The following is a 70682-nucleotide window of genomic DNA, read 5'->3' on the forward strand; positions in this document are numbered from 1 at the left end:
CAAGTGTCCAAGTGTGTCCCGCTTAGCAGTTTCTCAGAATGCCACTCGTGCCCTTTGGATTATTTTCTATGGCAGGGTTGCTCTTTGCACAAAGACTTAAAACAACAACCCTTTGCTAGGATCTGACTTGAAGGTGTGAGGCCAGTGAAGAATGACTGTGTTTTCCATGTGTAGTGGCCAGTTTCACAGGCGAACTTAGCAGTGACTGCGTGAGCAGCTCATGAAATGGCTTTGAGCTGGGACTCACGGAAGGCTTTGGGGATAGCTTGACAGAGACTAGGCCCCCAACACATCCCGACTGCAGACACAGCCCCAGTCCCACCCAGCTCATAACCCTCGCACACCCGCCCCAGAACACAGAGGCAGTTCCTGCTAGGCTCCACGTGCACGTGTGTTTCATTCCTGCCCACTCCTCTCCCAAGGACAGAGCTGGGTCTATACAAGCACAAATACGCATATGCACACACGTGTATGCTCCAGGGGCTCCCCTGGGAACCGCAAGACAGCATCCTGGGGAAAACAACTCTACTGATCTCAGACCTGCCAACAGACACATCATTGGCTAACACGACTGAGATGTCTTCAACGCTGAAGGGGATTGACCAGCCAAGCCTGCCTGTCTCTTCAAGGAGACGCAAGGTTCAAGAGAAACAAGAAGGAATCCATCGCCAAACCCTGGGCAGGAGCAACGATGCCACAGTAAGGGAATATCAGAGGTAAGCCATGAGTACAGCTCAGGATATGGGGCAGGCACTCGGCCAGCAGCTGAGACCTCCATCCACCCTGGGGGCCTGCCTCAGGCTGCCGACTCCTGGCACCCAACTGGGAGACCTGGCATGAGCTCCAGCCCTCAGCTTGGGCTCAGCCAAGCCCCAGGCACTATGGCCATTTGGGAATAATACAGCAGATAGAATGTGCTCCTGTAGGCACCACGTGTGGGGCCAAGGGCAGCTCTTTGTACGCCGTATAACAACGAACTCCAAAGCCACACAAAGGATGCAAGATCCCTGAAAGCCCCAGACCCACAGGACTTAGTCAAGCAATTTTTTTCCTTTATTTTTGTTAAATAAGACTCCCGAAAGTCTAGTGCAAACACTTGGTACAAAAGTTGCAGTTAAGAAATGTACATTCACAGACAACGTATCAGGCCATCCACTTTGTGAAATAAAAATAAGAAATTATTCCATGACTTGTCTCAATTGAACAACCTTGAAAAAGACTGGAAGGAGCTCTACAGTGTTGACATAAAAATAGACCCGTATTGATCATACAAATCTATCAGGAGAAGTTACCCAGTGAGACGGAGTGACCGTCACTTGGAGAGCAGCGTGCGCAGGGTGCCACAGCCCCTTGCCCACGACGTACCCCCATCTCGGCGAGGACCACAAGCCCCTCTGGGAAAACCCAGGATGCAGGGGCTCACACAATTTTGTCAACGGGTAAGTCTGGAAGCGGGCTGGGGACCCGACCTGAAGTCGGGATGGAATCTACTGAGGACGCAGGGTGGTGATGTCACATTCCTCCGTGCACAAGGGGGGAGACGGTGCATAAGTGCACGGGCCACGCAATGTGCAGGCTGCACGGCCTTTGCCGTGGCAGGTGGCTCAGAGCAGACTTAGGCCTGTGCCTCTGTGCATGCTACGTGATTTTTAATTCAAACTCAACTCCGCCCATCAAGGACCTTACGGCATGCAGACCCGCAGTGCTGATGGCTTGCACATACACGGTTTGAATAGGAATGAAGGCGACACCGGATGCCACCCCCACACCGGGCAGGCATGCACCGGGTGGCAGGAGGTGCTGGCACTCCCGGTGTGTGCTGGAGGCAGCAGTGGACTTCCTCAAGACCCCCGCTTGGGGGAAGGGTCCCCTGAGACTTGAGCTTCAAGTGCCCAGGGCCCCAGGGTGAGTGGCGCTTGCTGGTGGGAGGTGAAAAAAATCCAGGTTCTGGCTGCTGTGGGCCACCTCCCCACTGCTCTGCATGGGAGGCAGTGGCTGTGGGTGGACACTCAGGGCGACTGTGCTCACTGCCGGCCCCGTGAGTTGGCTGAGCCTGAGAGATGCCACCGAGGTCCTGGAGCTCATCTAGCATATGCCTCTGATTAAACAGGAATTCTTGACCCTGCAGCTGGATTGGGGGGGGGGGATGCTGGGCTCCCTCCCTGTCTGATGTCAGAGCCGACCCCTCCCCTGAGGCAGAGGGCAGCTCTCCCTTGTTAAAGAACTTCTTGGACACCAGGCTGTACACCTGCAAAGCTTTGGAACCTAAAGTGTATGCCGACAAGGCAGCGAGCTCTCAAGCCCACTGCTGTTTCCCTGCTGGGAGGGGTTTCCGGTAGAGGAGTGTATGGCTCAGTGCACCCGGGGTAGGCCCCGGAGCTGGCCTTGCCCAGAAAGAGCGCTAGCTGCACAGAGAGCCCTCCTGCCAGGGGGCACTGCCACCCCAACACTGGAGTACAATACCCACTGTGAGGTCTGCAGAGGCTGCGAAAGGAAGAGAGATGCCAGGATGCGACACACAGGAGGTACAGTGTAGTCCTGCTTCCCAGGGCTGTCACCAAGCTCGCCTCCCAGGTCCTCCACAGGAGACAGCACGGCAAGGTGTAACCTCCCCCTCCACACCTCCAGTCTCTCCACGGCTCCTGAACAGGAGCACCAAGACCCAGAGTCACCCAGCCAAGATGGTCTACTGGAGACCTGTTCACTACACAAGAGGGCAGGAATCTGGGTACTGCGTGGTGATTCCCAGACCTGGAGAAAAAGATGCCCATTCCCCAGCCTGAAACAATGCAGGCTGCAGGGGCTGAGGACACGCGGGGGGGGCCAGAGCGTGGCACCCACAGCTCTGATTTCCAAGGTGCTTTGTCCAGCCAGCTGAGACCCCATATCCCAGGGGGCCATCTGTTCCTCTCCCCCTCGCGCCCCACCTGCCTGCACACCTAAATGGGAGTGGACAGTCTCAGAGGGAGGGCCTAGGAAGAGAGACGGGTGGGGCTCCGGGGATCCCGGCAGCCACACCCACCTGATGTGCGCTCCCTGGCTTCCACACAGCAGTGGACCAGTCCATGCCCCAACGTCCCCAGACGTTAGCGCTGGTATTAAGCAGAGCTTCATGCTTCAAAAGTCAGAAAGAGACCTGAAGTGTGGCTGCCGTGGGGAGCTCAGCAACGCTGACACTCTCTCAGGGGCCTGCCCTGCCCTGCCCTGCCCTGTTGCTCCAACAAGAAGGGTTTTCCAGGGAAATTGAGTTGGACACAGGGCAACGGGATCCCTAAACACCCCACGTGGTCATCATAGCTGGCTGATAATACAACTGTGTTCCTTAAGTGAATTTGTCTTAATCCCAGGAATAAGTGATTTTCATTGCCCATGCTGACACATGCATGACACAGGTGAGGGTGTACAAGACTGCCACACGTGCTTATACGCGCACACGCAATCCCTCAAAATACACATGCAGACATGCACAAATGACCCATGTAGGCACATTCACATGTGAGACATGTTTCCAACATGTATGTGTGGTGCATGTTTGTGTAGCACACTTTGACATGCACATGTGTGCAGAACACACATATCAGTGCTACAGGTACACACACGCACACAACACACATGTGCAGATGAAGGTGTGTGCCCTCCCACTGGCCTGCAGCATGGCCTCCACTGGACCTATTATGTTCCAGACAGTGAGATCTGACTGGAACACAAGGAAGTAAACTTTCAGGGAACTGAAAGCAACAGGTGTCTGGGCATCAACCGGCGGCACATAGCTCAGGTTGGTTGGGGGGTAGATGGGGCTTACAGAACAGACTAAAGTGACGGGTCTCACCACGACCCATTGCCCGTCTTGCCTGCCCCAGCAAGAGCAGGAACATGAGGACACAGCAGGAAACCAATACCTTCTGAGTATCCCTGCAGGTCCCCATACTGATGCAGCCCCGAAAGGCTCTGAGCTCCCAGGGCACCTAACCCTGCCAGAGACCCTGCCCTGGCTGCCCTGGAAGACATGCTCCCAGCCATTCCAACACCCCTGCCCCTAGTGCAGAGAGGGCACAGCAGAACCAGAAGGAGGACTGAACTCCATAGCCCTGCCCACCAGCAGTGCACAAGGCCCTCACCCCTCCACCCCGGCTCAGGGGCTCCAGCCAGGACATCCACCTGTGGCACAGGAGGGAGAAGCCACCTGATGCTCCACCACACACCCAGCCACGCCCTCCCTGGCCAAATGCCTTGTGATTCGTGGGCAGATAGAGATCTCAGCTTTCTGAGATCCAGTTTGTCTCTGTCTCTCTCACTCACTCACTGCCCCAAGCTCAGTTTGGAGGCTGAGCGGGAGGGTTCTGTTGCTACAGCCAGGCCTGCCCCAGGCTCCACAATCCCTTCCATCGGACACATATCCAGTTCTGGGCAGGCTCCCAACACCCTGGCCTGTGGAGCCACGGGCCAACAGAAAGCCAGGGCTGGTACACACCGGGTCACCTGCAGTTCATCCTCTCACAATTGAAGCAATTTCTACAGGAACCCGCCAAGATGGTGGTGAGCAGCTCAGGGCCCCAAGAACCCATGCCACTTGAGGGTGGTCAGGTCTGTGACCACAGGTCTCTATGTGTCCCAAGACAAGCGCTCTGAGATCCACTGTCATCTAAGAAGCCCCAGCTTTGCAGGCAGACATTCCTCTACACAGTTTCCTAACTCATGGCCTGAGTGTCCCCTCTGCCAAGGCTGTGGATGCAACTGGAAAGGGCCCCTGTGGGCCACAGACTCCCTGGGGACAACCAGATAGTCCCCTCACACAGCTCGAAAGACCAATACAAACCTGTGCAACCACGGCCCAGGCCAGCGTTAGGACCTCACAGCCTGCCTCAACCAAACCATTCCTCCCTGCTTCTCCTGCTGTTCACTTACTCAAACCCACCTGGCTGAGACCCCTCCAGGCCTCTTCCTGCTACCTCGCTCTTACAAGCAGCAGCCTGGCCCATAGGACAGAATTGGGTCCTGGGTGGAGGAAGGGCTCCCCAGCCGCCTCCCCCAGATGAAGCCAAGGGCATGAAGGTCAGGTGCCCACACTGTGCTCACCTGCTGGAACACGAAGTGTGCAGAGGATGGGGGGTCACACAGCTATGCACGCACGTGTGTGTGTGAGTGTGGCTCATCTCTGGGCAGACTCGTCTGGACAGGTGGAGTTGGGATTATTGCTTCTCTGACAGAAGGGTCTAGAAACCCTGAGGGCTTGGTTGGAGTCAGAAACCTGGGATGGCGGCTCGGCTGCCGTGGGGCACAGGTGCCCAGGGTGGAAGCATCGGGGGCGTGTCCTCATGGAGGGCAGAGGCACAGGAGGCATGCGAGGGGCACCGAAGACCCACAGTGTCCCACCGAGCAGGGTGTCTGGTGCCAGGTTCTTCCTCGGGTTTGGTACGAGTGTGCAGGCAGTGCCTGCAGCAGGTACACTATTTACACAGCATCTTACAAGAAGGAACCGAGAGAATCCTACACGCAGGGCTGTTTGTACATGGATACTGTACAAGGTTCAAAGTAAATAAGGCAGTATCATACAGTTTTTGTAAATAAAAAGGAACAGGCCTTTTCCCCCAGCCCCTTGAAACATATGGCTAAGCCTGCTGCTGAGCACGCAGGAGGTGGGCTGGGTTTGGAGCTGCTGATGCTGGGAGGAGTGGATCTGCCCAGGGCTGCTGCCCAGGTCCCTGTGGCACTGCACACATACACACGTGTCCAGCTGTGCCCAGAGTCCTACGAATCAAGTCTCGGTGTCCCTGATGCTCTAGGGACACTGCCTCCTCCAGCTGCTGTGGAGCGTGGCTGCTGTGGCAGTGGGAGCCCCAGGTTCAAGCACAGCAGCACCACTGCCTGGATCTTCCCACCCCCCAGGGCTCAGTCCCTGTCCCATCACCTCCAGAGTTCCTCCCAGCCCCCCACACACCTCCCTGGACAGCCTGAAAGGAGGGGTTCTCACACCTACACACAAGACAGGCCCTCACCTCCCTTCTGCTGTGGACACAGCACAGCCACAGGCATTTGAGGGGTCACTTCTCCATCCCCTCTCTGACACGCACACCTGGCTAGCCTGGGCCCACAACAGCACTGGGCACACAGAAACGACCAGGCTGTGCCAGGGACAGGAGGTGGCCTTGACTCTCCGAATACACGGCAGTGGAGGCAGCGGCCCCGGCCTGCAGACCGGGTTCTGAGCAACGAAGACCCTGACCACCACACACTGCTCACACCTCATGGTAGGGACAGAATGAGGAAACCCGATGGGAAGAGGACAGAAAGGACAGGCCATTGCCCCCAAGCAGGAGGCATTCCCAGCCCCTGGGTTCCAAGGGCCAGGCTTACCAGATGACCCCAGCCCTCAGTGGGAGCTTCAGGTCAACACCACTTCCTGCCACACCTTGTCAGGCCTGGGGCAGCCTGTCCCGTCCCAGAACCCACGTCCACAGTCTGCAAGTTCAAAACCTGGAGGAAGACGAAGCTGCCACCTTCATCCTCCAAGTGCAGAGTCAGCCATGCCCAATACAAAGGAGAAGGGACAGGCCTCCTCCCAGGTCCCACCTGGCCCCTGAGGTTCCCCAGCCTCGGGGCACACAGGCAGAGACCCCACACACAGCTCCCTCACCCCATTCCCAGTGCCATTCAGCCACAATCACCACTCAGTACTGAATATGCACTCAACTGACCTCAATCACCACACGCCACCTGGCAAAGCCACCCGGCCTCCCCATGCAGCTTCACCAGGGAACACCACCCTGACCGGATCCACGCACAATGGGGGCCACATACAGCTCTGCATGCCACGGGGGTGCTCCGTGCTCACCTTGGATGCCCAGGAAGGGAAGCAGGGAAGAGAGGCCCCAAGCCCAGCAGCCATGAACAGGGCAGAAGCTCCACGCCAGCCTTCTAGCTGCCCCTCTGAGCCACAGGCCTCCCAACATCCCCACGACGTCACCCTCCCTCCCATCCAGAGGTCTGAACTCACCTGGCTCCATCTGACCACCTAAACCCAGCAGTGCCCCCACACTCTCATCTTCAAAGCAATCCCCAAGACAGCAGGGGGCTCAGCCATCAGAATCACCAGTGGATCCCTCCCCAAGCAGGGGGCCCCGCCCACACTGCACTGAAACACCCACCATCTTCAGCAAGGGCACCTGCCTGCTCTGATGGCACAGGGTCCCAGACATGGCAAGAAGGGCAGGACCAAGCTGCCCCTCTCCATAGAACACAGCAACAACACAAGGCAATGTCCCTGGCCAGCAGGTGCAGCACGCACAGACAGACTGTGCAACTGACAACCACAACGCTGGACATGAGGCAGCGGCACTACCCACTCCCCTTCCCTAAGATCCACCCTGGGTCTCGGCCAAAAAAAAGAAGAAAAAGCCCCCACTTTCACACAGTGAGAGGCACATCTTAGTTCTCTCCTCTTGGTCCCCTCTGAGACCACCCGGCCCCAAGCTGCACCCACGGGTGAGCAGTCCAGGCCTTGGGTCCCTGTCCAGCAGGCCAGAACTGCCCCACGGCTCTTGCGGCTGCTGCTTGTGGCTGGAGCCGGGAGACCCTCAGGCAGGCAAACATGAGCTGTCTTGGGTTTCCCCAGTTGTGGCCAGGCAAACTTTACACCCTCCTGATGAGGCTGGCAGAGGCTTTTAAAGGCAGGTCCACTGAAAACAGGCAGGGATACTCAAGTCCCCAAGGGGGAGGCTGGCACAGGCAGGGCTCCTGCTGGCCCTCAGGTCATGCCCCAATGGCCCCCTGCTACAGCCAGGACACTGGCTCCCTACGTGGCACGTCCAGCTGGTCCTGGCCAGAGCCACGGCAGCCTGTGTGGCCTGCAGTGTTCTCGCCCTGTGTGCGCACCCAGCAGCTGGCCTGGGCCCTTCTAAGCTTCCTTTCCAGCAGCTGCGGGGGGCAGGCACTGGCCGGCAGGCTGTGGAGGGAGCCCAGGACCCAGGGGGGGCCTGGCCGCAGGGCCCAGGGGGGGCCGCCTGCCCTGGAGGCCGCCTCTCCCGTAAGGACACAGCCTCTGGTCCAAGGGCAGGGACCGGGCGCCGGGGCCGTTTCCATCAGTTCTGCCTTCCAGGAAGTAGGTGAGCATCTCCCCCTTGCCCTTCACGCTGACTTTGCCTCGGCACACAAAGTGGTAAGGGCACCGTTTCAACAGCCGGTGAACGTCCTCTGTCACCTGTGGGGGCAGACAGAAGCCAGTGGGAGGGTCATGCTGGGGCAGAACATCCCAGAACATTCCACCCCTCCTCTGGCCCTGTCTGTGCAGGCTTCAACTCCTGCCACAATTGCTCCTTCACTCCTTAAGATGGTTAAGACTCTGTAGCAACCACCCAGGGCATGTGGAAGGGTCCGGAGGCAGCCAGGGGGATTGGCTTCCTGTCCTTGAACAGATGGCAGAAGCGACCTTCTCTGAGCTGGGAGCAGGACCTGGGGCACTTCAACACACAGGGATCAAGTTGAGCTGCCATGGCCATGCTCCAGCTCACAGAGCAGATACAAGACAAGGAAGCACACACATTCCCCTGGACCCCATCCTGCAACCAGGCCTGCTCCATCCTGGGGCCGCTTTCTTCCCTCCCTGTTGTCCCAGCTGAACTGCTGAACCGAGGTTCCAGCCAAGGCACCAGTTCCAAGAGGTTGGCGAAGAGTGACCAAGGAGCAACCTGGTGACCTCCTCGGCAGGAAGCCATGCTGGCTGCTGTGCCAGCCACTGCCCCGTTCTCCCCTCCCCACAGACTGGGCAAGCACCTGCACCCAGCAGGTTGCACAGGGTGACCTAGCCAGGTGCAGGATGCTGAGGGAACAGTGCCCAGCTGGACACACACAGCGACAGCTGTGGCTGCTGCTGCCAGGAGTGGAACCAGACACCGCCTCTGTGGCTGGTGGCCTAGCAAGAGGGACCAGCCCTACCTGGCAAGCCCTGCCCCACTGCCACAAGGCCCCAGAGACCAGCTGAAGCGCATATGTGGCTGCTTGTGCACCTGCTGAGCCTTCCCAGTGGGGGGGGGAGGGTTACAGGTGCCAGTTTGTGTCCCACCTGAGCAGCCCAGGGGTTCCTGGGATCTAGCAGACACTCTGCCAACCCTCCCTGCCCATGGCAGCATAGAACCGGGCCCAGGACAGGAGGATGCTGGGCAGCACCTGGCACCCACAGGACACCACTGTGGCCACACACGTGCCTGACAGCAAATTCCAGCCCTGCGCTGCACAGAACCTCCAGTCCTTGACTTCCCCGCCAGCAGAAGGGATGCTTGTATCCGGAAGGTGTTTTGGGGAACTGACCTGGATTCGGCCCTGGACCCCAGTGCTGTCCATCCGACTAGCCACGTTGACTGTGTTCCCCCAGATGTCATACTGTGGTCGACGAGCGCCGATCACCCCAGCTACCACAGGGCCCACATTAATGCCTGCAAGACAGCCAGGCATGTGCAGCCACAGTCAGCTGCACCAGTGCCTCACACACCTGTTGGGGCAACCCTGACCCAGACACCATGCCTGGCAGCAAAAAGGCAGCTCCCTGTGGGGTCAAGTGGCATGGGGCGCCACCCTAAGCAGGGAGTCCCCCAGTCTCACAAGGAGGCAGCCATGAGCCCCACCTGCATGGGGGATCCTCTCACATCACCACTCCCTGCCACCTGCAGCTGCACTGGCCACCATCAGGGACTCTGAATTCTGGGAAAAGCCCCACGCCGTGGAACTCAGCCCACCTCCATGGCCAGTCTGTCCTCAGTGCACCTCAACCTTGCAACCACAGCCGAGTCCTAAGGGCTCTCGGGAGCCAGATGAGGACCACAGCCCCAAGAGACTTCCACAGCTTCCTCTTTTCCCAGCTGCTGACAGGGTGCCCTGCCCTCATCCTCAGGCTCCAGGTCCCTCCTCCCTGTGCGGGGCCACCTACCCACACGGAGGACGAAGTCATTGTAGGACTGGTAGTTGATCTCATCCAGCACGTCGAACATCTCAATGGCGAAGTCCGCCAGGGCGCTGAGCTGGCTGGAGATGGACTTTTTAGCCTAGGCAGGAACAGATGGGGGCCTTGTGTTGGGGACCAGCCAGCACCCATGGGGGTCTGTCTCCCACGTCCCTGACACAGCAGCCTGGGATGGCAAGGGCGGGGGGTCACCCCCTCCAAGTGCGAGAGCTGGGACAGAGACACAGTGGGCACAGAGAGGCCACAGCAGCAGAGCCCAGGGCTCCAGGTCCTGTAAGGACAACAGCGTGTCACCACCATGCAAACGGGGACAGAGGACACAGGACAGGGAGCAGCAGCAGCAGCCTCCTGCCCCAAGCTCTGGATGTGAGACAGACAGACTATATGTATCTGCTGCATAGGGTTATATGTGTGTGTGACAGTATGTACGTGTGCACATGCATAAGAGAGTATTCATGTAAGGTACGGCTGTGTGTGTGTAAGGATGTCTGTGTGAGACTATGTTCTGAGAATATGTGAAATTACATGAGTGTGTTGGTCTGGCTGCGTGTGTGTGTGCAAGGAGGTATGTCATGTGTGTATACAATGTGAGGCTACGTGTGGATGTGTGTGAGTACATCTGTGTAGGACTGGCAGAGGGAAGGGGGTTAGGGTGGATAAGTCCTTGAGGCCTACCTTCCATGTTCACTACCCTAGGACCTCTCTGTCTGGAGAGAGCTGGCCACTGATGCAATAGCCCAGGGCCCTGCAGAGGGTTCATGGGCCTGGCATGGGCACTGCCCAGGGCTCAGAGGAGACAAAGATCCAGTGTAGGCACTGCCCAGGACACAAAGGGGACACGGGCATGGTGTGGGCACCACCCAGAACCCCTGGGACCACCCTGAGCACGCGGCCCTGGATGGGACTCACCCTGGGCCCCGCCGTGGGCGCCAGGCCCACTGCAGCCATGTAGGTGCTCCCAATGGTTTTGATCTTCTCAAGGTCCTTGTAGAAGTCTTTCTCCATGAGCTTTGTTGGAAACACAACACCAGTAAACATCCCACAACACTGGAGACGCAGCACCCAGCCAACGGCTGCCAGGTACTGGGCAGTGTGGGCCGGCACCTTCCGGCTCCATTGTTCCAGGTCTCCCCGGGTCCTGGGGCCACGTTGGCAAGGGGTGGCGAGGGCAGGTCAGTATCCAGTCATATAAGGCCTTGCCCACCCACAGGAGAGGAGGTTGCCCGACCACAGAGGCACTAAGGGCCAACCCTGGCCTGGGCCTCACCTCATCGAAGTCAGCAATGATCTCGTTGAGCAGCCGCAAACACTCCACCCCCATGTTGTTGCCGTCCAGCTCAATATAGAAGTCATTGAAGTTGGGGATGGAGGCGAACATGACGCCCACCTGGGAGTAGGACTGGTAGTACAGGTCCTGCAGGACAGGGGCATTGGTCAGTACCCACAGCTCTGCCACCTGAGCCACACAGAGGGGGCACAGGGCAGCTCCAGGCCACAGAAACTCCACAAGAAGCTGGGCTCCCAGGCAGCCTTTAGGACCCAGGGATAGGAGGGGTCTCATTCCGGATCTGAACTGGTGTACAAGGGCCTGGCATGGCCACGGGGCTCCGGAACACCTGTAGAAGGTCCGATAGCCCCACCATGCCCAGCGTGGCATGGGAAACAGGCTCCAGATACTGCAAGGTGGCACCCGTGGCAAGTCAACCTATGCCGGTCACCCAGAATCAGCCACTGGGGAACCCTCTGCCAGGGTTGGGCACCCAGCCCCACCCCGCCCTGCCATGGGAGCTAAAGCCCTTCTGTCTATTCCCCCGTAGGAGGGTAAAGGGGCCCAGCAGAGAAGGAAACCACTGCACCTGTCACCCAGCGGCTGGGGCTTCCTCACGGCCCCACCATACCCCTGCAGCCCGAGAGGCCTGTCGCTGCAGGGAGCCAGACCTCAGCCAGACAGAGCCCGGGATCCAGGTAGTCAGGCACTCACCATGTTGCGTGGGTTGGACATGAGAAAGTGCTGGGCCACGTGAGCAGGCAGGAGGTTGAAGAGGATGCGCTTATTATCCACCTTCACCTTCTCCATGTCATCCCGCTCCTCTTCTGCCTGCAGGCCGGGAGCCCCATGAGTCCCTGGCACGGAGCTCTCACTGCTGGCCACATGCATGGGGCCTCAGGTGCCCGTGGTCTGCACGCACACCTGCCGCTCTGCCCCACCAGGCCTGTTCAGTCGCCACCTTCCTGCCAGGGCACCAAGGACATAAGTGCTGGTCCCCCTCCCCTCCGGGCGCCCGTGCATGTCTGCCTGGGCCCAGTGGCGGGACCCAGGTGGTGGTTCCTCCCTAGGGCTCCTGTTTCCCTGGATCTGTGATGTCACTCCAGGCACACAGAGATGGCAGCTGCGGGGACCTTGCAGGATGGCCAGCAGCCCAGGGCCCTACAAGGGAGCAGCTGAGGCCCCAGCTCCTCTGTGCCAGCCGCAGAGCTCTGCAGAGGTGGACACAACCTGCATGGAGGACCCCTGCTCCTGGCCAGCAGGTAGTCCACAGCCTGTGGTCAGCACAGGCCACAGAGATGGCAGACAACAGTCACACGAAACAGCTGGAGTAACTTCCACGTGAGCGCCAGTGTTGGAAATCGTGCGGCTGATCCACACCTGGCACAGAGCAGTGGGCAGTTGTGAGATGGGCTCTGGGCCACAGCCCATGGCAGAGAGCGAGAGAAGAGGCGGGCAGCGGCAGGGGCAGTGAGCCTGGGCAAAAGCCCAATCCATCAAGGTCGTGCTCAAGGTCAAGGCTCCCAACATCTTTCACCCCCCGAGGAAGACCTGTGTCCTCAGCACACACCAACACGTGTGCTGATCTATCAACACGTGTGCTGATCTACACAGGAGAGGCCACTGGAGGAGAGGCGCAGGAGGAAAAGACAGCACCGCATGTTTACACCACAAAGCAGGGTCACACTGTATGCCACATCTGTGACATCAGGCTGCGGCAATGCTGAAGGTCCCTACTGATAAGGTGTTCAGACAAGCCTGCAAGCCCGCTCTCGTGTTTTCCAGAACGAGCTGTGTGGTGGGTGGCCCGTAATTCCCGTGCACCGGGTCACGTGATGGAAACATAGGCCATCCAGGAGGTTCTGACAGCCCCGCTTCCTGATAATGATTGGCCCAGGGCATTGATCTGTGGTGATGGGACATTTCTGAGGCAGGCACAGCCTGGATCACAATGCACAACTAGGCTGGGACCACGTGTACACTGCATGGACTGGGCATGTCCCAGGGTCAGTATGCGGCCCCTGCCCAGGAATAGCATAGGCAGGTGGCCTCGGCCCAACCCTGCCGCCCACCTGCCAAGAACATTGGGTACCTGGTGGGCATGGAGCACCATTTCCAATTCACCCTGCATGCTTCTTATTGGCTTCAGGTTCCCTGTCCCAACCCCCACTGAGCCATCTGAGGGTCCTTCTGGGACACGCAGTGCCCCTTGGGGATGCCCAGAGCAACAAGCCCCAGCACCATGTAGAGGGACTCCGTCTCTGAATTTGAGGCTGGCTGCTCCCCAAAAGGAGATCACAGTGTGCACACAAACCCACCACAGATGGCCACCGCAAGACAGACGGCCCCGCTGGACAACACTGCCTTCCCGGAGGGAGGGGACTGTGCCAGCTCTCTCTGGGCTAAACAAGCCACATCTCACTCCTGGACTGGGCCAGCGCCCATCCCATGCAATGGGCATCAGGGAAGCCAGGAAGGTCTCCAGGCCTTACCCCACGTGGCACACATCACAAGACTAGGAAGAACCGCTGAGAAACGGGGACCTTCTGGGAACGCTGCTGGCCCAGTCCGGGAGCTGCCGGGAAGGGCCATGCCCCAGGGACCCCTCCCATGGAGTGAGGCCCCTCCTGGACCCTGGCCCCCTCTCCAGCCTCCCTCCTTGCCTCCCATGCCCTCCTACAAGTGCGCAGGAATCACACACTGTCCAATTCTGCCCACAGCTCCTTCTCACACATGGGCATTTCCAGAGGTCACCTCTCCTCCACAGGAGTGGCTCCCTGGCTTCCAACACCCAGCAGACAGGGGGTCATGCCTAGCCCTGCCTCATCCACCCACAGACGCCAGACCTCCCTCCTGGGCACCCACAGGTCCACATTTTGGAGGGACCCACCTCCCAGCTGTGAGTGGAAGAAGGATGAGGCAGCCTTCCAGTCACTCTCCAACAACACAAAACCCACTCACAAGGGGGATCTCATTTCCTCCCAAAGGTTCCCTCTCCACATCACTCCCTCAGGGTCAGAACTTCTAAGGGACCGTATGGCCATGGCTGCCAGGTCCTGAGACCACGTGCAAGGTGGTTCAGGATCTCACAAAAACGAGTGAGAGACGCATGTTAAAACAACGCCACAGCAGACAGGCAAGAAAGCAAGTCACTGCAATAAGTAGGACAAAGTCAGGCAGAAAAAGAGGGGCGTGGACACCACGGCGGGTGGGACAAGGGAAGCCAAGAGCAGGAGAGCAGGGTGAAATCCAGCCACGTCCAGGGCTGCACCACGGCCCGAAGAGCGCCAGCAGAAGCTGCGGATTTACAAACCGGAGACAAGGAAGACCCACCGTGAGAAGCCCAGAGACACCGTGAGACAGCCTAAAGAGGCAAGGATGGGCAAAGACACAGGAAGGCTGGGTTGTACAGCAAAGGTGTTACTGGGGACAGAGGGTCAGAGGGTCTTTCTGGAATCCTGCAGTGTGGTGAGGGGTCAGTTTGTTGGGGCGACACTGCTCTCAGCACTCACGTGACAGCTCATCAGAATGCACGGGCAGAACTGACAGCACTGCCAAGCAACTGGACCCCAAACTATGGCTGGAGGCTCTAACATCCCTCCCCACAGGCCACCAGATCACTGGGCGGGACCCAAGGAGGTCCACACCAGACAGCTGCCGACAGATGCTGACAGAGCTTGGCATCTAAGCTGTACAACCAGCTCCCTACTCTGCCCCTGGTGCCAGCAAGCCCCTGTCTGCGCCAAGACTGAGCCATGTGACAAGCAAACCCACAACAGAGCATCTGCTGGCACAGACATAGGTGGTTGGGACTGCGCTGACACCAAACAGCATCAACATTGACACTGTCGTTGCCATGGAGACCATTGGCCAAGTCTGAGCACTCGGTGACCCCAGGAGGAGCACCGAGGGCAGCCGGGGATGCCATCCGGGGACAAGCCCACCTCCTGACATGAGTGTGCCCCCTCCCAACTCAGTGAATGGTTAACCTGCCTGGCGTAGCCATTGTGCAACCACTGGAGGCCATCTGGTGTTTGCCATCCGCCCACATGCCTGTCCTGGACACACAGGCCAGCTCTGGAAAGTTCTGTGTTTTGTTAGGGTTAGGAAGGTGCAGTGTCATCTCTCGTGGCAGATCCATGCAGAAATATGTCTGCACATTAGCTTTAAGGAACGCTTCCTTTGGGACTTGCTGGCACACTCACACATGGTGCGAGTTCCACACAGGCCGACTCGCTAGACACTTACACCCAGGACACAGCACCAACAAGGAGAGAATGGCTAAAGGCTCCCCTAAGACCCGGCACTCAGACTGCCCCCTGACCCAGTCCAAGCACCATGTCCACAACCTTGCACCCCTACCTTCTCACCCCTACCCACTGCACCAGATCCCTTGGCTCATCCTAACTTGATTCTTCTCCCACTCTGAGCAGCAGTCGGAGAGCAGGGGCCAGCAGCCAGCAGAGGGGGCAGTCAGCTCGACACTGCAAGTGCTCAGCACAGCCCCACACCAAGCTCAGGCCCACCTCAGCAGGACAGGCCTCCTTGCCAGGAGCCTGCTCCCCACTGCCTGTGCCAGGGGGCCCTCCCAGCACCCCGCCCCAGGCTCCCTGGCTCCCTCAGGCTGTCTCGGGAGCTGGCAGGGAAAGAGGGAGGCTGTAGGTGTTCCAGCTTGGCAGCCGACCTGGCTGATGTCCACCAGGGCCCCAAAGTGTGAATCCCAGCACCTGCTCAGTCTGCCAAGGTTGCCCTGGCGCCCAAGTCAGCCTGGGCTGTCCTGCTCCTGCCTCCTTTGCCAGCCCAAGAGTCACTAGTGTTTCTTGTCCTCACTGGTCAGAGCGTGACCTCAGCTCTGCCCAGACCTCATGACACACACAAAACTGCCTACACTGACCCCCTCCACCACTGGCCCCTGCCCGGTGGCCACCTCTGCTTAGGCCCTCAAGGTGACCATAGGGCTCCCACCTGCACCCTCACCCAAGCACCAGGAGCTCTGTCTCCTCATGCAGCCACAAGGCAGGCACAGGAGGCACATGCTTGGCAGCCCACACCTGTCCCACACCAAAACAGGAAGCCACCTTGCTTGGTACCAGGCGGTGGGGGCCCAAGGCGACCCCACCACTGCTTCTTTAAGTCTCATCAAAAAATGGGCCCGGCAGCGTGGCCTAGCAGCTTAAGTCCTCGTCTTGAACGCCCCAGGATCCCATATGGGCGCCGGTTCTAATCCCGGCAGCTCCACTTCCCATCCAGCTCCCTGCTTGTGGCCTGGGAAAGCAGTCAAGGACGGCCCAAAGCTTTGGGACACTGCACCCACGTGAGAGACCCAGAAGAGGTTCCTGGTTCCCGGCTTCGGATTGGCACAGCACCAGCCGTTGCTGGTGCTTGGGGAGTGAATCATCGGACGGAAGATCTTCCTCTCTGTCTCTCCTCCTCTCTGTATATCTGACTTTGTAATAAAATACATAAATCTTAAAAAAAGTCTCATCAAAAAATGGCCTTCACCTCCCAGCCCGAACCCCCAGTCCCTGTTCACAGGCCCATTCTGCAGTGGCACCTGAAGTCCAGTGAAACCAGACATCGAAAAGCCCCTGTAGAAGCTGAGTCACTGACCGGCGGGGGTGGGGGGAGCTGATTGCCCTGGGTACTACATCCACACACACCTGCCACATGCACCCTCTGTTCCTGTCCTGCATGGGACTCTTCCTTCTAGGGCTCCAGGCACCCTGCCAGGCACAGCCTCCCAGGGGTCCCAGCCATACATGGTCACCCCCAGGAAGCTTGTCTTGCCTGTGCTGCCCAGAGGTAGTCCAGCCGTAGCCTGATGTCCACCTGCCTGGCGTGCAGGGCCAGCGTGCAGGAGAAAAGTAGGATGGCCATGAGTGGCTCGTAGCTGTGCCCGGGGGTGGCACCGGCCCTGCGGGGAGAAGACACCATCAAAGCCGGGATCGTCAGCCTCAGCGTCTTCAGGACAGCCTCCTCCCACGTGGTCATCCACACTCCTGCCGGAAAGGCCAGGCCCAGAGCCTTGCCATGGAGGAGCCCTCAAGACATGGCAACAAGCAGAGCCAGAGCGAGAGGGAAGCCACCAACCCAAAGCCTTTGCCTCACTGGTCCTACACATCCTTTCCCTCAACAGGCGGGCACACAGAGCATACTCACCCGGCCTTGCCATATCCACTAAGCTCCAGGGTGAGGATGTAGGAAGCGGTGAGCCCACACAGCAAGATCATCTTGGGCAAGGAGGACACCCGCAGGAACACAGCCAATGGCAGCGTGCCCACCAGGCAGCACAGCAGGGCATGGGGAGCTGACTCGCAGGGCACAGCAGGCAGCACGGTGCGCCGGCCGCCTGCTGCCAGCACTACCACGGAGCTGTTGACCTTGGAGGGCCAGGCCCAGGGCAGGCAGCCCACCTGGGAGTAAGGGCAGAGCAAGGGGGGCCAGAAGGTAGACCTCAGACTCCATCCTCCTGGCCCCATAGCCTTGCTGGGATAGCCCCAGGACCACCAGCAAGGCCTCATACTACTGAGCACCCTACCTTGCAATGTCCCCCTACAGGCTACAGCAGGAAAGGGGCTAGAGAAGGAGCAGGGAGACCAGACCCAGCCCCTTCCCAAAACCTGGAAGTCCCTGCTACTGCTGCCTTTAACTCATCCAGTCCTCCCACTTCACTCAACCGTCACTCCCGCCCCACTCCACTGTCGCCCCAACCCACTCCACTGTCACCCCAACCCACTCCACTGTCACTACTGCTCTACAGGATCCTGGTATTCCATCCCTGTGACTTCTCCCTACATAACAGTTACTTTCTGGGGAAAGTGTTTGTCCTCCACTCGGTGCACTGTCATTTGCCTGCCTCTCAGGGACCCCGGTCCATCCTGCTGGTCTGACCCTCCTGCACCTGTTCCCTCCCCAATGCTCCAGGCACTGTAACAGTGGCAAGTGCTCACCATGCAGCCCTGGGCGACGGAGTAGATCAGGACTACAATGCAGATGCACAGCACGGTGCGGATCCGAATGGTCAGGCACCCCGGGAAGCACTGGAAGGGAACGCAGCTTCAGACGGACCCTGCTGCCCTCGACCATGCACGCACACGGTACCCAACCACACGCAGTGGTCACACCATGGAGCCCGACAGGCACACACATCCTCCCAGCACCACCCACTGTCCTCCCTGCACCCATCCACTCTCCTGGCTGTTCCCATGCATTGATTCTCCTGGGTGACAAACTCGCCAATGATGACAATAAAATCGTGACGTCTTCACAGAGACGAGAATGACGCCCCCTCCCTCTCAGGCGTGGTGGCTTTGACTGGCACCCACACCAAGGGCATGCGGGAACCAGGCAGGTTTGGAATGCAGCAGACTCTGGCCACCAATGGCGAAGTGTTGTGTCCTCTTATCAGGAGCCCCAACAGTTCTCACCATGCGCCCCGCACGTGTGATTTTTAGTGATTAGAAACTGCACTTTAAAACCACCTCAATAATTCTGAAATAGTCAGCAAACGATTCCAAAGACAGAACTAAAAAATCCTTTCACAAGCACAACCCTGAAGGTAAAAGTAAAAGCGGAGCTACTCAGGTGTCTGCCATGACACACAAAGCACCACAGGCTCCTGCCCCTGCTGGACTCTCACCTCCTGAGCACAGCACCCAAGGCTGCGTTCTTCCGTTTAACCAACATTCATCACCAGCACAGGGTGCCCAGCCAGAACCAGCCTCAACAAGCACCTGCTACAGGGTAGAGACCTCTGGTGCCAAGAGGACAGGCTGAGACAACTCATGTAAGCCTGGACGGGTGATAGACAGCTAGGGCGCCCGCAGCATCCAGAGATGGGCCCATGATAATACAGGGCACGTACACATGCACCTGGGCCGGAAGACACAGAGTATAGAACACACACTCTCTGTCACACACACACACACATACATACTCCTGGGCCGGAAGACACAGAGTATAGAACACACACACACACACACCTAGACCAAAAGACACACGGTATACAGCTCACATACATACACACACATTCACCATGACCAGAAGACACATGGTATAGAGCACGCACACACACACACATACACACACAGACCCTGACCAGAAGACATATAGTATAACAGTATAGAGCACACACACACACACACACACACACTCACACCCTGGACCAGAAGACACACGGTATAGAGCACGCACACACACACACACACACAGACCCTGACCAGAAGACATACAGTATAACGGTATAGAGCACACACACACACACACACTCACACCCTGGACCAGAAGACACACGGTATACAGCACACACACACACACACCTGGACGCGAGTGATGTGCAGGTACAACACACAGGCCAGCAGAAAACAGATGCAGAAGACCAACAGCAGAAGGACAGCCAGGCTCCTGCAGACAGAAGAGGCGTGAGGCACTGCTGGCCAGGCAGGCAGGGTGTGCCAGGACTCTGGGACCCGCCCCTCCTCCGCCCTCACACCCTCTGTCCCCAGGTGCCTCCTGGGACCCGCCCTCCTCCGCCCTCACACCCTCTGTCCCCAGGAGCCTCCTGGGACCCGCCCCTCCTCCGCCCTCACACCCTCTGTCCCCAGGAGCCTCCTGGAACCCGTCCCTCCTCTGCCCTCACACCCTCTGTCCTCATACCTCTGTCCCCAGGAGCCTCCTGGGACCCGCCCCTCCTCCGCCCTCACACCCTCTGTCCCCTCCCCAGGAGGTAGCTGTGGTGTGAGTGCTGCCTGCTCTGGTCCCAGGGCCCACAGAGAGGCTCCTCCAGGCACACACTCCCAGGACAATGGCATTCGTCTTGTACACCGCCCACCCCCCACTTTGACCACCCTCACCCCCACGATCTGGCCTGACTGAGCCTCACACAGTCTCTGATGAAACCTGCCCCAACCTAGCTCGCTGCCCTCCTGGATAGCCTTCACCTGGGAAGAACTTCCTAGAAAATATTTTACCCCAAATAAAGCCATGGGATGGCCACCGTGTGCAGTCTACATGTGGGTGGACGCATCATGCCCATGATTGAGGACCCTCTTCCTCCTCTGGTGCCTTGTGGTAGGCCTGCAAGGCACACTGGTCCCACAGGGAGGCTCTGCTAGGAAATGGCTGTGCCTGGAGCTGGCATTGTGGCATAGTGTAGTGCCAGCATTCCATATGGTCACCAGTTAGCGTCCCGGCTGCTCCACTTCCAGTCAGCTCCCTGCTAATGGCCTAGAAGAGCAATACATGATGGCCCAGCTGCTTGGGCCCCTGCACCCATGTGGGAAACCCTGATAAAGTTCCTGGCTCCTGACTTTGGCCTGGCCCAGGAGCCAGCTCTTGTGGACTTGCAGGGAATGAACCAGGAGATGGAGGATTCATATTTCTTTCTCTCTCTCTCTCTCTCTCTCTCTCTTTCTCCCCCCCTCACCCCCAACCTCTCTGTAGCTCAGGCTTTCAAGTAACCAAACCCACTGAGCCACCTTCCTGGAGCCCACAGTGTGCACTGCTTCTGAGAACACCTCAAAGGTGCGGCCTGCATCCTCCTGAGACAGAGGCCAGGGTGTGTGGGTGAGACAGACGGGCGATGTTGCACCCCAGCCCAGGAACTGGGGAACCAAGACCCAGCCCCTCTAGCACCACACCTCCAGGCTCACCAAGCTCCCGACTCAGCACCTGCAGGATGGCCGGGGCTGGCGCCTCCCCAAAGGGCTGCCAGGGGATGGGACGCAGCCTGGACCTCACTGGGAGCAGCCGGCACCCCTGGGAGCATGCAGCCGTGCACCCGGGGCCAGCACTCACTGTGGAATGATGAGAAGGTAGACGAGGCCGAATAAGGCAGCCAATACAAGGGCGAGGACCACGGCACTGGTGAAGTACTCGTCCTGCAGCTGGTGGTACTGAGGGCCAGACGGGGAGGGCGGGCAGGTCAGCCGAGTGGACCCCCAGGCTCGCCGCTCCCCCACCCCAGGCACCCCCAGTGCCTTCCCCAGAGGCGCAGGCAAGCAGGTGCCTCACCTTCCGCTCCCGCTCCCCGTGCTTATACTTCAGGGTGAAGAAGTTGAGGTCGGCCATCTCCAGTTCTGTCTGGCGGGCCTCCAGTAGGCGGCTGATGTACCTGTTGACGCGCGTGCCCGGCGTGGCGTAGACAACGTTCGCGGAGAAGGACGAGCGGTTCCTGACTTTCTCCGAGGCCGTTCTCAATGCCCTCCTCTGCCGGGCAATGTGAGGGCATCAGTGAACTCTCCCCCACAGGGAAAACCTCTCCACGTACCCTCCGGCCCCATCTGCTCTGGCAGGTGCCGGGTCCCCAGCCTGTGCCAGGGGTCCCACTGGCTCAAGGCTTTAGCACACGTGCAGTCGGGGGACAGACACTGCAAAGAGGCCCTGAGCAACAGCCCAGGGTCCATGCCCTGCTCCAGAGGACGCCATGGTCAATGAACAGTGCACACGAGTGCTCAAAGCTTCCAGCCAAGCCCGCCTGCCCTAGGACCCAGCATGGAGGCCCCTGGGGCAGGGGTGGGCAGACCAGGACCCCCAGGCACGGCCCCACTACCTTGTCATCGTCCTCGCAGGTCATGACGTTAGAGAAGGGGATCTCAGCCTTGAACATCCTCCGGCAGTGCATGAGCTGCACCAGCAGGTAGCACACGGTCTTGAACTTCATCCGCTTGGCCGGTTTGATGTCAGAGAGAATCAGGCCTGGGAAGATCTGCGCGGACACAGCACGCAAAGGTGGGGGGTGGGGCTGCGAAGGCCCCAGGATGCCGCGATTACCTGCAGAGGGTACGGGGAGCCGGCCGGGAGCGGGTCCCCAATCCCGCACACCCACCGCCTCTGCAGCCCAGGACCTCGCTGGGCTCCCATGTGCGTGGTGGCACCGGGGGGCAGCTCGGCGTCGGAGGAACACACAGTGGGACCACAGAAAGCTCAGAGGGGACACACACGCACCTTCCTTGTGGCCAGCTTCCCAGGGTGTCTTCCACCCTAACCCATCAACACTGATGCTCAGGCTGCCCCACCCCTTCTCCTCCAGCAACAGTACCATGCCCCTACGCCGCAAGACGAAAGCCCAACTGCACTTCAGGCAGACTCTGCCCCTCGTACGCTCCCCAAGCCCCTGCCACAGGGGCTGCCGGTCTCCCACCATGAGCCCAGCTCAGCCTCACTCCACAGGACTCCCTCTCTGCTCCCCCAAGCCTCAGCGCAGGGTACACACACTCCCCATTCACAGGACCCCAAGGACTCTGGACACCCATCCAGCTACCCCTCTTTCTAAACCTGCAGCCCATTCACAGCCTCTCATTCCTGGAAAACCTCTGAGGACACTGAGCTCTCTCCCCCACACACTCTAGCCGATCCCTCCCACCCCAACGCCACTCACACCCCCATGAGAACCCCAGAAGAAAAGAGCCATCCTGCCTGCCCTACAGACCCCAGGCTGCCCCTTCCTCACTGCTCCTCACCCCCTACCACAGCCCTACCACAGCCCCTGAGTCAGATGGACATGGCTCCCATCACCTGCTCCTCGCCTCTACTCCCGCTAGTGAGAAGGCACTCTGGCCAGCAACACGCCCCCAGCCAGAGCAGTGCAGGAGCAGGTGCTTGGGTCAGCGTCGCTGCTGGACAGAGCATTACACCCCATACACACTGTGCACTGTCCGCCCAAAAAGACCTGTCCACACACACAGGATCCTGCCATACACAGGGTCTGTCCACGCACACAGGGTCCGTCCACGCATAGACGAGCCATCCATGTACACAGGATCTGTCCACACACACAGGGTCTATCCACATACAGATGATCCATCCACACACACAGGGTCCAACCATGCACACAGGGTCCAACCACACACACAGAGGGTTCGTCCACGCACACAGGGTCCATCCACACACACAGGGTCCACCCATGCACATAGGATCCGTCCACATACACACAAGGTCCATCCAGGTACACAGTGTCCACCCAGGCACGTAGGGTCCGTCCACATACACACAGGGTCTGCCCAGGCACACAAGGTCCATCAACGCACAAGGGTCCATCAATGCACACAGAGGATTCGTCCACACACACAGTGGGTTCGTTCACACACAGAGAGGGGTCTATCCAACATGCACAGGGTCCATCCACACACACAGAAAGTTTGTCCATGCACACAGTGTCTGTCCACGCACACAGGGTCTGTCCATGCACACAGTGGGTTCATACACACACATACAGTGTCTGTCCACGCACACAGTGGGTTCATACTCACACAAACAGGGTCTTTCCACACACACAGGGTCTGTCCATGCACACAGGGTCCATCCTCGCATGCCAAGCCGAGCTCTTCCAGGACTGAAGGCTTCAGAGCCACAGGCTCCTGAGCAGGGCTCTGAGCTCAGGACCTGCCTGGGGCAGACAAGGATGCGTCCTGCCTGAGCCCCTTCCCCCAAACCTTCCCTGCTCCACTGGGAGTGCCACCTAGGACCCCTGACTCAGGGCAAGTGAACACCCAAGAGCCTCGGCACACACAATGAATACTGAGCCAAGTAAGACCCCTTGCCCCTGGGAACCCTGGCGTCAAGAGCCGTGTGCCCAGCAGATTCCCTGTAGTGCCCTGCAGTGCCCTGCAGAGGGCAGAGGAGAGTAGTCAGTGATGCCACACTCTACCCCCAACCACACCACAAACTACAAAAAAACCACACAGGAAATGACCCTGCCCCTCATCTGATCCTGCACCCCTACCCCTGGCCCTGCAGCCCTCACCTGTCACCCAGGGAGGCACCCAGCTCAGCTCTGTACCCTCACCCCACCCCGGACACGGGTCAGTCACCCCCAGATCTTCCTCAGACCACTCTGTCTCTGAGCAAGATGGGCCTTGAGGGCTCCACATAGGACGGTCTTAGCTGCCCGCATGCTCAGAGGCCCACAGCTCACACAGCCCCCCACCAGTCTCCTACAGGTCTCAAGGGGAGGTCACAGGGAGGGAAGCATGCGCACAGGGTGACCCCGTTCCCAGATGACCATGGGCTTTGGGTGAGGATTCCCCCAACACCTGCAGGAAATCAGGACGCAGTGAGTGAGGTCAGCAAGTTCACGGGCAGAGGACAGGGGGCGGGCGGGCACAGTGACATTCAGGCTCCAAGGGGACAGGGAGGAGGGCCCGAGGCCCACCTTCCTGCGATGGGACGGCACGATGAAGAAGGTCTCGATGTTATGAGCCTTCAGGAAGCTGTTCCTCTCGTGCCCGTGGCCTGGCTCCACTTCGTAGTCCCCATTCAGGCATGCCAGAGTGGCCTTGGTAATGTGGACCTTCCTGGGAGAAGCACGGGCCAAGAAAGGGGTGGGGCATGAGCAAGACCCAGGCCCGGTCAGAGCCTTGGGACGGCAGCCGGGCCCCTCCCCGCCTCACCCCGGCAGCCCGGCGGCTTCCATGACATTGGCCAGGGTCACGTCGTTGGACCACACGTCGTACTGCCACTTGCGCAGGCCCAGGACGCCGCAGAGGACACGGCCGGTATGCAGCCCCACACGCATGTTCAGGTCCACCTCGGTGGCCTCGGCCACAGACCTGCAACACGATGGGGAAAGGAGGGCATGGGCTGGGACGGGGGTCTGCCAGGCAGGCTGTGGGGGCCCGGAGTGGGGGCCGGCCCTCGGCCACAGAGAGAATGCAAGAGGCTCCCGGCCCAGTCAGTGAGCCGAGGGCCCTTGGAAGACGTGCCACAGCTTCTGCCCCAGCACTGCATCCCCAACCCCTCCAGCTCCCGCTCCAGAGCAGCCCCCGAGCCCCGTGCCCACCCTCGCAGCCTCCCCCCTTGGCTTTCCCAGCCCTATGCCCACGCTCTCGGCCTCCCACCCTGGCTCCTGCTAGCAGCTTCTCTCTAGGGCAGGGTTTTCACCTTCAGCTGCCCGCAAGTCAGGATGAGGGCTTGGGAACAGGAAGCTGCCCCACCTCACCCTGGACCCCCCACCCCAGGGCCACTGGGCGAGAGGGGGAATAGGCCCAGGGTATCCGGGGTAACAGGCAGTCCCTGAAAGAAGTGCCCCACACCAGCTCCCTCCTGGGGCCCCCTCCAGGGGTGTCTGCAGGCCACACTGGGGCAGCCCAGGCCCGCCGGAAGTGGGGCCCGTGAAGCTCTCAGCCCCACAGAGGGACCCACTTGCCTGCACCCATTGCCCTCCTGTTCTGGCATGAAGCTGTGTGCTACTCCATTAACACTGGGACACACTGCGTCCACGCCACAAGGCTTGGGGATTTGGATCGGGCCCCAGTCCATATACCCTGAGTCTCTGACTTGACCAAAGTCCCTCCATCATCCCTGTCGCAGTTAAGGGCCACAGTGAGCAGAGACAGACCAAAGGACAGCAGGCCAGACCTGAGAGATGCGGCATTCACACCACCAGGACCCCTGAGAGGTGACAGAGCCCTGAGGCTGACACCTGCTGCCGGGACCATCCTCGTCCAGCCTGCTAAGGGCGTCTCTGTGCAACTCAAGCGTGCCTGACACACAGAACCTTGTGTACAAAGAAACTCCAAACCATGAGATGTGGGCATCATGGCAGCACAATGTGTCCCCACCCACATCAGTGTGGGTGGGCTTCCTGGACCCACCGTCCCAGACAGACCCCCAAGACTAAGCACCACTCCAAGGGGAGCTCATGGTGGGCACAGGACGGCTCCATGCCCCAGCACTCACGTGATGGTGTCAATCATGTCCAGCCCCATCTCCACGCAGCAGTGGGCATGGTCAGCCTTGGGTTGCGTGAGGCCTGAGACGCAGTAGTAGCAGTCCCCAAGGATCTTGATGCGGCGACAATGGTTCTCCTGCAGGAGGCAAAGCATGGGTCAAAAGTTACCGGGCCACAGTCCAGTGTGGACTAGGCTCACGTCCACGTACCACTGTCACGACCCCTGCCCACCCAGGGGTTCCCACCCCTCCTGCCCTCTCTACTGAGCTAAGCCTCTGACTGCAGATCCAGATACAAGCGGCCCCATGGAGACATGCCCCAACCCAAGGTCACCTGGCCCCCTCCCAGACCGTCACCCACGAAGCATGTGGGCTGAGACCACAGGTACCCACGGCCCTGACCTCCCCACCATGCGGCACATCCAGGAGCTGGCTGCCCATGCACTCCTGTGTCCAGCAGCATGCAGAATCCAGCCCATGTCCCCCCTCCACCCCCAGAGATGCCCAGGATTCCAGACTGCGAGTTTTCAGGGTCTGCCAACTGTGACCAGACTGCTGGCTGGGCATTTCCCATCCCAAATCCGAAGCACAGACATGATGCTCTGAGCTCTAGACGCTCTGCCCATGGCAGCGGCCATATCAGGCCACCCTGAAGAGGGGACAGCAGAAGGCGAGGGACCCAGGTGCATGGTGAGCATGGGGACAGGCCAGCGACACCAAGGCGCCCGAGCAGACAGCAGCTCCTAACTGCCTGCCTGAGATAACCACTGCCCAGTGAGATGCTACCCCAGGGGTCCACAGACCCGTGTGAGTGGGTCTGCAGGAAGAGTAACCCCACAGCGACCCCACAGCAACCCCACAGTAACCTGTGAAAACCACGGTGAGTCCCCAGGCCCGGAGCAACACCTCTCCACCTCTGATGCCACGCCCACTTGAGACACCAGCTAGACGCTTCGACCAGTCCGTCCCACTGCACTGCACTGCCCTCGTGGGTGTCCAGAGAGCAAGCAGTCCATGGCCCCAAGGCAGCCCCCACTCGTGTTTCACTTCATGTCTCCCCTGCTGTGAACCTCCTGTGCCAGGGACACATAGGTGGGGCTCCCTGGGCTGCTAGCTGTGCACTGAGGACACAGCCGCCCAGGGCCTGAAAGGAGACAGTGGCTCCGTGCCTGCTCCTCCCACCCTGTGTCCCCCTCTGAACACGCTCCCACAGACACATGACGGCGAGGATGTCAACAGAGGTCTCGGCCTGTCGGAGGACACAGAGCCTAGCCCCCAGAGCCCGTCCTGGGCTGCACAAGCCCTAAGGGCTAGCAGCTGGGGGGAAAAGCTGGTAACCACCAGGGTCCCCTCAATCATGTGGTCACTTAACCCACAGGACGCTGGCTGGAATGGGTTCCTCCCACAGGCCCCCAGCAAGTCTCGTTGGGGGTGACATGAGCCAGTCACAGGCTCAGAAGCCGTGCAGGGTCAGACAAGGTCCCATGTCCACCCTGCCCAAGGGCCAGCCCTGGCCTCACAGCCGCCTCTGCTGAGTGTCCAGGGGTACACCTGCTTGATGTCGGCTGTGGTGACTCCAAGCTGAGTCAGGCTGGGTCCTTGGCACATCAGCCGCTGCACCGGCCGCTGCAGAGCAGCGCCAGACCCAGCCGTGGTTCACACCAGAAGGCCATCGCCCCTCCCAGGGAAGAGCAGCCCAACCACGAGGCCACACAGGAGAGGGTGGCCCCGTAGCCCTGCAGACCCCACGTGCCCCTCACAGCCCAGCCTTGTGGCCCATCCGGGAAGGTGGCTCCTGGAGGAGGGGTGCTATCAAGGCCAGTCTCCTCCCTGTGCACCCCAGGCAGGGAGGGTTTGGGGGCTCTGAGGCCCTTTCAGTCCTTGGCACCCAGGACAAGGCAGGCAGGGGATCACAGGAGAACCCGGATCCTCGAGCGCTCCATTTCCAGGGACAGAGCAGGCAGTGGCAGGGAGGAGCTAAGACAGTCAGGACCTGCCTGGCTCCAGCAGCAGCACCAGCAGTGCTGAGAAAGCTACAGCCACAAGAGGGCAGATGTCAGCGGCAACAAGAGCTGTACAGTCCAGAGCCCCGAGGTGCCCATGTCCCGCTAGTACCAAAAAGGCCAGAGGGTAATGTGGGCACCCCACCCCACACACCCCAATTCTGACACTTGGCAGCCCTTGCAGGTGCAAGAGAAGGAACAAAAGAAGCCTGAATTAACCCAGCCTGGGCCCCAAGTGACTGTGTTCCAAGCCCAAAGCGGCCACTTTCTGCTCATGCTAAGACAGGGTGTCTGTCCCTCAGCTGGGACTAAGCAGAAAGGGGATCTCAGAGGTTCCCCCAGCCTGTGTCCCTGGGAGCACACAGCAGGTGCCTGGGTGTGGTGGGCCCCGCCTGTCACAGGGCTCAGAGCCAGGCACCCTGCAGGGGACGGGGTGTGCCTTCTGACCCTCCTGAACACACCACACACTGCCCTGCATGCCAGTCTTGCATCAGCTGGTGACATTGCCAAATGCCACTTTGAACCTGAAAACCTCAAAGGATGAGACCAACAAAACCTGCAACAATGAAACCCCCGGACTAAAAAGTTCCAGGGCCAGAGCCCAGAAAGTGGGCTTGGAAACAATGTTCCTAGAAAGAAGGGAGGGTTTCTGGGAAGACAAGGAGGGTGAGGCTGAGGCCGGAGCACCTGGCTGCCCCCGGACACAGCTCACCTGGCCCTGCATCAACAGGGAACCAACTGGCCTGTGGGAGCTGGCGCGGAACACGGCAGGGACAGCAGAGGGCACGGCCCAGGGGCCAGCACCAGGGAGCCCACGGCACGCTCCAGCCCATGACTGCCAAGGCTGAGAAACAGCGAAGAACCGGACGTTTGTTATCCCTGAGGATAACCAAAGAGGTAGCGAATTGAATAAACACTGTTTTTCAAAAACAGAAAACAGGAGCTGCTCAATGCAGAAATGACAGAAGCAAAAAAAAAAAAAAAAAACCCGTTTGCAAACCCAAATTCACCATATCTGAGTAATACGTGGGAAGTAGCCACCATGCGAGGCAGGTGGTGTCTGGTAGTCAAAGAAGAACTCGGACAGCGCCCTCTGCTGTGCAGAAGCCACCAGACACCCACAGTAGCCCAAGGAAGGGATTTAAAACGCAAAAGGACCCCAGGCCTTCCCAAGTCCTGATGGGTGAGGCTTACCGCACGCGGGGAGAGCCGACAAAAACAGGAGCACTGCTGACACTCAGAAGAAAAGCGAAACAACAACACCAACAGACCCCAGGCGGAAGGTCTGCCTCGGTCACAAGCAGGGCCTCGGAGAGGCTGCAGACCAGACCATCCGTGACAGCCGCTGTTCTGGGGCACAGCAGCAGGTGCACACAGCCTAGCTGGGAGGCCCCCAGGCTGCTACACAAAGACCTTCTCACACTTCCTTGGGGAACTGCAGTAACTTACACATCAGGACCACCACCACCCCAAGGCCGGGGCGGGTTTGGGGCTCCATCTTAAGGAATGTTGGTTGACACGCCTGCAGCCCACACTGGAATAACTGGGTTCAAACCTCAACTCCAGCTCCCAGCTCCAGCCTCCTGCTAACACACCCTGGAAGGCAGCAGGTTCCTGCCACCCACGTGGGAGACCCGCCCCGGCCCTCCCCTGCTGCGTTCACAGGCATCGGGGGAGTAATCCGGGGCAAGGAAGAGCACCCTGCTTCTCGGTTCCTCAATAAATAGGATTCATACATAAAAGCTGTAAGGACCTGGAACAGCAGCCCAGTGGCTAAAGTCCATATGGGCACCAGTTCTAATCCCGGCAGCCCCACTTCCCATCCAGCTCCCTGTTTGTGGCCTGGGAAAGCAATCAAGGACAGTCCAAAGCTTGGAACCCTGCACCTGTGTGGGAGACCTGGAAGAGGCTCCAGGCTCCTGGCTTCAGAATGACGCAGCTCCAGCAGTTGCGCTGCTTGGGGAGTGAATCATCAGACAGAGATCTTCCTCTCTGTCTCTCCTCCTCTCTGTATATCTGATTTCCTAACAAAAACAAAACAAAACCAATAAAACCTGCAAAGTAAAATGTCAGAGGATGATCCAGCTGTGCCCATCTGGATGTGTCCGCTATGAGAAGACACACTGAGATGTTACGGGGAGCCAGCCCCGATGAGGCCTGTCAAACGATGCAGCTGAGGCTAGCACTGGAGCTCAGGGCCCCAAGCCACTGCCTGGGATACCTCACCCCACACCAGGGCACCGGCTGCCACCCCCTGCTCTGCTCCCACCCTGCTTGCTGAGGGTGAAGAGGCAGAGCACGCTGGCTCCATGGCCACGGGTGTCTGCCACCCACGTGGGAGACCACGACCAACTTCCTGGCCACCGGCTTGGGCCTTGCCCAACCCCAGCTGTTTCAGCTATTTGGGGAAAGACCCAATGACTCAAACTGCACCACAAGGGGACCCATGATGCTTGGGACCCCAAGAGAATCGTATCTGAAGGTCATGCACTGCCTTTTAAAACACATGCTTGAGAATACATGGCACTAAGCAAGCCACCGCCTGTAACGCTCTCAGCCCATGTGGGCGCCAGTTCACACCCAGCTGTCACACCTGCCGAGCAGTTCCTGCCAATGCCTTGGGAAAGCAGCGCAGGATGGCTCAAGTCCCTGGGACTCTTCACCTCTGTGGGACACCTAGAAAAGCTCCTGCTCTGATCTGCCACAGCCCTTGCCATCATGACCATCTGGGGAGTGAACCAGTAGGTGGAAGATGTCTCTGTGTCCTTCTCTGATTCTAACTCTCAGATAAATAAAAATGTTTATTAACACACCACTCTGCCAGCGCAGGAAGGAAACAGAAACAAATAACTCAGGAAGAACAGACTCTGCAGAGCCCAGCAGTCTTCAGCACATCTCTTGGCGAAGAAGGACCCACATGGCCCTCACACGACACCTGTCACACCTGACATGGGACCCACATAGCCCCTCACACGACACCTGTCACTCCTGAGATCGACCCGCACGCCCCCCCACACGACACCTGTCACTCCTGAGATGAACCCGCACGGCCCCCCACACGACACCTGTCACTCCTGAGATGGGCCCGCACAACCCCCCACACGACACCTGTCACTCCTGAGATGGGCCCGCACGGCCCCCCACACGACACCTGTCACTCCTGAGATGGGCCCGCACGGCCCCCCACACGACACCTGTCACTCCTGAGATGGGACACCAGCAGCTACACACAGGAGAAAACCCATACTGTACAGAACGATGTTGAGAATGGTCGTCAAGCTCTGGTCAGTGCGCAGCCAGATTTACCCTCTGCAGTGCTGTGGGCAGAGGCGAGCAGCTCAGTGAGTGCCTCTGTCCACAGCTCACAACCCAGCCCTGCTCTCCATGCACGGTTCATAGCCCAGCCCTCCGTGCCCGTCCCTGCTTTGCAAACACCAGGGTGGCCATCAGCAGCCCTCAGGGCCCCATGGCCAATGGGTGAATTTCTTGAGACCTCAGACCTGGCAGCCAGCCAGCATCACTGTTCCACTGTCTGGGCATCCAAACATACGTGTTCCCCCACACTAGCATGGCCCTGGGCTGACCTTTAGCAGGCCCTGCCAGAAGCTGTCCCAGCAAGAACTTCAAATCCCCAGGGACAGCCTGTCTTGGGTACAGGCAGCCCCTTCTTGGCCAGCATGGGCAGTGTTGGCAGGTGGCCCCTGTGGTCAGTGTCCTCCCAGGAGGCAGTACCAGCAGGCTCAGTCCAAGGACAGCGTTCATGAAGGGGCGGGCTGCAGCCCATGGCCTCTGACCGGCTGGCAGAGCTGCCTCACCCGTCCTGGCTCTCATGCTACAGCCAGGAACCCTCCTGGCCCACAGGAGCAATTCTACCCAAACCCCTGTGGCCACACCACGACGCTTACCGTGGCTAACTCGTCAAACTTGCCAAAGAGCTCGTTGAGCAGCTTGACCAGCTCCTGGGCCGTGCACTGGGATGCCAGCCCTGTGAAGCCCACGATGTCTGCAAACAGGATGCTGCAAGAGAGAGCAGTGACGGGCACCTCCTCTCCACCCCTTGGCAGCAGAGGCCCCAGCACCGCCAATCCCATTGCCACCAAGCACCCAGTCCCTCCTCGTGCCCGTTTCACAGGTGGGAAGCCCGAGACTCCAAGAAGCTGCAGAGAGGGGAGCCGCTGAGCGCACTGGGACGCGTCGCACCTCGCAGAGACCCCGCCTATCAAGGGAGAGCATGTGACTGGGTCATGCCCAGCAGCTTCCACGAGGTATGTGGGCTACCGCACACCCTCCTGGCCCCTTCCGTCAGCTGGACGAGGGTGACCACGAGGCCCTCAGGGGAGAGGTCCGCATCCCTGAACTGCATGCCAGGCTGCAACGCTGACACTCAGCCTCGGCGCCCAAGCTCCCACCAAGCAAGGCTGGGCCAGCCAGGTGCCAGTCTCGTCCAGAGAGGACCATCCTTCTGGGGAGAAGCTGCCCCTCCGCCTCCCCAGCACACCCCCTTACAGAGACCTGAGAAACCAAATCCCCCACGCTGCCCTATAGGTCCTGATCGTTCGTTCATCAACCCTTGTTGAAGATGTTTTTTGGCTTTCCTAACTTTGGGACTCTCCCCTAAACCCAGCTGCTCCCCCTCCACAGAGAAGCCAGAAATGCCGAAAGGGAGAGGCCTATCGGGTCAGCAGTGGCAGGGAACGCCGTGGCGGGGCTCAGGACCCCAGGCGACCTCCCGGCCTTTCCTGCTAGGCCGATGATGAGGCTCATCCAGAATCGTGTGTGCGCAGCGCAGCCGCTCATCACGGAGCTGTTCGTTATTTCACGGGCTCATTTGGCAAGGACCAGCACCAAGGACTCCATGGGCAGCTACTGTTCTGGGTGCTTAGCAGTGAACAAAAGATCCCAACATGTGCTGGCACTGTGGCATAATACGCTAAGCTCCCACCTGAAGTGCCAGCATCCAGATGGGCACTGGTTTGAGTCCCAGCTGCCCCACTTCTGATCCAGTTCTGTTTACACACTGGGAAAAAAAATGGAGGTCGGCCCAGGTCCTTGCTTCCCTGAGCTCCAGTGGGAGACCCAGACAGAGCTGTAGGCTCCTGGCTTCAGATTAACTTAGCTTTAGCCATTGAGGGCATTCTGGGTGTAAACCAGCAGATGAAAGATTCTCTGTAACTCTGCTTTTCAAATAAAAAATAAATCTTACAATTCTGCACTCAAGGGAAGAGTCACAAGGTGTACATCAAAGACGGCTCGGGGACCATGGGGAACACGAAGTTCAGGGACACAGGTATCAGCCAGGGCTGGGCAGGAGAGCTGCATGCTGAGCGAGAGGAGGCAGCAATGCCATTATTGCTACCACAGCCTCAGGAGGCATGCTCCCATGACCTCCGTGCTCCCATGAGAACCTGGCTGCTACCCTCCTCCAGGAGCCCCCCAGCTAGCCGGCCCTCCCCGCTGCCTTGGAGACAGCCTCACTGTCGGCTGGGACAAGTGTGGTCAAGATGGGCGTCCGTGCAGGCCTCCTCGGCAGCACCTGGACTTCCTGGAGGGACAGGTTAGTGTTTTCCAAAACGTGAGTGACTGCTGGCAGTCATTTCTTCACCCACACCTGGCGTCCCCCTCTCTGCGGCCCCTGTAGCAGGTGTCCCCGTGCCTGGCGTCCCCCTCTCTGCGGCCCTTGTAGCAGGTGTCCCCATGCCTGGCGTCCCCCTCTCTGCGGCCCCTGTAGCAGGTGTCCCCATGCCTGGCGTCCCCCTCTCTGCGGCCCCTACAGCAGGTGTCCCCATGCCTGGCGTCCCCCTCTCTGCGGCCCCTGTAGCAGGTGTCCCCATGCCTGGCGTCCCCCTCTCTGCGGCCCCTGTAGCAGGTGTCCCCGTGCCTGGCGTCCCCCTCTCTGCGGCCCCTGTAGCAGGTGTCCCCGTGCCTGGCGTCCCCCTCTCTGCGGCCCCTGTAGCAGGTGTCCCCGTGCCTGGCGTCCCCCTCTCTGCGGCCCCTGTAGCAGGTGTCCCCGTGCCTGGCGTCCCCCTCTCTGCGGCCCCTGTAGCAGGTGTCCCCGTGCCTGGCGTCCCCCTCTCTGCGGCCCCTACAGCAGGTGTCCCCGTGCCTGGCGTCCCCCTCTCTGCGGCCCCTGTAGCAGGTGTCCCCGTGCCTGGTGTCCCCCTCTCTGCGGCCCCTGTAGCAGGTGTTCATGCGTCCAACAGCATCCCCTAGCCTGCTGTGCCACCTTCATCCACTCGCTCGTGTCGGTCTGACTTGGTGCCTCACAGGAGCCCACCTGAGGTCCGCCGAGAAGCCCACAGTGCCATCTTCTGAGCATGCCCACCAGCGAATGTTTCAGTTACTTCTCAAATCTGAATTTCTGCTTGATTGGGTTTTAAAAATAATTTCTACTGTCTATTGCTATTCTGCTTGTTGAGGCTGCAAATCCTTGCATTCTGCAGGCAGTTTTTCTAAGAGTAACTTAAAAATAGCCAATTTTTGTCTAGGAAGCCGTGCGCACGCCTCCCCTGCTTTCTCCTGGCCTGTGGAAGCCACAGTCTCATGTCCTCGCGAGAGCACGCACAGGACGTGGCAGCCCCGGCGAGGGCTCCACCGCGGCCCCCGCTGTTACTCCGTTGGTGCTGCTTCTGGGACTTCTCAGAACTACTTCTGCACATGCGTGGCCCTCAGAAACTCCCAGAATTACTCCAGACCTCCTCAAAGCACCCTGCAGGTGGCCCACGCCATGGAGTTCCCCTAAGTTTCCAGTGGCCTTGTTGCTTCCCTCAAATGGCATCAGGGCCCGAAGCAGTTCGGAGCTGTTGACTGCTTCTAAACAATGTGCCAGCTAGGACTGTCCACGCCACGCTCTGAGCAAGCTCACTGAGAAACCAGGTGTGGGAGCCTCCCAGGGAATGCCCAGACTGCTCAGGTACTGATGTGGGTCAGGGGTCCCATCTGCTGCTGCCCAGGACACCACTGACTGCAGCTGGGACAGAAACAGAGCTACCAGTATTCAATGTAGGCTCACCCAGGGAATATGCGGGCAGCCCACGTGATCACTTAGACCACTGCACCATAACGGCCACCTAGAGCTTTTAATAATAAACTTGGAGGCCCAATGTGGTAGCCTAGTGCTTAAAGTCCTCATCTTACATACACCAGGATTGCATATGGGTGCCGGTTCCTATCCCAGCTGCCCCAATTCCCATCCAGCTCCCTGCTTGTGGCCTGGGAAAGCAGTCGAGGACGGCCCAAAGCCTTGGGACCCTGCACCTGCATGAGAGATCTGCAAGAGGCTCCTGGCGCTTGGCTTTAGACTGGCTCAGCTCCAGCCATTACAGCCACCTGGGGAGTGAACAAGCAGACAGAAGATCTTCCTCTCTGTCTTTCCTTCTCTCTGTAAATTTGACTTTCCAATACAAATAAGCAAATATTTTTGAAATAATAATAACAATAAACTTGGGTGGGAGACACTGTGGTGTAGCTGGTTATACCTCTAGCTACGATGTCAGCACCCCACACGGGCACTGGTTCGAGTGCTGGCTGTTCTGCAGCCAATCCAGCTCCCAGCTAATGCCCCCCAGAAAACAGCCCAGGATGTCCAAGTGCTTGGTTTCTTGCACCTACATGAGAGACCCAAGGGAAGCTCTGAGCTCCTGGTTTCAGCCTGGCTCAGCCTCGGCCATTGCAAGCAACTAGAGAATGAATCAGCAGATGGAAAATCAATTTCTCTCTCTATCTCTCCATTTTTCCCTCACCTCATCCCACTTTTCTTCTCTCTGATTCCTCCTCCTCCTAACTCTGCCTTTCAGGTAAACTGAAATTAAGGTTAACCTATGGTCCTCCTATTCCCTGTGTAACTCCCTGACAACTGTGGTCCACTGGGGATTTCCCATGATGCCCTTAAAGCCCATCATTCCTCCCAGATTCTCTTGGTTTTGCTCCTCTGACTAAAATCTTTCCTGTGGCACAGCTGGGCCTCAACCCCGTGCACTGCCACATCCTCCTGGGCAGATTGTGGCCAGCACAGCTCTCCCACAACAGTGAAGCATGGAGCAGGTGTCTCCTTGGCACACAGGGACTGCTCAGGCTGGGCCCGAGCCCTAACTTCTCACTGTGAGTCCCCAGTGCTGCTGGACCAAGAGCAGAACAAGCATTTTTCTCCTCTGTGTTTCCAGGGGCTGAGGGCACACAGCCCCCCACTCAACCCAGTAGGGCCAGCAGAGGACACCTTAAAGGGGGCTCTGGGGTTCCACGAGTCCTGCTGACCCCATCTCCAACCCAAACGAAAACTGAGCGAAACATCAACTCCAGCAAGCAGCACCAGGCTAGACCACATTCATGACCCTGACCAGCGCAGCCCAGCCTGCCTATAGCAGACACATCAACTCCAAGAACTTGGCTTCCTCCCCTGTAGCATGGGAACCATCGTCTTCCCCTCCCCGGTTGATGCGAGAAGAATGCACAAGGATGAGGAGTGGAGCAGCCTTCTGCAGCATCCCGCAGCCGGACCTCCCAGCCACGCCCACGGCCCCCGCCACGCCCACCCGGACCACCACACCCACCTGCCTCCCAGCCACGCCCACCCGAACCACCCCGGCCACACCCACCTGCCTCCCAGCCACGCCTACCAGGACTGCCCCAGTCCTACCTCACGTTGTCATGCCTCTGGATATAAATCTTGTGGAAGATCCTCTCTGGGGGCTTCAGGAAGTCCTCCTTCATCTCCATGGCGACGTTGCGGGGCAGAAGGCTCATGAGGAGCCGCTCCTAGGCAGAGGAGAGGGGGACCCACATCACCCACCCTGCAGGTGCCCCCACCCTTCTTGGTCAGCCCTTCCCAGTGCCTTGGGAAGAAGTGAATGCCTGAAACACACTCTGCTCTCAACGCCCGCCGACGCTGAGCCCTGAGAGGCAGAGCAAGTGGAGAGAGGCACAGAACACTTGCACACCGCGGTGAGCAGCAGCCTTCCTCACCGGGCGTGTGCAGCCTGCACATGTGGCCAGGCTTGGCGAGGGCATGCCGCCGGCACACACACCCTCAGAAAAGGAGGCAGCAGACAGCCAGGCTAAATCCAAAATGCTCTGAAACGGAACGCGAGGGCAGGCGCCATGGACAGCAGGCCCAGCCACAGCCTGCGACAACAGCTCGCACGGCTCAGCACTGGTTCAAACGCCAGCCACTCCGCTCCCGATCCAGCTCCCTGCTAATGTGCCCAGAAGACATTGAAGATGAGGCAAGGAGCTGGGCCTACCACCCACACAGAAGACCAAGCTGGACTTGGAGGCTCCTGCCTTCAGCCTGGTCGGCCCTGGCCACTGCAGCCATTTGAGCTGTGAGCCACAGAATGGAGGGGATCACCCCGACCCCTGCCATATCTCAAATAAATAAGTCTTCTTAAGACCATGAATATGTATGTGAAAATCCTTAACAAGATGTCAGCACTTCAGTGATATATATAAAAAAACCTGTTCATCCTGCCTAGGGGAGCTCAGTCCAGGCACGCCATGTCAGAGCCAGTCAATGTTAAGCACATGGGCAGCTCTTGGGGCTCAGCAGGTGAAGCTGCCACACTGGACCAAGTGCATTCCTACCCCAGAGTGCCTGGAGTTCCCCCTTCACCCCCACCTCTGCTATGGCTCCAGCTTCCTGCTACTGCGCAAGAGAGCCAGGGTGATGGCTCACACACCTGAGTCTGTGCTGCCCACATGGCAGATCCAGATGGAGCTCCTGGCTCAGGCCCAGCCCCTGTCAGGGACCTGCAGCTAGAGGAGTTCTGTGAGAATGTGTGTGCATGTGTGTGTGTACGTGTGTGTGCAAGTGTGTGTATGTGTGTGCACGTATGTGTGTGCATGTGTCTGTGTATATGTGTGTACGTGTGTGCACATGTGTATGCATGTGTATGTGTGTGCGTGTGTGTACGTATATGTGTGTACGTGTTTGCACATACGTGTGTGCATGTGTGTGTGCGTGTGAAAGAGACTGACAAAGGGAGACTGACTCTGGCTTTAAATTTTTTTTTTAAAACAAAAGCACTTAAATTTTTTTAAACCAAACACTTTGTAAACAAGATAAAGAATAAAATCTGCATAACAACGGGCACAGAAAAGGGCAAGGACACCAGGACCCAGCCGCGATGAAGAGTGCCAGAGACGGGACATGGCAAACTTCCTGGACAAGCAACAGCAGGAAGGCCTGGAGCTCGACCCTAAGGCCTGGACGCTAACCACTCCTGCCAGGAACAAGGCGAGGGGTCAGCTCTCATCACTCGGACTCACCATCACACCGGAAGGTCTAGTCAGCGCCACACGCTAAGATAAGGGGAAGAGAAGGGGCAGGCAGACAGAGAAGGAAAAGATGAAAATGATAGGAGGGTCACTCAGGAAAGAAAGGAGGCCACAAAGACAGAACAATACCAGGATGTCCCAGAACACAGAACCGAGTCATTCGGGTCACAGGGCACAAGGTCAACAAAGCTGACTGCCTTGAGCGACTAGCAATACACACACGTAAATACCACTCAGACGCTCTCAAAAAACGAACTACTCAGGCATTCTGTAATGCACACAAGTAGAGCACTTGCATGCTTACACTGATAAGACGCTGCTTAGAGAGACCAGAGGCGCTCTAAGTCACTGGAGACATACCACATTCGCGGACTGGAAGACCCAACCAGGTCAAGAGGTCAGTTCTCTCCAAATTGATATTCAGGTTAAACACAAGTGCTGTCAAACTCTCTGCAAGGTACAGTCAAGATTATCCTAAAACTTATATTACAAAGAAATACTAATCCCTCACTTGATCTCAAAAAAGAACAGCAGGTTGGGAGGAATCAACCTACCGGACTTCAATACTTACTACTGGCAATACTATCGATACCCTGTACTGTTGGTTGGAGGATACACCAACAGGACAACAGTGTGGGATCTGGAACCCAGAATCTAGGAAGAGACCCACACAGATAAACCCAACCAATTTCTAACAAAGATCCACAAGCAATCCCATGGAGGAAGGGCAGATTTTCCAAGAAATGCTGGAGCAAGCAGACCTCTGTAGGAATGACACAAACCTTAACCCAAACCTCATATGTTATGCAAAAGTTGAGCAACAGCATTTCACAGGTTTAATTGTAAAATACAAAGCAATCAAACTTTTCACAAAACACATGAGAAAATCTTCATGGGAGCAGGCTGTCTTAGATTGAACACACAATCTGTGACAGAAACTCCAGTCAAGGAGAGCTCACCAGAATGAAACATGTGTTCTCAGACAGCCCTTGTTACAGACAGGAGAGGGCTCCCACCAGGAGCCACACAGCCCAGGGGAGGGCTGGAACTGAAGACAGGCAGAGAATTCTCAAAGCTGAGCTAGAACCCAGCTAGAAAGCAGATGGAAGGCGCATACACACACGCACATGGTGGGGCAGAGATGCTATGCCCACCCTGTAAGGCAACTTCCCAAGGTTTCCAGAAGCTAGCTCTAAAGCCATCTCGACTCATTCACAGCCCCCAGTACCAACGCAGAACATTGGGAAACATGGCCCACCACCCAGGGTAAACTGAGGCTCCGGAGGAGAGAGCAGAGGCTCCCTCCAGTCCACAGCCATTGCCACCCCACCCCAAGACTGTCCCAGAAGCCCAACAACCTTGCAGCCTGAGAGGGACAGAGATACTGGGTAGGGGTCTGCTAGGCAGAGGGGCCACCAGATAGAGGGGCTGCCGGGGCAGGTGGGCAGCCAGACAGAGGTCAGCCAAGCAGAGGGGCAGAGGAGCCACTGGGACAGGGGGGCAGTCAGGTAGAGGTGCCGCCAGAGCAGGAGGGCAGCGAGGCAGAGGAGTCCCTAGCACAGAGGGGCCACCAGGGCAGATGGGTCCCTGGGGCAGAGAGGCTGCCAGGACAGAAGACCTGCCGGGCATGACGACAGCCAAGCAGAGGCGCAGAGGAGCCGCTGGGGCGGGGGACAGCCAGACAGAGGGGCCACTAGGCAGAAGGGCCGCCAGGGCAGAGGGGCAGCTGTGCAGGGGGCCACCAGGCAAGGGACCTCCGGACCAGGGGCCACTGACCTGCTTCTCATTCTCATCCTCCAGCCGCAGCCGGTCCTCAATGCAGCTCCGTGCTTGCAGGAAGGCCTTGCGCTGCGAGCGCTCCGTCAGGATGCGCACAAACACGCCATACATGTTCACGCCCACGAAGAGCAGGGCGTTGGCACCGAGCTGTGGGCAGACAACATGCTATGTGAGGCTCCTCTGCATGGCTGAGAGCCACAGGCTATCCACAGAGCCACACCCCGCCCTGTACCCCGTCACGGAGCTGCCATGGCCACTCAGGCAAAGGCCCCAGGAGCCAGGCAGCATGCTCGCTGTATCCACCCCAGTCAGCCCAGGCTCAACCGAACGGGATCCCCCAAGGTCACACACTGAACACTTAATGGCCAGTACTTCCAAACATAGCTGCACTCACAAACAGGGCCTGGAGGGAGGTGACCGGTGTCACCAGGGCAGGGCTCAACCCAGAGCAGCTGTGTCCAAGGACCCAGGGTGGGCATGGCAGCCGTAACAAGGAGCAATGCCACATATGGCATGGGGCTGCACACACCCTGACCTTGGCCTTGGCTGCCCAACTCAGAGTGTGGCACCAGCCCAAGCTGACTCATGGGCCGAGAGAATGGGGATGAGGGGGCACTGGGCCCACAGAGACCATTAGGGGCAATTGAAAAACTAATTGGGCAGATGAACCGGTGACCAAATGCTGGGCAGGAAGATGTCCAGCAGGCAGTGGGAGCGGGGCATCTGGAGGCTGTGTCCGCGGGTTACCCTGTCAAGGCTGAGCTCCATGGGGTCCCAACAGCTCCCATGTGACAGGCAGGCCGCAGCCACAGACACCATCTGGGTTGCAGCAGGGGCCCAGGAGCATGAAGGGTGGGTGACAGCTTCCCCAAACCCAACTCCCCTTACAAGGCAAACAAGGGACCACTGCATTGGACATGCAGCAGCGGAGGGCTTGCCCCATCACACTCGGGGAAGCAGCACCCAGCAGAAGCTCTGTCTCAGCCACAGCCCCAAGCACTAATCCACCTAACTTCTCGAGTCTGTCCCCACGGCTCCCACAGCACAGCACAGGGCTAGTGAGGCTGCTGAGGAACCACCAGCCGGAGCCCTAGCTGCCCGCCCAGCAGGGCTGCCAGCTGCAAGGGCCACTCACAGCCATGGGCTACAGAGGGACAGGGACATCCATTTCTGATGAACGCTGGGCACTTCCTCCTCACCCAGGGAGCAGGGCCTGCTGTAAACAGACAACCACTGTGCCAGGCACCTAGTCATGTGCACCTCACAAGTACCCAGGCACAACCACATGCCTCACACCCAACAAGAGGGGCAACCCCAGTACCCAGGCACAACTGTGTCTCTCACACCCCAACTACAGGGTAACTCCAGTACCCAAACACAGCTGTGTCCTTCACACCTCAGTAAAGGAGTAACCCAGCACCCAGATGACAAGACTAGCTTGCTGTACAACTCACTGCGCCTTGCTTGGTGTGCAAACATCAGGAGAACTTAAGTGTGTGTGTTGCTTGTTCCCTGTTACAGGAAAACAGAACTTCAGCAAGTGTATCATTGTAACAAATCTGGCAACATGTTTGCTCTGCAGTCACCCTTTGAAGCTCTGTGCTCGCATCTAACAGCTTGCAACCTCATTAACGGCATCCAACTCAAACTCTTCAGGCTTCCTGTGCCCTTTTTAGAGGACACTGTTACACCTCAAGGTACATTCATGAAGAAGCTGGAAAGGAAACCTATGGTCCAGTCACAGGAAATCCACAACATTCCACAGCTAAATTATCTAGAACATTCCACAGTCACTGGTATCTAGAGCACTCCACAATCTTGAGGAATCTAGAACAGTCTGGTCTCCGGGGATCTAGAACATTCCAGAGTCACAGCAGCGGCATCTGCAGGGCCCCAGGGAAGGCCGAAAGCCTCACCACACTACAGCATATGCCCACCGCAGTGCTCCCCAGACAAGCCGGACCCTCACAGGAGCCGACATTCAACACCACCCCCAACCACAGGCCTCTAAAGAGAGAAGGCAGGTGTTTCTCGGAGAGGGCAGGGCCACATCTAAAGAGAGGGGTCGACAGGACCGGAAAATCACCATGATTACCCTTAAATCCCCACCCAAAACAGCACAGTAAAATACACACTTCATAGTGACATGGACACGGTGACATGGCTACCACACTGTAACATGGATACTGTGACATGCACCCTGTGACGTGGACACCTCACTGTGATGTGGATGGACACTGTGACGTGGACACCTCACAGTAACATGGACAGTGATGTAAACCTGTGACATGGACACCTCGCTGTAACACGGACACTGTGACGTGGACACTGTGGCATGGACACTTCACTGTGACATGGACACCGACACCGACATGGACACCTCAATGTGATGTGGATGGACACAGTGACGTGGACACCTCAATGTGATGTGGATGGACACAGTGACGTGGACACCTCATTGTGCCCTCTCCCCTGCTGTTCCTCTTGTCTCTGCTCCCAATCCACTGTCACGGTATGGCTGCACCAACTGGCACGCAGCATGTGTGGATGGGTGGGAGCCTCAGACAGGGTGGTGTAGATGACAGGGGCTCAGGTGAGCAGCCAAGGACAAGTCCTCACCCGACCCAGGCTCACCCCAGAGCAGGGGGTCCAATTTCACTGCCCACCAACCTCTCATCCCCAGTGCACAGTGGGTTCACATGACTTGGGGAGCAAAACTGACCCCACATGACCGCAGAAGGGGACTCGGGGACCAGCACCGACCTCACCTGTCACAGGGGTTCAGAGGACTCAGGGGCCCAAAACTCTGGGACAAGGAGAGTTCCAGAACAAGCTCCACCACAAACTAACCTGAACTCTGGCAAGGGTCGACCAATCAGAAAATGAGTGACAGATCACAGCGCAGTGGCACACCTGGAGACGTCCCGTGTGAGTTATCACAAGCCTGTGCCCAGGCAACCCTGCCTCCCTGTGGGGCTGACCCCACTGCTGCCCCACAGGGCACGGCCAGGAGAGAAAGGCGGAAGAAGACCGCACACCTCAACCTGGCAATCATGGTGAGAGACTGCAAGCAACTGACAGGTGGGGTGGGGTGGCACACCTCCAAGGTCACTGGGTGGACACCCTCATGGTCAATGCCAGGGAGGCCCGGGAGAAAGAGCCTCCCGCCCGCCCCCAACCTACTGCAGCGCCGGCCTCTTCCTCTCCATCACCTCAACTACAGACAGGCACCCTGCCCAGGCCAGATCCCACAAGCCCTCTGACCTCTCTCTGTCCCCCCAGCTCTCTCTATCCCTGCCCCAAGGGTCCAGGCCCCCACGGATCCCCCCTCCCTGGTCTGTGTGAGAGCTGTTGTGGCAGCTGACTTCCCAGCTCCAGTGCGCCACAGCCTGGCACACTGCAGATAGCCGAGCCTGGGCTCACCTCCCCTCACCCCCACATCCCTAGCCTGCATGCAGAGTGTGTGCAGCGCACACTGGCACACACATGTGAGCACGCGCCCCAAGCAGATCATGCCCTCAGGCTCGCCCGTCGCCAGTCCCGTCCTTCTGACTCTGGACCCCACCTTGTGGCAAGTCCCGGTCACCTGTATGCAAGCACAAGCTCCTCTGCTGGACTCTCTCCAATCTTCAACCTGCAAGCTGCCCAGGCTGCCCTGTGTCACAGTGCCCGGGTGACACTCAGTCCACCCCCTCCCAGGGCAGCAACTGCTAACAAGGACAGTACAGGACACACGCAAGCCCGGGGCACCCCAGCCTCAGGCCAGAGAAGGAGCTGACCCACACAGAACTGGCACAGTCTTCCCAGGACCTGCTGGCTGCCCCAGGTGTGGCTGCTGGGCCCACTCTCCAGGCCGTGGCTGTTCTGTCAATACCCAGGCAATGCATGGAGGTCACGCTCACCAGCGCCCTGCTAGTGTCCTCTCTGCACCCAGCCCTTGCTCCAGGAGGAAGGTGGGATGTGAATCGGCACTGGGGACAGGCATGACACACACACACACACCACTGCACACACACACTCCTGTGCATACCGCACTGCACACACACACCTGTGCACACCCCACTGCACACACCCCACTGCAAACACACACACACACACCTGTGCACATCCACACCAGACTCTGCCAATCACATGTGCGGATGCAGACAGCCCCTCACCTGGACCGTGAGCCAACTAAAGGCCAAACAAACCCCAAGCACATCCCATACGCCATGAATATGAGGGCACAGGCAATGCAGGCCTGTACTGCTTCCAGCGTGAAGCCACAGCCCAGCTGCTAGATGTGAGCTCTGCCATGGCTTCTCTCTGCTGCTGAGGGCTGTGTCTACAGGAGAAGCTGAAATGGGGCCCCTCTGTCACAAGGAAACATAGGGCCCACCCCCACGAGGTCTCACGGAAGATGCCAGGGCCCGAGGGCTAAAGGGAACAAAGGCAGAAGCTGGGGAGAAGGGGGAACAGTGGCAGCCACTGTGGAGGGACACAGCAGAGCACAGGGGCCAGCTGCTCCAGCCTGGCTGCAGGGGTCATGGCAGTGGGCGGCCCACACCCTCTCTTGCATACTGTCCCCACAGCCACCAGTCTACCACAGATGGCACCAAAACACCGCTCCTGAGCGTGGGGCAGCTTAGTGCCCAGGGAGAGGAAAGCACTGACCCCACACATCGGCAGGCTCAGGACTAACATCTACCCACCTCCACCCGACTCCCCAACACAGGTCCGCCCAGCACAGGAGACGGGCATCCAGGGTCATGGACTTGGAGGTGCAGGAGCTGAGCCTCAGTAGGGTCTTCGCACGTGCTGCCAGGACAGGACACACAGACTCTCCCTTGGGGACAGGGAGGCGGCGGAGCACAAAAGCAGCATGCTGACCAAAGCAGAATGCATGCATGTGTGTGTGGGCGGGAACATGAGCACACATGTAAGGATGTGTCCCTGTGGGTGTGTACCCAGGAGTGCACGCACATGTGTGGATATACACAGGGCAGCTGGGACAGCCTCAAATGTAGTAAGAAAGTGCCCTGCAGGGTGGGGAGGCCCCAGCTGTCCTCACTCAGCCAGGACAACACAGGAGACCATAGTAGTAGTAGAAACAGGGTCCTGCTGCCAGGCTGGGCACGACACCCAGCTCCTGCCTCCTCAGTCCCCGTTGCAAGGGGACCACAGTACAGAGGGACACATGGAAAGCCCAAATGTCCCATGACAACACAGGCCCTCTGGCAGGCTGCCCTGCTCTGCCTGTTCCTGGCCCAGTAAACCTGCAGGCTGCCCAAGTCCGCCACCCCACCCCAGGCCACATCCATGCATCCATGGCTCAGACTCACAGACGCAGACAATCCACAGGGCACCAGCTATGAGCAGCTGTGACACGGACACCGCTCCCACAACACAGCTCAGAGACTGCTGTAAGGCAACAGCTCTTGGAGGACACTCCTGTCCCACACACACAGTGACACCATGCATACAGCTGCACCATGCCCCGGGATGCTGGTAAGTCCACTCAGCAAACCTTGTGTCCAACTAAGTGGACAAAGGACTCCTGGCTTCACCCATTCCAGCATCTACTCAGCCAGGAAAGCAGACTCTACCCCCTGGACCCCCAAGACACGACAGAACCATCCTGCAGGTCCACCATGGACCCTCTTGTGGGCTCCCTAACCATTCAGAGGGTGCTGGACAACCCAGCAGGGTCACTTCCACCCCCTCTTCACTCTCCAGGCCCCTTCTGCCTCCTGGGATCAGGCCCTCCCCAAAGCTGTCAGCAATTCCTGCACAGCACAAGCTGCTAGCCCAGTAACTTCGCATCCCAGGAGACGGGCAGACCTCAGTCCCCAGCTGGAGCCTGGCGCACAACTCTGCCTCCTCCTGAAACATTGCAGGGAAGCACATGTGTGTTCTCCTGTAGCAGGCTTGGAACCCAACACCATCCGGGCAGCAGTCCCTCTGCAGTGCCTGCCAGAGCCCCTCTGGGCTGGGGGACAGAGCAGGTGAGAGGCCCGGCCTGCCACTCCCTGCCAATCTCCCTCCAGCTGCCCTGATCCCACTCAGACCTCACCAGGCTAGAGGTAGGAAGAACACAGGGTAAGAAGAGGGCCAGGAAGCAGGGCAGGGGCACAGGGCATCTGCGTTCACTGTGGGCTGCACAGGACACGGCCTGGAAGGAGCAGCAAGGCTAGGGGTGGAGGGGCCATGCAGGGGCCTAAAGCCAGGTGTGGACACACTCAAGAGGCAGACCTGGGGTTGCGGAATCCAGCCAAGGACACAGAGGCCACCTGCAAGCAACTCCCTGCCTGCTCCCATTTGTTGTCTTCCCCGGCCAGCCGGCAGAGGCTCCACGGAGGCCCAGGAACAAGCCAGGGGCAGGTGGGCCAAGGAATACGGGCCAGCAGGGAAGAGTTATGCTGGGGGGCAGGGCCAACAGAGGAAGGGGGAGGAGGCGGCCGAGCAGCAGCAGGGGGTGTCATGGGGTGGAACACAAGGGCTGGAGACAGGGAAGGCAGCCTGGCAGCAGGACAAGGCCATGTGCCTGGCCAGGGACACAGGCCAAGCGCTGAACACTTAGCATCCCCAGCGTACACCTGGGCCGCCGTCTGGGCCATGAGCAACCAGGTCATCCACAGCACCATACGGGATTCTGCGCACTGCACTACAGCCTGGCTCTGTGGGAGCGTTGGGAGAAGCTGGGGCCACACCGGGGGATCTCAGCGTCTTGGGCCTCACAGCCACCTCTGCTGTCCTGCCCATGGCTTACAGAGACGCAGCTCACCAACAGAAAGGTGGCCAAAACACACACACACACTCCACGACACAAAACAATGTAGATCATCCTGCCAGGCCAAGTTGCCAGCGCCCACAGCGGAGCTCCCCAGACACAGGAGCCTGGCGGTCAGGAGGGCAACACTTGCGGGGTGCCCCAGCCAGCCCCAGGCAATCCTTCACCAGGTCCATGGTCCCCCAGGAACACAGCAGGACGATGGCCTTGTGGTGCGCACATCTGCTTTTACCTGCCTGATTACGCCCCATTCAAGATGTCAGCCCCCCCGCCCTGGAGTCCCTGCTGGGTCTAGCCCTCCAACACACACACTCTCTCACCCTGCAGCCCACCTGGACAATCCACAAAGGACCAGAGCAAGCGTTCCCACAACAGCCAAGTAACAGTGCACTAACAACAGGCACAGCCTGCGGCCTGAGAGCAGCGGCAGGCAGCACAGACACCGGGTACCCTTGCCTTGCTGGAGCCTCACAGAGCAAAGCCACCCCCCAGGGCCCGCTCCACTTGCAGCACACCCACTGGGGGAGGAATTGAGTGAGCCCCAGCTACAGATTCCCCCTGCTGGCACCCCCCAGGGCGGACAAGGAACCAGATCCCCTGACGTGCACAGAGCAGGCGCTGGCCGCAGCGGGAGCCCAGGGTTGCTGCAGGGGATCCCCAGAGCTGTCCTGTGGAGACGCAGGGGCCCTGTCAGGAGAACACAGGCACCCACTGAGCAGCCAGCGCAGGGTCTGGGCTCTGGTCACCCTGCAGTGCAGAGGCCTCCTCAGGCCCCCTGGGTGTCCTCAACAAGCAGGCAGGGAGCTCTGATTGAGCCGGAAGGGGAATCCCAGGGTGGGATTCTGGGATCTGCCCAAATGGGCCCCTCCCTAGTGCCTGCCCACGCCCTCGCCTGTCTGTGGGGACCAAGCCCCGCAGGACGCTCTCACCCAGCAGTCCTCCAGACGGTCAGTCAGTCAGCCTCCTCACGGGCATCTCCCCCCAGCTTGCAAGGCTGCCACAGGCCCAGAACACCCACCAGCCGCAGGTGACAGCCCTGCGGGATGCTAACGGGAGTCAGGGTAGCACCTGCCTCTCTCCAGGCCATGTGTTGCCTGCTCAGCCCACCTCAGGCACATGGGGTGGAGCACATGAAGCAGTCTTCACAGACTCCCCAAATGTTCTGCCTGGAAGACAGGACCCCCAGGCAGGGATGACAGACACCCCCTCCCCCACTTTCTCCCCACATCCAGTTGTCAGCACAACCACCTGGGTAGACACACCTGTAAGAATGTTCAAAGTACCAGGGGCCTTCCCCCCACCCACGCAGGGGGAGGTGGGGTTTACCAGCCCTTCCCAGAAGTGGGTAACTGGGGCCCAGGGATGAGGGTCAGCATTGCCCAGGGAACCAGCAGAAAAACCCGCATGTTACCTGTTCGTCCCTCCAGAACCCCAGTGTCCACGAGGGGCTTGCTCCCCCCACCCCCGCCCCCCAGGAAGCAATGGGAACACAGGCGATCCCACACCAGGGCAGGGCCATGCACTGCGACCCTGGACACTTGTGCAGCCCACAGCCCAGACCCTGCTGCTGCTGTCTTTCTAAAGCTTTAATTTTCCACCCCAAAAGCCTAGGGGCTCTGCAGAAGGTTCTTAATTTAAAAGGAAAAGACAATAACGCAGCTGTTCCTTGTACCTACAGCTCCCTGGTGCGCACAGGGAGGACACAGCTTGGGCGGGGTTCCTGGTCCTCACCCAGGCACCGGGCTGGTGTAGGAGGGATAGCATGAGGGCAGGCTAAACACAGACCAATTGGGGAGACCCACAAGTGTGCAGGGAGGAGGCAGGCCCATCTGCTGTCCACAGGAGAGCAATGCCCACCCTCGAGGGGGACTCATTCCCCTCTTGCCTCTTCCGCCCTCGCCCCTGTTTGGTGCCCTCCTCCCTTCCGCCTCTGTCTGATTCCGGCCCAGGGTTTTGAGCACATTCGCCCTCCTCTCCGTATCTCACCGTCTCTCCTTACGCCCCAAGCCCACACAGGTAACCGCCCCCACACCAGGCCGCAGGCTAGCCGCAGTGCCCAGGACCATGGTCTCACCCTCTCTGCTCCACACTGTCCTACCCACTGCAGCTGGAGGCAGAACCCAACCGTGCCCACGCTGCTCACGCCCCACGCCCACCGAGGAGAGGCTCCCTCGGGGGTAGAGCTGCTCCACTCTTCCTCCATTCCCAGGAGTAATCCTCAGCGGCAGGTGGGCGGCGTCCCCCGCGAGGAGGACAGCGACAAGTTCGGGTGCTGCAGAGCCGGGGTCAGGACGACCGCGGAGGCAGCGGGGGCGGCGGCGAGCCCGCGCGTGACCTTGGCAAACTGCTCTTTCTCGGCCAGAGGCGGGTCCACACCGCGCGCTGGGGGGGCGGGGGAACAGCCAAGTCTTTCTCACCCTGCACGTCCTTCCTGGAGCCGCAAGGCTGGCAGGCGAGCCCGGCGTGCACTCTGGAGCTCCAGACAGGAGCCCAGAGCTGTGCGCTCTGGCGGCGGAGACCCCCGCGCCCCTCGCCCATTTTCAGCCCTCCCAGGGGGTGCGCATACGGCAGAGTTAGAGGTGGACGCGGCTGCAGCTCCTCCGCCACTCAACGGCCGCCTGACCTTGGGCCAGTCCAATCCCCTTCCCGCCTGTCTCCTGTCTCCACACTCCACGTCCCTCGGGCGCTCGTGGACTGTAACTCAGAACAGTGCCTGGACCAAGGGTGTCCCCAAGTCGCTGGGTGACCTTGAACACTCCCACCCCACATTCGGGGCTTCGGAGTCCCCCCACCCGCCCGGCAGGAAAAAACGCACCCCAACTCCCGGCACTGACAGTGTCCGGGGGCAGATGTGTCCCGGGCCAGGCACAGGGGAAGGGGTGACTGCCCCTGAGACACTTACCGTCCTCCAGAGCCGTGGGCGCCTGGCGGGGACCAGGGTGGCCGTGATCAGCAAGTGCGAGGAGGCCACCACGAGCCCGAAGGCGACGGCCAGCAGGCTGCGCACGGGCAGCAAGGCATAGGACACGAAGGTGACCAGCAGGAGCTGCCAAACCCCCTGCTCGGCGGTCGCCGGTCCCGCCGCCGCGCCGCCAGCGCCCCCCGCGGGGCCACCCAGCGCAAAGGGGCAGCAGAGCAAGGCGAAGGTGAGGCTGAAGAGCAGCGCCAGCTGGCCGACCTGCTGCAGCTGGGGCACCTGCAGGGAGCGCACGTTGGTGACCACGAGCAGCGCCAGGAAGAGGACGCAGTGCACCGGGTGCGAGCCCTTGGCCAGGCCAGGCGCGGGCCCCGGCGCGCCCAGCAGTTCGGCCAGCGCCAGCGCGCCGGCCAGCAGGCTGAGCACAGCCAGCGCCTTCAGCGTGGCCGCCTGCTCCAGCCGCAGCGTGTAGCCGCGGAACAGCGCCTCCAGCTCGGGGCACGCGAACTCCTCGCCGCACGCCCGCAGCCCGCGCCGGCCGGCCGGCCCGGCCGCCCTCTCGGCGCCCCCGGGCTCGCCCGCGCCGCCACCTCCAGCACCGCCGCCGCCTCCGCCGCGCGGCGCCCCCGCCATCTCAGCGCCATGCAGCGGCGGCCGCCGCGGGCGCGCCCCTCGCCGGCCCGGGGCGCCGGGGCGGGCGGGCGGCGAGGCGCCGGGGCGCGGCGGGCGGACTTGGGGCGCCGGCTGCCCAGCGCGCGCGCCCCGAGCGCGTCCTTTCCCGCCCGCCGCGCCTGCGCACTGGCGCCCGCCCGCACCCCGGCCGCTGGCCCCGGCCGCTGGCCGCGCTGCGACAGCAGGGCCCGAGCGCCGCGAAGCCGCCTGCGCCCCACCTGGGGTCCCCCGCGTGCCCGCCCACCTGCACCTGCCTCGCCCCTCACGGCCTCAGCTACCCCGCCCGCACACGGGGGAGCCCTCCCCCCTCCACGTTTTTGGGGACCTTAAAAAGGAGGAAATCCTCGAAATGTCAGGGAGGGAGGCGCGAGACGCGCCTCCCCCTCCCCCAATAAAAGCCAGGCCGCTCGGCGTGGGGAAAGCCCGCGCTCGCCTGCGGACCGGGGCGGGGCGGCGGAGCGAGGCCTGGGGACGCCCCGGGGCTGGGAGGAGCGTGGCGGCCCCTCCACACGCGCGGGGGACCCTCCACGTGGCTGTTCCCCGGGGTCCCTGCAAACCGCGTGCGCAGGTGCGGGGCGTGAGGCTGCGGCAGGGGGCGGGGACACGTCGGAGCAGCCCGGCCGGAGGAGTCGGCGGCTGCACGGTCTCCCGGAGCTGCAGGTGCAGGAATGGGGCGCTGCGCTTCGCCCAGGAGAGACTGGCGTCCGGCTGCCCGCAGCGGCAACGAGGTGCGGGGCGTGCACTGGCCTGTCGCGGCAGAAGGAGAACCCCACGCCGGCGCTTCACGCAGCAGTGATGTTCAGGGTGGGCACCGGGGTCACTGCCTCCGTCCGGTGAGGACCCCGAGTCATCGCGAGCACGGGAGTGATGGACTATGGGCAGCGTCTATGCCAGTCAGCCCTAGGCTGGGCCGGACCTGCGGAGCCCTGGATGAGGGCCGTGGGAGGCAGGAATACCGCAGAACCCCATTGGTCCCGGTGCCTCTCAGGTGATAACTAACGCCCAGGCTGATATCTGGGTGTAAGGCACTGCCTGAATCAGCATTCGGTGGGACCACATGAGACGGACATTTGCATCTGAAGTCCAGGGTGTTTTTTTTTGGGGGGGGGACGGCTTGGAACTCAGGGTGGGGGCTGGCTGGCCCCCAGTAAAGAGCTGGACAAACTTGATGACTGGCTGGCTCCTGCCCCTAGGCAATCCCCTCAACAGGGGCTCCAACTTCCCTGCCCCTCCCCAATGCCCCTCTGCAGCCTGCGTGCTGCCCTCCTATCCCGGAAGCCCAGTAAGGCCCGTGAAAGTTCTCTAGGAGCCCAGTGCTGCGTCCGCCCTCCTGCTGGATGCTGTGTGTTCACGGCCGGTGACTGCACTGTAGCCAAGGGACCACAGGCGGAAATGGAGCAAGCGTGACCCCGTGTCTGCAGAGCCCAAATGTGAACAGCCCCTCAGCACTGCCGGGGCCTCTCTCTCCTTACACCTTACACGGAGCCACTGCTCAGAGCCTGTGTGCGCTTCCAAGTACCTTCGGACTTGAACAGCAAGAGGTTTGCCATGGGCACAGCACCTGGTCATGACTGCTCCCCAGTCAAGGGCTAAGTGGTGTGGTCCCTGCGGCAGTCTCCTGCCTCTGGCTCCCTCCCCCGCTGGCATCTCTGTCAGTATAGCAGACACCTTAGAGACCCCCGCAGTGGACACGGGTCACAGCCGACCAGCCGGAGCAAAGGGCCCCTCGGCTGGTCGGCTCTCCAACGCCCCCCTGTGTCCTGGCTCACCACTTGGCACATCTCTCCTGCGCATCTTTGTAGAGTCCTGACCACCAAGGGTCCTGAACTTTTTTCTCCATCATTGAGTTTCCCAGATGGGGAGGGCACCAAGGGGACCAGCCTGGAGCCCAGCACAGCTCACGGCCACTGCACACAGGTCCTGTGGCATCACAGCTTCAGGAATGTGGCCTCCTGGGTTTGCTACGCCAGGCTGGAATCAGCACAGCCCTTCCTAGCAGGGTGACTGACAGCTGCTGCCCTCTGTGTGCTGTGTCTCCTGGCACCAGGCACCCAGGACCTGTGGGGAGTGGGACCCACATGCACAGTGGACAGAGCACAGAGGCCACTCCTACACAGACATTGGGCACGTGTCACTGCAGCCAGCCCAGCTAAGCAGGTGCATTTGGGGCCAGCATGGGTGGTGGGGAAGCCAGCTGGATTCCCCTGACTCCAGCCGGAAACTTGGCCTTGGAAAGGGAGGGCATGGGACTCCGTCCTGCTCTGCCTTTCCTGCTGGGGGACCTGCAGGAGCTGTCCCATCATCCACAGCAGTGGCCTCCAGCCACTGTGGAACCCAAGCCTGGCAGGCAGGAACAGGGAGCTAGCCGGGGAGCAGCCCAAGCGACAAGTGGCTACAGCATGCTCTGAGGCAGGGTGCCCTGTACATCTGGCTGCCTTGTGAGGGACCACTCCCGACCCCATCCTCCCGGGACAGGCCCAGGGCGCCCACCTGTGTCCCCACCTTCCCTGCTGTTCTGCTTGGTACATTTGAGTATGGCCATGGGAAGCATCACCCACGTGTCTTCAGGTTTCCTCCAGCTCCAAGGCATGGCGCTTTCATCCAGCACACCGGACAGCAGAGCTATAGGGACAGAAGCCGGGGTGGCAAGGTCAGGTCTACTATCAGCAGCTGTGACAGACCCACAGCCCCAGAGTTAGAGAGTCAGTGGGATTGAGGCTCCACTGGAATGTGTCATCCTGCCCAGCCTGGCCAGGGTCATGTGACTACAGCATGTCGTATTGGTCACCCATGTGCTGCCCAGACCCTGACACCACAGGAAAGCCTGTGGTGATGGTTCACCACGACCCACAGGCAGAGGCAGAAGGAGTTGGTCTCCCTGATTCCAACCAGCAGCATGAGTGGGCCACACTCCTAGTCCCCAGGGCCTTGGCAGCCTCAGCACCACACCAGGGTCTCAGTCAGCATAGGGAGACACTGGGCACCAGGTATTTGCTGTGTGTCCCCGTGTGCAGGGAGAGCCAGCTGGTATGCCGAGGTTTGTGTATCATCCTTGTCATTGAAGCATGTGGTGCTGAGCAGGGCAGACCCTGTCCATCAGAGCATCTGGCCTGGTGGGAGAGGCACCTGTAACCCTAAACAGGTGTCTGTCCATGTGACAGGTGGCTACAACACACCTGTGGGCACGAGAGGACATCTGGTATGCACCTCCCTGCCACTGCTCTGGGAAGCGGCTGTGTGGGGGCTAGGGGACCAGTGTCCTGTGAGGGCCAGGGCCAGGGGACCAGTGTCCCCACTTAGGGATGGGTCAGGGGACCAGTGTCCTGTGAGGGCCAGGGGACCAGTGTCCCCACTTAGGGATGGGCCAGGGGACCAGTGTCCTGTGATGGTCAAGGCCAGGGGAACAGTGTCCTGTGAGGACCAGGGCCCGAGCCAGGGGACCACTGTCCCCACTTAGGGATGGGCCAGGGGACCAGTGTCCTGTGATGGTCAAGGCCAGGGGAACAGTGTCCTGTGAGGACCAGGGCCCGAGCCAGGGGACCACTGTCCCCACTTAGGGATGGGCCAGGGGACCAGTGTCCTGTGAGGACCAGGGCCCGAGCCAGGGACCAGTGTTCCCACCTGGGGATGGGCCAGGGTGGCAGCAGAGGGACCTGCATGCTCAGAGCTCTGGGCCACCCACCCAAGCAAGGAAGGAAGAAGGGGTGGCTGGGCCACGCCCTGCTCGCAAGCCTGCACGGGACAAGCAGCCATCCAGGCAGCAGACATGAGCAGCGGGGCAGGGTGGCCCTGGGAGAAGGGGCCTTGGTCAGGGGCTCCAGGACAGCCTCCTGGCTGGAGTAGCAACACACGCAGCTCTTACTGATCTCGGCCCTCACCGGCTCACCCTGCATGCTGGGGCGCCAGCAGCTCTGGCTCATGTCCCAGCTGCTCCACTTCTAACCCGGCTCTCTCCTGACAACCTAGGAAAGCAGCTCAAGTGCTTGGGCCACTGTACCTGCGTGGGAGACCCAGAAGCTCTGGCCGTCACAGCCATGGGGGGTGGCGGTAAAACAGTGGATAGGCCTTCTCTCTCTGTAAAATAAAATTTATTTATTTCAAGTAAATCTCTTTTTTTTTTTTCAGTGTGCAAAGCAAGATTTACTGAAGATATTCAAACTGGAGGGCGTTTCCAAGACAGACCCCAAGGTACCTAAATGTTTAAACACACATACGCTATGCTCATAGCAGGAACGCGTTGGGAGGGCTGGAGTGGGGTCCCTGGGGAGTGTGTGTGTGTGTGTGTGTGTGTGTGTGTGTGTGTGAAGAACTGGACCAAGGCTGGTAAATCTGAAACTCAGGTGGTGGGTGGGCTGCCTGGCTGGAGACCCCGGGGCAAAGAGGGAGTCACAGCCTGCTGGAGAAATGAGCCTTTATCCTAGGCAGGTGTCCGCTGTTGGCCTGGGGCCCGCCACCTGCCGAGGGTCACCTGCTGGACCCCAAGCTCACACGCCCAGGCAGTGTCTCCAGCAGGGGAGGCTGTTGGGCGGCAGCTCACATCTTCCAGCTGTGGTCTCAGGGTGAGTAGACCCCCAACCCAGGTCTAGCCCCGAGCTCTGCAGATGGAGGTGATGCTGGGCTAGGTATCCTTCTGAGAGTCCCTGGGAGGGAGGGGGGAGAACAGAAGCTTCCAGAACTATGTCACTCTGGACACTGCTAAGAGATAACGGAGCTTGGAGAAGCAGCAAACACAGGCTGCCCCCGTCTGTCTCCGTCTCGCCGACATCCTTGCCTTCAGGGACCAATTCAGGTGAGCAGGTGGGTCCCGAGGCCCACCCACCCACAGACCAGCCTCTTGCAAGCTCCACGCTGGGCTGAGGCAAGTGCACCTCAGGGGCTGGGTCAGAATAAAACACACTGTCCTAGGAACGGGGACCCAGGGAAGCCCCCCACCCACCCTGCCCCCTAGGAGCCCAGAGGAGGGATGCCCAACAGGCTTGGAGGCTCCGGTAGGCGTCAGCACATGGGGCCTGGTACATGCCAAGAAAGCGGGTGTCCTGGCGGGATGCAGGAAGCCGGGAACACGGGTGGGGCCGCTGCGGGTCAGCTGGAGCCGGTGGCTTTCTGCTGGGTGTCCCGCCTGCCCCACCCGCCACCCAGGGCCACAACGTGAGCAAAGGCTGCAAATGCTGAGCACTCAGGCACTGCCCTAAAGCCCAGCTGCCCTGCTATTCAGAGTGAGCCTGAGAGCTAAGCTGACGGACATTAAATGGATTTGTGAAAACCATCCCAGGGCCCTGCAGATGGGCGGAGGCGAGGCGGAGGCGAGGCGCAGGCGAGCTAGCGGGAAAACGTTTAAATCGGGCCTGGCTCAGGAGAGCGGAGCAGGCTCCCGGCAGCTGCAGCGGAAAGGCCGAGGAGCCCCGGCCGAGGATTTGCTAAAAATAGAATCGCTGTCTTGTGGGTAGAAAATTTGACCCAATTAGAGATTACCCGTTTCAGGAATTACTGGGAAAGAAATCTCATTAAACAGGTTAAATATAGGAGCCAGAAGCTTAAAGGGCCATCTGGGATTAAAAGAAAAACCAAAAGTGCACAAAGATTTGAAAATAAAGCCTCCATCTCCTTTAAGGCAAGGGGTCCGCCCTGCTCCGGAGGAACCCCAAGGAGCGCCCCGGAGCCAGGGAGCCTGCCCAGCAGCCTGGACGCTGCCCGAGTCTGGCTTAAGCAGAGCTTCTCATGCTCATAGATGCACTGTGATCACACCACACACACACACCCCACCATACACACACCACACACTCACACGTGGGCACGCTCCCGGCGGCCCCCCAGCCCTGCCCCCAGCCCACACCCGCTGCTCGGCAGCTTGCTACCCGCCTTCCTCTGCTCCCCACGCCCAGTCTGTCCCCAGTCCTGCGGATTGCAGGCCCAGAATAGCTCCTTCCTCTGCGTTTCCCGCATGGGATCCTGGCGACTCCCGCAGGACCGCTGCACCTGCTCTGGGCCTTGCCCTGCCCCTCCTCCTTGCCAGTCAGCACAGCGCTCCAGGTGAAACGTGGAGGGGCTTTTCCCATGTCTTGCTCTTAAAAAAGAAAAATATACAGAGCTCCCAAGTGCCTCAAAGCAAGCTCCCAAGCGTTTTCACAGCACACAATCCTGAGAAAAACCCTATAAAAAGAAACGCATGTTTGAGTGCATTCGAGCGAGACCGTGGGTGAAGGAGACACACTCCCATTCTTCCAGTGCTGGCTTTCCAGTTTATCCAACCAGAAGCACCCACGGCCACCCCAGGAGCAGGAGAGCTGGAGGCCGCTATCCATCCTGGGGCTCCCCTGCCCGGCCCTCCCCCTGCAAGCCCCACCTGGAATTCTTCTGTGTGCCTCTGTCCTCTGTGCCCTGCACGCCCCTGCCAGACCCAGCTCTCAGAGGAGACAGAAGGAAGCCCGCAGCCCCACTCTGCACTCACGCCTGGGCAGAGCCTCCAGCCCCACCACACAGTGCCCAATGTCGACACTCTCCCTGTGGTGAGCGGAAACCCACAGACAGCTCCACCTCAGATGTCAAGTCACCCAACTTCCATCCCCCTTGTCTGCATCCTGGAGCTCCTCCCAACCCCCATCACTTGTTGGGGCTCAGGGAGCCAGGAAAGCAGCGGACTTACCAAGGGACCCATGAGGATATGTCACAGGGTCCACCCAAACCAATAGACACAAGGCTGGCACAAGCCTGGGTCTGGTGCCTCTCACCCCCACCCAGTCCACCAGCCTGCAGTCCCTAAATGCAGCCCCTGGGTTGACTGATGGATGACCAGGTTCACCAACCCAGGACGATCTGCTCGGTCTTCAGCCCCTTGCCTCGATAGCAAGGCGGGGAGCCCTGCGTGGAGTTGTTGGCTCCAAGTTCAGGCTCAGCTCTGACTGTTGTGGGCATCTGGGGAGTGAACCAGTACATGGAAGATCTCTCTACTTCATTCTGCTTTTCAAATTAAACAGAAAGGGGGAATAAATAGACTTTTGTTTTTTAATTTGCAGCATTTTTAGCAAGGATATACTCTACACACAGCTTCTTTTCTAAGCTACCATGCTGTTCACACTAAAAATGTGTAACTGTCTCTCCAAGTTACCATGAGTGAGCGGGAGACCACGGGGTCGCCTCAGCCAACAGAGTAAAGTCATTTGGTGGGATTTATCGTGTTTTCATGAGAAATCTCCCACTTAATGCAAACAGGAGGGAGCTTGTCAACCTGACGACATATGCCCATCAGAACAATTATTCTTCATGATAAAAATTTAGAAACATTTTCTTCATAAATACAGAATAAAACAAAGAAACTGCTCATAAAACTTACATCCAGAATATCTGGGGGCCTCAGCAAGTGAAGACTGAAAGCTCAACAGAGAAACCCCCGGCGACTGAGCTACCACTGTCAGACACAGTGCAAGAAACCTGGGGCACTTAGCAACATGGCTGCTTCTGTCAGCAGCAAAAGTAAAGTATGCATTATCCTTCTGCAAAAATGAGCACAGAATCTTTCAGAAGCTTTTGTTCAGAAGAGCAGTAAAAATCACAAAAGATATCGGGGAATAAATCTAACATAACACAGGTGCTGGGAGTGCTGAAGAAACCCAGGAAATGCAAAGGTTGACATAGCTAAAAGACGCCCGTTCCCTCCACATCCCAGCCAAAACCCCTACAAGGCTTTTCATATAAAATTGACAGTCTCATTTCAAACCCTGACTATAAAGACAAAAACCCAAGGAGAGGCAGGACCTTCTTGAAGAAGGTGAAGGAACAAATTGAACTACAGAACAAAACAATTCAGAAATAGACCCAGGAAAACTATTAATCCTTGGAGGAAATGACAGGTGTTCCTCTGATGATGTCTGGTTCTGAGAGATGTTCAACTGATGATGTCTGGTTCTGAGAGATGTTCAACTGATGATGTCTGGTTCTGAGAGCTGTTCCGCTGATGATGTCTGGTTACTCAGACATGTGGCCAAATATCCTTTATGTCTTGTGATGATATTATTAGGTGAAGTTGATGTTTCAATCTCTAAGTCTGAATAGAACGCATTGCCCTCTGCAAGATCCAGGCTCTGGCAATCGGAAGCCCGAGAGAGGGAGCGCTCCACAGGAGGAGGCAGCCGCCTTCGCAGCCCCTCAAGTTGAGCTTCTACCTCAGAGCCACCCAGGCTCTGCCTGCACACCTGCGTAACTGCCCTGCAGCTTCCCACCCTACCATCCCTAGAACAAATCTCCCTCCGTGCGGGTGCTCAGGACAGTGGGTGCCCGGGGTACTTCACAAAGTACGAGACCAGTTCATTTTTGTGCAAAACAATGTTGAAATCTGTGTGCATCCCATGACCTTTCCGAAGTCCCCTCTCCTGCACGAATCTCAACATTTTTTCCGTCAAAGTAAATGTCTCCTTTCATTCCCTTGGCCGAGCCATGGGCAGGGCCCTTGTGCCTCCTCCTGGCTCTCCTGGGAGTCCCAGGGATCCAGCTCCTGCAGGGACCCCTGCTACCCCCAGTCAGCTGGAGCCAGGAGCAGTGGTTCATCAGGGCTGCGGGTGGCTTGGGCATCAGTCTGCTCTGGCTGCTGGGACAAGGTCCCACATTCTGGGTGGCTTAAAACCAGAAGTTTGTTGTCTTGCAGCCCTGGAGAGCCGGAGTGCAAGCCCAGGGTGGGTGTGGCAGGCCTGCAAGGGTGGGTGTGGCCGGCCTGGCTCCCAAGCTGGATGTGGCTGGAGCAGTGTCATTCTAACTCCTCCTGGGAGCCTGCACTCAGCCAGTGCCTTTTAGCACAAGCATCCGTCGCATCAGATCAGCATCCCATCTTAATGATATGCCTGAGGACACGTAATTGCAACTTGACCTCACTTCCAGTAAGATCACCTGGTGAAGCATGGGTAAGAGGGCCCTGACGCTGACATCAGACCACAGCAGCTCCTATGCAGTGCGATGACAGGCCCACTGCCACTCCAGATGATCTCACACACCCCTTCCAGACCAAACTCAGAAGCACTCCAGCCCCAGCTGCCTTCCTCACACCCATTCACTTACTTCTTTTCCCCCCAGAAGAGTTGCTATTTTGGGAGAGATTTTATTTTAAAGCCAAAGGTCTATTTTTATTCCCGGATATCCATTTTAATCTCAGCTGATCCGCAGCCGTCGCCCCACGTTGGGCCCGTTCTGAGCTGGGGCCACTCCCAGGCATGCAGTTGCACCTGCATTTATCTGAGCTGCTTTTGGCCTCGCAGGGTCACCAAGATCCTGGGGCTGCCTGAGGACCTGGCTTGCTCTGGCAAGTGGCCAGGTGGAGGCTGAAGTGACTGTCCTGAAGTCCCTCCTGACCCCACCCCCAGGAGGTACCCTGGCCCAAGCCCAGCCCACAGGACCCAGAGGCGAGAGCCAGCCCTCAGGGCTTAGCTGCCTGCAGTGGAAACTCCCGCTAGTAGCCAGTAGCTAGTAGCCCCCCTTCCACCACACTGCAGGGCCAGAAGTCCTCCTGGGCACTGGTTCAAGTCTCGGCTGCTTCGCTTCTGCTCCAGCTCTCTCCTAGTGCACCTGGGAAGGCAGAGGAAAATGGCCCACGTACTTGGGCCCCTTCACCCATGTGGGAGACCCAGCAGAAGCGCTTGGTCCTGGTTTCTGCCAGGCCCAGCCTCAGCCATTGCAGCCATTTGGGGGATGAACCAGTGGGTGGAAAGTCTGCTTCTTCCCCTTTATAAATGTCTCAAATAAACAAATTAAATTTTTAAGGAATAAAAATGGAAATATTCTGGTTAAAGAAATGTAAAGAAATCTGAACAAATAAAGGAAAAACAGTGCTGTGTACTAGAAACATCCATTTTGTCAACCTCCAGACAAGTTCCAGGCTGTGCCCTCCAAGTCCAGAAAGACTTGCCGTGCTGCGAGCAACGGGAACCTGCACTCATCCAGCCTCCACACACAGAAAGGCAGGAAGGGCGAAGGAGGCAGAGCACCCTGACGCTCTCCCCTGGCGGCAGTGTGAAGGGCAGAGAAGCACACACACATCCACGTAGCACGCGGAACCAGACACAGACCCTCGCGCACAGCTGGCAGCTTTTGGAGACGTGCAAGCCGCTCAGAAGGAGCAGCACTTTCTACAAATGTTACCGGAGTCATTGCACCTCCATAGGCAAAAAAAAAATTTACTTCGCATTAACTCAATACTGCTCACAGATTTCACAACATGGGAAACCTTGAAAGTTCGCAAAGGAAAACACTAGAAAGGTTTCAGGATCTTGGGCTTATTGCCTTAATCTCGACACAAAAACACAGCTGACACAGATGCACACAGCCCGGGAAGGGGGCGGGGCCAGAGGTTAAGATGCTGGTTACACACCTGAATGGTGAGGATCACTTCATAGCTCCGACCGTAACCCCAGGTTTCCCCTAATGCAGCCGCGGGAGAGCAGTGACACGCCTAGGAGCTGGGCCCTGCCACCTCCTGGGACACCTGGGTGGAATGCCCAGCCCCCAGCTTTGGCCACCTGGCTGTACTGGATTTGCAGGAAATAACCAGCACATGGGAGCTCCCTCTTTCACTCTCTCTGTCTCTCAAATTAAAAAAGAAAAGACAAAACCTCCATTCTGCAAAGCTCAATCAACTGAATAAAACAATCTAAAAGCCAGGAAACAAATCTCCAAGCCCATATCTAACGAAGATTAGCGTCTGCAATATGTGAAGAACTCATAAAAGATAGAAAGAGCTAGAAAGTCTTGGAAGAGAATTTCAAAGAACAAAGGCCTGTGAGGTGTCTACTCCTGCAGGTGCCCAAGTATGCAGAGCAAGACAAACCACAGCCAATAGCAATGCAGCACCTGCTATGTGGCAAGGAAGAGGGCACGCTGGCCGGCGGCCGGCAGGGAAGCAGCACCGCCCCTTGGAGAAACAGTTTGTAGCTTCTGTAAAAACCAGACATATACAGACAATCCGATCGTGCGATCACACTCTGGGCAAGAAAACGAAAACTGAGGCAAGTCATGTACACACTCTGGAAGGCAGACATGTGGTCAACAGGTATAGAGAAAAAGTGCTTGTCCACCGTTGGTTACTAGGGCTTCCCCCGGTAGTGTGACTGAGTCCTCCTCCCTGGTCACTGTCCCTGAGTCCTCCCTGGTCACTGTCCCTGAGTCCTCCTGGTATTCTCAATTCACTTTTGTAAAGTCGCTACAAGGTCACATCCTTCTTTCCCAGCAGCAATGGCCACATGTCCCTCTTCTGGGTCTGCTGTCCTCCCCAACTCTCCTTGTCCAACCACCTTAAAGTGGGCTTGGTGTCAGGAATCAATGCTGACCCATGAGTGACTCGGAGAAGGCATGGCAGCCATGTCCTAGAAGGCCATGGAGAGAGGTTGCCGAGAGCCTGCTGTCCAGCAGGAACCCACCCTCTCCGCTGGATGGCCAGGATGTTAGTCCATTCTGATCAGAAGGAGCAAGTCTCGAGGTTTGCAGGTGCCATGTGAGGGTACACCTGCCATAAGCACTGAAAACATCCCTTCTGGTCCTTCCCACCTCCCACAAGTCACCTCCTTCTCCCATCACGGGAGATGATTTCAAAGTGTGACTCTAACAGCTGGTATTGTCGCTCACAACCTTTTAAAAGATGGTCTATTGGGCCCGGTGGCGTGGCCTAGCGGCTAAAGTCCTCGCCTTGAAAGCCCCGGGATCCCATATGGGCGCCGGTTCTAATCCCGGCAGCTCCACTTCCCATCCAGCTCCCTGCTTGTGGCCTGGGAAAGCAGTTGAGGACGGCCCAATGCATTGGGACACTGCACCCGCGTGGGAGACCCGGAAGAGGTTCCAGGTTCCGGGCTTCGGATTGGCGCGCATCGGCCCGTTGCGGCTCACTTGGGGAGTGAATCATCGGACGGAAGATCTTCCTCTCTGTCTCTCCTCTGTATATATCTGGCTGTAATAAAAATGAATAAATCTTTAACAAAAAAAAAAAAAAAAAAAGATGGTCTATTATTTTGCACAAAAAAAATTTTTTTAATTGCTCTGACTCTGACCCCAAGCCTCCCCCCTTCAGCATCCCCCCAGCATCTGCCAATAAGCCATCGCAGTCCAAATATAGCTCTGGTTCTCACAGCACTTTCTGTAGCAATTAAGTGTGTATTTTTTTGGTATCCCATATTGCGTGTGGCACCCACTCTCGGCCAGCCTCCATGCTGGGACCACCTGCAGCCTAATTCTGGCCTCGCTGTGCATCCTGTATGCCCTGTCACCCACAGCCCTCATGTACTGTGGAGAAGGAAATCAGTGGCTTAGTAGCAACAGCCTTGGTGGTGGTAAGGAGGGGTCTCAGACCCTTGCCCCATTTTCACCTGCCCACCCCATGCTCCACCTGGGAAGCAGTCCCCACCACCACTCGTCCCCGCCAGGGCTGTGCAGTGTCCAGTGCTCCCAGCGTTTCCAGGGAGGGATCACAGGACTAGGCACCGGATGACAGCCAGAGCTGAGGTGGGGACAGATAGCTGCTCAGGGACATCACTGGAAGGAGGGGGAAGGGAACAGGCAGTGACCCCCATACAGGGTCGCACACAGACAGCCCAATGCTGCACGGCCCAGCTGACCCTCACACCCCCGTGGGACAGGGCCTCCCCAAGACTGAATCCCCTGGCACCTGGATCTCAGAGCTGCCGCTTCCAGGACTGTAAACAATCAGTGTGCCCAGTGTGGGGGGCTGAAATGCACCCTGCAACCGTCTTGAGGTCCTGACGAAAAGGCCTACAGGTGCAGGAGGGCCTGGCCCTGTCCACTGGGCTTTCCCTGGGGCTGTGCAAGCTCCACAGGGAGCCAGCACACCCTCCGTGCTGAACCTGCAGCTGAAACTCCGTGAGTTTCCTGTTGCCTGGTCTGCAGCAGGTTCTCGCCCATGGCAAGCTCTGTGCATGCACTGTGTGTTTCATTTCCTGGAGTTGATCCGTTTCTTCTCTGATTATTCTTAAGACAGGCCTGTGTGCACTGAGACGCAGTGACCACTTGATGGGACAGCTGGTTTTGCTTCTCACCTCTGGAAGCAGAAGAGGTGGACTTTGTAAATGAATCTGCAACAGTTTTTACATAGGGGATCTTTAATTACTTCCTCTACAGTTCTGCATAAAAACTACTCTTAGGGTTGTGAAATTTCTCTAAAAGGAAATGTTTTGTTTTGGAGATTATGTGGTAGGTCTCCTTACCCGTGTGTTGACAGATCCCACAAAAGAATCGCTGTGGAATGGCCCAGATGGCTACAGGCCCTGCCCACCGCGAGCCCCCTCCCTCGGCCACGTTTCCCGTCCAGTTAACAACCTCTGCTCCTTTGACAACCTTCACTCTGGCTTCCTCTAGGCCACGTCTGCCTGGCTGGCCTGGTCTGCATCTCCCTTCCACCCCTGATCTCCAAGGTACACATGAGAAGCCACCCTGTTTAAACTGGGGCTCTCGCGTGGGCACAGGGCCACCTTTCAGCGGCTGCCCGCCCGAGTCTGCCCTTGGTCTGCCGTGAGCTCCTGGGCTTGAATCTGCAGGATCTGATCTTCTGCCCAATGTGGGATGTTTGCAGCTCTTGCGCCTTCACATACATTTTCCATTTCACCCCTTGTCTCTTCCCACTCTGGAACCCCAAGACACAGACGCTAGATCTCCGAGGCCTGTCACACAGGTCAGTGAGATTCCAATACTTCCTTTAAATACTCATTTACTTTTATTGGAAAGGCATATTTTACAGAGAGAGTTTAACAGACAGAGACAAAGACAGAGAAAGGGAGATCTTCCATCTGCTGGCTCACTCCCCAGACAGCCACAACAGCCAGAGCCGAGCCGAGCCGATCCGAAGCCAGGAGCTTCTTCGGCTCTCTCTCTTGGGTTCGGGGGCCACTGCCTTTGGCTGTCCTCCACTGTCTTCCCAGTCTGTATTGGAAGTGGAGCAGCCGGAACACAAATCGGAGCCTGGATGGGATGCTGGCGTCAGCAGGCAGAGGATTAGCACCAGCCCCGAGACTGATCTTTTGCTGTGCACTCTCCTTGTCCCGGGGTATAAACACTGGCTCCGTTTCCTCTGCTCTGCACCCGGCGTAGGCTTTTGGCTGCTGTGTTTTCCACATTGACCATTCTCACTCAACTTTCCTACACATTCTGTTCTAGATCTGAGCCTTCCACATTGTTTCACGAACGCCTGTGACTGCCTCCCGGCCACTTTGACAAGAGCAGCCTCCAGCCTTGCCTGGCAACGCCGGCCGCTCTCCCACCTCGGGGCTGGCCTCTGCTGCTGGTTGTCCCTACACACGTGGGTGTTTTCCGACTTGCCATGTGCAGTCACTGGGGTTGAACAAGTACCCATGGCTGCCTTCTATAGGTCTCAGCATCAGGCCTGTCACAGAGCCCATGCAGTGCTGCCCCATGGCAGAGCCTCCCGACGCCACCCAGGGCCCCGGGGGTTTATCCCACAGGTCACATCCCATAACCTCCAGGGCACTGCCCAGGGGCACGTGGGAGCTCACACACAAGCTCACAGGCTCCTCCCCCTACAAGTGCCCCCAGTGGACCCCGTGGGGATGCTATGCTCTCCCTCCCCTGCTCCACCGAGCACCATCCGTGGTTGTCCCTACTCCCTGGACCAAGCGGTGTGCGGCCAAGGACCAAGCAGCCAGTGCTGGGGACACCAAAGGGTCTTCCTTTCCCTGTAGTTCGAAGCCCCCGAGCCCCTTCATCCATGCTGAGCTCAGAACCTCCTGAGCCAGAGGCGGAGGAGTCTGCCCAGGTCGGAGACCCTCTGGGTTTGGTGCCGCCTGGGCTGCAGCCCGGGAAGGCAGGCTGAGAATGAACAGAGTCCACGATGGCACCTCAAGTCCTCAGCTGCTCCCCAGTCTGTCTGCCGTCCTGACGTAGGGGTTTCATGGTCCTGTGTGCTGCCTGGGATTCCTGGGGGACACAGTCCCAGGGGCTCCCCCACCTTACCCAGCCATCATTCCATGGGTTGGCATCTGATTCTTTATCCTTATGAGATGCCAGTTGCTGGTGTAAATTGCAGATGCCAGCAGCTGCCCCATCACAACCGACCCCACAGCAAACTCCTCTTCTGAGGGCTGCCGAGGCACGATGCAGCCCACACGTCTATGCTGCTGCGGACACGCCTATGGCCCAGCCGGTCAGATGAAAGCGTGGCATATACACTTACGCACAGACCGTCATGACGACACTAAAGGACCACTCCTGGGTCTGCGTGCATTGCTGTGTTCACATGTTCCCCCACTGCAGAAGGGCATGCTCCCCTGGGAGCAGCTGTGCTCAGCTCCCACTTGCTGCATGGCTTGTACCAAGACGCCATGGTGGGTGACTGCCCCGCACCACTCAGGGCCGGGAAAGCCCCCTCTGCTGTGCACACATGACAGCAGAATCAGCCAGCAGTGACTTCTCGTGTCAGAGCGTGTCCCTGTTACGTGGCACGGTGCGGAGAGGAAGGGACGGTGGCCCCAGGAAGGCTGTCTGCATGTTGGCCAGTGAGAATAAAAGTGACCTAAAAGCCAGGCACTCGGATGGAGGCCCAGCAACAACAGGGAGGATACAGCACAGTGGTTCAGGTGCGGCTTGCAACGCCCACATTGCAGCACGGGTCTTTGAGTCATTCTGCTCCTGGGAGGCAGCAGTGGCAGCTCCAGCAGGTGGGCACCCACTTCCCACATAGACCTGGATTCACTTTCTAGCTCCCAGGTGCTTGGGGAGTGAACCACCAAGGATGGCAACCCCAGGGTGGTCATAGCCCGGGCCACAGCTGTGCCACCGGAACCTCCACCCAGGCTGAGTCCCTTCCAGGCCCCCAGGTCCCCAGTTCTGGGATTTGGAGAGTGTGTCCTATTCTGCTCCCTAGAGACTGAGCGTGGGCCCAGGAGCTCAGGGGAGAGCCACGGCTCTTTCCTGGCAAGGCCAGCATGAGCGGTCTGTGGACATCCCTAGGCACGCAGATCTCCAGGGGCCCCACACTCTCCGCCAGGTGTAGGGCCAGCATAGGGTCCTGGCCCCAGGCCACTCCACCTGGCCGGCAGAAGAGGGGCTGTGAAGTACCTGGAAGAGGAAGAAGGAAAAATGAGCCCCAGACCCACATGGAAACCCTACAGGGAGACTGCTGGCTGCAGACCCACTCTGTTCCAGCCACTGTTGCCATTTGGAGAGTGACCCAGGAGATAGAAGATTTCTGTCTCCCTCCTTCTCTGTCTCCTCTCTCTGCGACTCTGCCTTTCAAATAAAAATAAAATAAATCTTTTTTTAAAAATAGATCATGATTGTTCACGCCTCCCGGGAGGTGGACCTGTGATCTTCCCAGATGTTGATCCCTGTATGATGTTCCTAGCTCCCAGCCACCCCCTCCAAGGGAAAGCCTGAGGGTGCAGCCTCACCATATCTGCCGTCCTCCCTGCCCAAGCACACAGCATCAGGGCCAGGAGGATGTCCAGCAGTTAGCAGGTACACAGGGACCCTTGTGGTGCAGCCAGGCGCATGGCCCTGGTTCTGGGAGCTCCAGGTCTTCTGTTCCTCTCGGCCATTTCTTGGGTTTCTCGCAGGAACCGGTTCTGAAGTCCCCTCTCCAGAGGCTAGCACGTCCCTGGAGGTTGCTGGGGTTAGGCTGTGACCAGGCTGGCAAGGAAGGGGAGGGACCGTCCTGGCAGCCTCCTGGGCTCTGCAGGTTCTGCCTCACTCAGAGCTCACCAGGCATGACACAGCGAGCCTCAGGACATTGGACCTAGCTTTAAACCCTACCTCCAACGCTGAGATCTCCAAATCGGCAAGGTCTGCATGGAATCTCCAGGGAGCAGCTTTTCTGGGAGATCAGCAGTTCTTTAGAAAAAGAAAGTCCAAACTTCCCCGTCCTGCTCACATGGTGTTTGCAACACGGTCCCTTTTCTGCACAGCTGGGCACAAACAGGCTGACGCCAGCGGAAAAGCCAGAGGCAGATGTGTGCGCCTGTCTGGGCAGGTCTGGCTGCTGGCCCCGAGGGGAACACCCTGATTCCCCCAGCACCCCTGCTGCCTGCAGTCAGCTCCTGGGCCTCCGCCTCCTCGTTCCCCAGGCTTTGCTGTACTGCCACACAGGGCAGGTCCCCCAGTACCCAGCATGGCCTGAGCTTCCGGATGAATGTGGTCCCCCTGACAATGTGCAGACACGACAGCTGTGCCAGCTACTAACAGCCAAAGAGGCCAAGAATCAGGAGGATGTGGCCAAGAATGACCCTCCCATCCCCAAGCACACCCCACTCCATCACCAAAGCACACACTGCGGCCATCATTCACACGTCACCGCACACTGAGACCCCAGGAGCCTCTTAGAGATACAAGGAACCACAGTTGAAAACAGCGCCTGCTCCCAGCCTAGGAAATGCTTCTGTAAATGTAGCGAAATAATTTGATTATGGAGTGGACCCCTTCATTGGAATGGGGTGAGGCCAGCTTTTTGGCACAGTGGTTCAGCTGCCACCTGCAAAGCTTAAATCTCCAATGAGAGCACCAGTTCAAGTCCTGGCTACTCCACTTCCCAACCAGCACCCTGCTAATGCGCCTGGGAAGGCAGCAGAAGATGGCCCAAGTGCTGGGGCCCCTGCCACCCACAGTGGGGACCCAGATGGGCCTGGCCCAGCCTCAGCAGTTACAGCTTCTTCAGCAATGCACCAGTAGATGAAAGAACTTCCTCTCTCCCCCAGTCAGTCTACCTCATAAATAAATAAATAAATAAGTAAATAAATAAATAAATAAATAAATAAATAAATAACTTCCTTCTAGTTTTTTCCTGGGCTGGGTTGTATGCCGTGGGCAGGTTGCCAAGAGACTGCAAAGACAGAAATTCAAGTCCCCCACCTAACCAGGCAGACAGCTGCATCGTACACGGGCCACGTGAACCAACAGCACTATCAGCTGAGAGGCCAGGCGGTGTCACACACACCTGCTAAACTCCTTGTGCTCAGTACCCTCACCGTCAGCAGCTTCCCAAGCAAGGAATGAAGTTCCTGGCCTTTGGCTCTTGAGCCCCGTCAACCCACTTCCCCGTGAGCTCAGAGCACTCTATCCTCAGAGGCCACGTTCACCTGGGAGCGTTTCCCAACACCCAAAGAACCAAAGAACCATCTCGAGGCACTCCACCTTCTGGTCTACACACACTTGCCCATTCCCTCTGGCCAGCCTGGGACCTGTCCAGACACACTCTGGGAGGTGACCTGCCACTCCTGCAGCCTCATTCATCTCCTCGCAGGCACCGTGTGGTCTGTGCCTCTCTCTCACCTTCTGGCAAAGGTCCCTGGGCCACGAATGCCTTCGGTTTCCCCTGTCAAGGAAGGGTTGCATCACCGCTTGAGGGGATGACAAAGTATTTTTTACCAAGCGCCAGAGGAAAAAGGTGGCTCCAAGGAGAGCAGACCAAACAGCAATCGTCACAGACAGTTTCAAAGAACTGCAAGGCCTTACGCTTAATGCCGGTGCCTTGTGAGTGGAGCAGATCTCAGGTTCCCTTAACCATCTGCACTTCAGCGAGTTCTTGCCCCATGATAAATTTAACTTATTCCCCTGCAAAATATTTAATTCAAAGCTTGCCTCCGGACTTCTGGGGTCCCTCAGATTATCCCTCATGTCCCAGGACAAGGAGAGGGTCTGGGGATGAAATCACTTATGCCCCTGCAAAATTTTTAATTCAAAACTTACCTTCCTAGGTTCAGGGGTCCCTCAGATTGTCCCTCATGCTGTGCCCCACGTTGGGCGCCATTTTCTCCGGCCAGCAGAGCCAGTAACGTGGACAGGGAGAGGGTCTGTGGATGAAGCACCAACAAGAGACCAGTGAGGGTAGAAGTCTCTCTCAAGTCTCCCTTTATTACTCCTTTTATACTCTTCCCCCCAAGCCCTTTAGCCAAACAATAGGATGCCGCTGAATCCTATCAGTCCAGGTGTTTTTAGCGGCAAGCCCATTTCCTGTTACTGCTCAGCTTAAGGAGCCTTAACTAGTCTTAACTAGCCTTAACTAGCCCACGACAAGACTGGTCTTGGCACTTCACTCTGTGCCCAGTCTGATTGCGGTTGTAGAGAAGTGGACAACCACTGCCCCTCACCAGCTGCACCAAAGGTGCGCTGATGGACAGCAAGCTGCCTGGTGCCCAACCAGGAGCCCTGGGCACTCCTGGCCCAGGGAAGGGCCACCACAAGCTGCCCTGGGTGAGGAAGGCAATCAGCCAGGCTCTGCAGCTGCCTCATGCCCACCCCATGCCACAGGTCCAGGGGAGGCTGGAGCTATTTGATGGGTTGAACATGGAGGTCAGGGACCTGAAATAGTACCTTTCTCCTGATACAACCTCACACTTACCTGAAAACAGTGAGAGGAAACCCTGCTGTGACACAACCCTACAGATCCAGAAGTGGAGTGACAGACACCCTACCCTTCCTGAACTCAGCCTTTCTTCCCCCTAAAATTGTGAACATCCAGCGGTTAGGGCTAATTGGGGTTATCAAAGGGTAGGACCCGCAGATGCCAAGCTGGAGTGGCCTCCTCTGTCCACCTGTGGGTGCGCTGGCGGAAGGGCCAAGTACTCCAAACCGAATAGGGGAAACAGAAGTTACAGATACTACAACCATGTGGAAATACATTCATGTCATGGGAAAACTATGCATGGATCTCAATTTTTTTTACTACAAAATAAACAGCTTTTAATTCCTTTTCCATGAAAATTTAGACAAGGCTTGTCCTTGTCTTTTATATTCCAGAAAGGAAAAGGCTTTCATGTAGCCAATTGGGCCCTGAGTGAGCTCAGTGCTCTGTGCCCCCAGACCTGGAGTGGACAGGGGGTGCCCAGCCCAGAGGCAGGGCAGGAAGCACAGCGCCCCCGGTGGGCAGAGGGGGAATAGCCAGGTCTGCATCTGAGGTTCAGTTAGTGATGATGGCACTTCCCGGTGCAGACTTGAGTGTCAGATTACGAGACCAGGTTCAGTCCTCTGATTCTTCCCATGGTTCCTATTATCTGTATTCCATTTCCATCCCTGAACCCCCAAATACCAAAACACAGGTACAAGCTTGGGGATGAATTGTTTAATCAGAAGACAATTGCTAAACAGAAGCAAAAGATAGAGACATATGCTACTGCAGGCTAACAGCTAATAATGTTTTTTGTTTTGCTTTGCAAAGACCCGACTGAAGAAGATAAAGCCATTGCAATAGCTGTGGTGAGCCCCACGCACCCCTTGAGCGTCCCGCTTGGATCCCTGTCCTGGCAGCTGCCGGCACAGTGTCCACACGGCAAGCAAATCGTCCAGCTGCCAAACCCTGCAAAGATAAAATGTGTTCGTGTTTACTGTCACAGAGGCGGCCTGGCTCTAACACCCCTGCTGCCTCAGCACGGCTGCAGGTACAAGGCCCAGGGAATGCTGGC

At 58.5% G+C, this 70682-nt stretch overlaps 1 protein-coding gene across 1 annotated transcript; it reads right to left on the minus strand.

Annotated features, from left to right (window-relative positions):
- Positions 1-6819: 6819 nt before the first annotated feature.
- Positions 6820-50432, minus strand: ADCY1 (adenylate cyclase 1). Its single transcript, XM_058678243.1, has 20 exons — positions 49609-50432; positions 39935-40084; positions 36522-36640; positions 31795-31906; positions 25896-26023; positions 24608-24766; positions 24370-24511; positions 21769-21924; positions 21231-21425; positions 21015-21112; positions 19538-19622; positions 18170-18259; positions 17379-17632; positions 17007-17133; positions 11934-12050; positions 11220-11366; positions 10862-10960; positions 9920-10034; positions 9304-9428; positions 6820-8197 (listed from the first exon to the last, which is right to left on the minus strand). The coding sequence occupies exons 1-20, from the start codon at positions 50254-50256 to the stop codon at positions 7895-7897; spliced, it is 3369 nt and encodes a 1122-aa protein (XP_058534226.1). The 5' UTR covers positions 50257-50432; the 3' UTR covers positions 6820-7894.
- Positions 50433-70682: the final 20250 nt, after the last annotated feature.

Source organism: Ochotona princeps, chromosome 20 (genome assembly GCF_030435755.1).
Source record: "Ochotona princeps isolate mOchPri1 chromosome 20, mOchPri1.hap1, whole genome shotgun sequence".
Taxonomy (NCBI): Eukaryota; Metazoa; Chordata; class Mammalia; order Lagomorpha; family Ochotonidae; genus Ochotona; species Ochotona princeps.

Bases quoted from the DNA above. Each gene is read 5' to 3' on its own strand.
- ADCY1 (XM_058678243.1), bottom strand. From the start codon at position 50,256: ATGGCGGGGGCGCCGCGCGGCGGAGGCGGCGGCGGTGCTGGAGGTGGC. The intron at 21,925-24,369 runs GTGGGCCTCGGG...GTGTCCGCGCAG, and splicing joins TGCCGTCCCATCGCAGGAAG to ATCTTCCCAGGCCTGATTCT. The intron at 17,633-18,169 runs GTGAGCACTTGC...CCTTACTCCCAG, and splicing joins CCGTCGCCCAGGGCTGCATG to GTGGGCTGCCTGCCCTGGGC.